This window comes from Pipistrellus hanaki (genome assembly GCF_964339955.1).
Source record: "Pipistrellus hanaki genome assembly, chromosome: 2".
NCBI lineage: Eukaryota > Metazoa > Chordata > Mammalia > Chiroptera > Vespertilionidae > Pipistrellus > Pipistrellus hanaki.
The window spans coordinates 96378043-96430753 of NC_140504.1; the positions used below are offsets into that span (position 1 = coordinate 96378043).

The 52711-nt window shown below is 39.4% G+C and overlaps 1 protein-coding gene across 1 annotated transcript; it reads right to left on the minus strand.

The window, feature by feature from the left end:
• Positions 1–27094: 27094 nt before the first annotated feature.
• CPA3 (carboxypeptidase A3) lies at positions 27095–41338 on the minus strand (the record flags this gene model as incomplete). Its single annotated transcript, XM_084870778.1, is given in 11 exon segments — positions 27095–27231; positions 27234–27235; positions 27399–27453; positions 27456–27502; positions 37113–37174; positions 37178–37213; positions 37217–37225; positions 39715–39790; positions 39869–39916; positions 39918–39962; positions 41307–41338. Coding segments are annotated over 11 exon segments (549 nt in total).
• Positions 41339–52711: the final 11373 nt, after the last annotated feature.

Here is a 52711-nt window from a genome sequence, read left to right on the forward strand (position 1 = left end):
ATAGGTTGTCAGTAATGTAAGAGGGTCTCTGCCTCTCCTCTTCCTCCTGCTCTCTACTCTTAACCCACAGAGTCTGCTCCAGAAAGGGAGCCAGGCTCTCCTTCTTTCTTCACCCAGTAGCTTTCTTATTAACTCCAAGTCCCTGAGGCAATGCTAGTCTACACTGGGGAGAAGAGAGAAGATGAGGTTTAAATTCGACATGAGGTGGGTATTTTAAAGACATTAAATGAAATTTAACTGAAAGTGGCAAGAAGTTATAGGATCTGTCTAAGAAGTCACTAGGAGGAAAAGGAGGTTTTTCAGAGCTTAGTTGAATTGTGGTGCTTGAATAAAAGTGAAGGTATCTCAATTTAAACTTGAGTGAGTTGACATTTCTCAATAAACTGGATAACTATCTCTCCACAAAGAAAGGAGCATGTCTTGGAAAACACAGTAAACTGCAGTAGTTATCTCTGGGGAAGGAGTGTTTGAGATGGGGGTTGGTGTGGGAAGAAAATGTACTTTTCACTCGGTACCTTTTTAAATTAAAAAGAAATCATGTACATATATGACTTAAAAAACTCAATTTAAAACTAAAGTTATTAGGACCGTATAATACTGACAGAGTAGAAGACTGAGTTTAAAAATAGACCTGAAAGATATGTCAATTCCATAAAGGAATTCTTACTAGTGGAAAAAGTAATTATTATAGGGTAAAGCAGGAAACTTGTAATAGAAATGTGGTGTGCTGGGTGTGAGGAGGTGAGGTGTGTTGGGTGTGAAGAGGGAACCTATTCTAAGTATTTGGAGGAAGATCTGGAGGAGATGGAGGAGGAGACACTTGGACCTGAGCTTGCATGTTAGACACCAGTGTGAACTGCAGATTCTGTTGCTTGAAGAGGGATAAAAGTAGTGACAGATGACTGCAAAGGTTTTGGCAAGGAATGGGGTTCCATTTGGTATGATGCATTTCAAGATCAAGCTTTTTTGTGTCATATAGATATGGCATGTTTTTGGCTAGTGTTGAACCCTGGGGTTTGGGATTTGCATATTTGTGGAAGGTACTAAGTCATAAGGCAATGCACAACGATTTGGCCAGTAACATTTGATATAATTCCTCACACTATGTTCAAACAGTAGAAATCACCACCAAAATAGCAGAAAAGGATTCTGCTAAAATAGAAGGATCATTTAAGTTTGTTTAACTATTCACCCATTGAATGACATCTTGACTGTTTTCAGTTTAGAACTATTACAGATAAATCTGCTATAAAGATTCATGTTCAGATTTATTTTTGATGAACATATATCTTCGTTTCTCTGAGATAAATGCTCAGGAGTACAACTGGTGAATTGCATGTTTTAGCTAGTCCAGTTTCCTTGCCTTTCCATATACTATAAGCTTTAGAATAATATTGTGTGTGCCCCGGTTGGTGTGGCTCAGTTGGATGAACATTGGCCCATATACCAAAAGGTCACTGGTTTGATTCCCCATCAGGGCACATGCCCAGGTTGTAGGCTCAATCCCCAGTAGGGAGCATGCAGGAGGCAAATGATGGATTTTTTTTCATATCAATCTCTCTCTCTCTCTCTCTGTCTCTCTTTCTCTGTCTCTCTCTCTCTCTCTGTGTGTCTCTCTCTCTTTCTCTCACTTGCCTTCTTTTTCTAAAATCAATGAAAACAGCCGAAACCGGTTTGGCTCAGTGGTAGAGCTTCGGTCTGCGGACTGAAATGTCCCAGGTTCGATTCCGGTCAGGGGCATGTACGTTGGTTGCGGCCACATCCCCGGTAGGGGATGTGCAAGAGGCAGCTGGTCGATGTTTCTCTCTCATCGACGTTTCTAGCTCTCTATCTCTCTCCCTTCCTCTCTGTAAAAAATAAATAAAATATATTTTAAAAAATAAAATAAAATCAATGAAAACATACTTTAAAAAAAATCTATGGACACCAGGGGGGTGAGGGCAGGAATGGATGGGTGGGGGGCAATGGTGGGGTAAGGACACATAGGTGATACCAATAAAGAAATAGAAGAAGAAAAGAAAAGAAAAGAAAATGCTATCTAGTTAAAAAAAAATCCATGGGATGAATATATACTATGGTTTGTTAGTCCAGTCAACTGTTGATATTTGTTTGTGATATTTCTAGGTTTTTGCTATTGTAAATAATGCTGGTGTGAACAATCTTTTACATGTATCTTGTGGCACATGTGCCAGAGTTTATTTTGATATATACCCAGGAGTGGAATTATGAGTCTACAGGCTTTATAAATCTTCAACTATAGAAGATAATGCTAAATTCTTTAACAAAGTAATTGCATTAATTTACATTTCCACTAGCAATGTATTAGATGCTATAAATATTTAATGAACTGTAGCATGAAAACTCTCTCCAGGCAGTAAGCAAGGATTATTATGGGGCTCCGCTCAAATTTCTCTCTCTCAGGCGCCACTCACTCTCTATTCTCTTCTAATGATCAATATGTAAAAGCTATTCTCCCATATAACTTGGCATTTTTTTTTAAAGTTGTTTCTGGCAGGTAAATCATTTGGTCCCTTATTCTCATCTTGTTTGAAAATAGAAGTCTTTTAAAATCAATTTAACCCCTTCTTTTTTTGTAGTAATTGCCTCTTTATTTATAAAACCATTTGTTTCTTCTTAGTAATTATCTTGCCAAAGTTTATTTACATTGTTAATTTTTCCAAATAGCATTTTTTTTGGTTTTGTTAGTCTTATCTAATTTGTCTTTGTTTTATTTTATCCTTTGTCTTGTATTTTCTTTAGTTTTACCCCATTGTTCTTTTTTTTGACATCTTAAGATTAGTCAATTAATTTTTACACTTTCATATTTTCCTAAATATTTATGTGTAAGGCTATCAATTTCCCTCAGATCACTGCTTTTGCTACATTACATACAATGTTATATATAGCTAAACAAATTTAAATACACTTTAGATATTTAAGAATTTCTATTATGACTCATTTTACCCAATAAGTTATTTTCAGGTTTTAAAAAAAAATTCAAATAAGTGGGAATTAAAAATGTATATTTGAATTAATGTCTAACTTAATTTCAAACTTCTTTTTATAAAATTGTTGAGGTTTTCTTTATGGCCAAATTTTTATAAATGTTTATAAATAATCATATATATGAGAACAATATTTTTATTATAATTGTCAGATGCATAATTTAATATATGTTTATTCAATATGTGTTTAATATATGTTGTGTCATTCAGATCTTGTATATATTTGTTGATTTTTTTTCATCTATTTGACTTCTCAATAATTGAGAGTGGTATGATGAAATCTTTCACCATGATGGTAGATATATCACTCTGCTCCTACAGTTCTCAAACATTTACTTTACATACTTCCCATCCAAGTACTAACCAGGCCCGACCCTGCTTAGCTTCTGAGATCAGACGAGATTGGGCGCGTTCAGGATGGTATGGCCGTAGATTACTTTACATACTTCAAGACATTTTTATTAGTTACTGTTTAAAATTATTTGATTTTTCTGGAGAATTGAATTAAGCACTGAATCAAATTTTCTGTCCCTAATAATACATTTTACTTTAACATTTATTTGATGTGCTATTAGTATAGCTACAACAACTTTCTTTTGCTTGTGTTTACTTCATATTTAATTGTTCTTTTACTTTTAAGTTTTTTAAAAAAAGTATTTTAGGTATATCTTTTAAAATGGCATATTTTAGACTTTATAAAATCTAAACTGTGACTCTTAATCTTTTAAAGTTTAGTTCACATTTATTTATGTTAATTATTACTATATTTGGACCAGTTTAAATATCTGAACTTATTATTATTTTTTTTTCTATTTCTTTTCACTGACTTCTTCTCCCTTCCTCCTTTAAATTAATAGCTATCTCTTTTCAAAATGCTGATCTGAGAATTGTTTGTTACTGATGCTCAATGAATCAAGAATCTCATATCAAAATGTAAATTAAAGCACTACTTCATTCAGAAAGTCCTTATGTAAAAATCATGATGACTGAACTAAGAAGCATGGTTAGTGAAGTGGTTGATATACACTCTGGTGCAAGATCCTTCTCTTGTCAAGACAGATTAGTAGTTCACAGACCAGCTTGGTGGAACTCATTTTGAGAAATATTTGTTTTTCTATGATTTTCTTAATTTTTTTTTTTTTTTTTTTTTTTTTTTTTTTTTACTGATTTCAGAGAAAAGAAGGGCGAGGAAGAGGGAGATAGAATATCAATAATGAGAGAGAATAATTGATTGTTTGCCTCCTGCACACCCCACACTGGGCTTGTGCTCTGACTGGAAATTCAACTGTGACCTCCTGACTCCATAGGTCTATGCTCAACCACTGAACTATGCCGGCTGGGCAGAGAAATAATGTTTTAGCATGTGCTCATCCAACTTTCAACATTCTTATAGTATTTAAGCTTTAAAATGGGGGTTATTATGGATACATTTTCTCTTTTACTTTGATGATAGATTTCTCACCCTCTTTTTAAGATAACAACCAAATCTTTTCTCAGTTGCAGCATCTCTTGTATTTGCTTGTTTACTTATTTAAGAACTAGAGGCCTAGTGCATGGATTCATGCACATTGAAACAAAATTAATTAGAAGGTGGCTGGCGGGGCAGGACTGGGCCAGATGGGCTAGACACATCCTGCAGCCAACCTCCTGCAGCCTCTCCCCAGCCAGCCGCACATGGGTGGTGCCAAGGCTCAAAGGGCATCTGGGGACTGAGCGGAGTCCCTCCAGCAGGTGGGATTCCTTGACCTGGCCTGTGGGGATTGGGCGAAAACTGGCAGTCTGACATCTCCTGAGGCTCCCAGAGTGTGTGTTAGAGGGCACTCTGTAAAGTTGCTGTTTCAGGGCAGCTCCTGTGTTGATCATCAACTCCCTTGTGGTCAGTGTGCATCATATATACCGGCTGGTCAGCTGGTCACTTATCCTTTTATATATATAGATATCCCAAAGAACCAAGATGGTGGCATAAGTAAACACCTGTACTTGCTGCCTCTCACAGCCACATCAAAATTACAACTAAAATACAGAAAAACCATCATTCAGAACTGCCTGAAAGCTGGCTGAATGGAAGTCCTACAACTAGAGAAGTAAAGGAAAAAGCACAGGGAGACTGATGGAGTGGCAGAGGCACAGAATGGGCTGATCTGACAATCACATGTGGCATTTCTTTTCAATTGGGAGAGATACTGCTGCAGAGATCAGGTTCTGCTAGTGAGAAACACTTACTTGAGATAGCAAATGTAAATAAATAGGATAAGGCATTATTCTCTGCAAGGCAGACTAGTGAAAGGCAAATGACAGTCACATGACAGTCCCAGGTTTACTTTGAGTTCTGGGCATTCTTTTGCAAATTACTTGCTTTGATGTTGCCTGCAGCTGAGTTCTTCAGCAGAAGTTTTCTGAGATTTCCTTAAGCCTTCTGTCATCTGAAAGCTAATGGTGGTTTCCCTAACATTTGCCCCCAAACCTCCCTATTTTGTAAGCACTTGTTATATTTTGTGAAATTTAAGATGACATTGATAGTGTAATTAAGAAAGAAAAAAATTCTACTAATTACATTTTTTAACCCTAAGATTTTATTCCATACTTTAAAAACAGTTCTACTAGATTTATGCAACAAATTTAAAAACATATGATATATCACAATCATACATATATAAAAATGCAAATATCAGAAAATAAATTTGCGGTTATTTCTAAAATAACTTCACACTCAAAATTTTGCTATTGTGAGACGTTCTTTCACTTAGAGGCCTCTGTGTGTATGCTTCCCATCATCAGGCGGCATTGGGAGCATATGTTGGATCACTTTTTTAGAGTGCTCCATCCTTACCTCCTGCCTTTTATTCCAGTCTGCTAACAACTATTCTGCCAGTTTAACTGGTGTTGTCTTGCTTTTGTGTGAACTCTAGTCTGTTCTCAGAGTTTTTAAAGGGTTTGTGGATTCAAAGTGTGAGTATTTGTAATGGTTCAGTCTGTCACCAGAAATGACCATGGGTTCTGCACTTCTCAATGAGCTAATTCTTACTGTCTAAGTACCCATTCACATTCCTGCAATAAAACCTAACTGGTAGGCTGTGTAGGGTTCTTGGATATTACTATTCTGAAGACTTTCAGCTACATTCACTGATAAATGTCCCACCCAGGGACAAAATGCTAGTGGGGAAACCGGGCCTGGGTGGGGGCAAGGCATATATGGCATTTCTGTACTTCCGCCCAATTTTGCTATGAACCTAAAATTGTCCTTTTCAAAAATTAAATAGAACAACAACACTTTTATTGGTAATTACGCATAGCTTCACAGGTTTAGTCTACTTTCATAACCTGTGTCATTATCTCCATCTCTTTAGCACCTGCAGTAGTGATAGTATCAGCCCTGGAGTTTCTTTAGCATTTTCTAGTTGATTAAACAAATACTTTTATTAGTTTCCTCAATTGAATCACATGTTGTTGGAAATTAAGTAACTTTTGTTCACAGTCAGCAAAAAGTTTCTTGAAAAATTGATACGCAGCGCCTTAAGGATGATCCTGATGCTGCATGAATTATTCACACAAGCCTCTCTTTGATCTGCTCTGATTTGTCTATTTCCCCTGCTTTTCTTTCCCTCTGCATTTGGGTTCCTCTAAAAGCAGAGCCTGAGACAAGGATGTGGGTACATATAGCATTTTAGAAAGTGATCTCTGGAAGCAAGTGACATTCTGGGATATTAACTTCACCCCTCTGGGCATTGACTGTCCCCCCACACCCAAATGTCCAGGTGTATCTGAGGAAGAAAAGCAGAGAATCTCTTATTATTTTCAGAAAAGAGAAAAAATAGTGTGAAGAAGACAGAGAGGTGGCTATTGGGAAGCATTATGCCGGTCTTGCTTTTCATTTTATTTGTTAGGCCAAATGCATAAAGTTGAAACTTAACATGAGTTCATGACATTTATTCTCTCAGTCAGTTTGCACTTCTGCCTTTTTACTAGGAGTGGGATGGATGCTTTCTGTCCCCAGTGGATCTTTTCTGCATTCTCCCATCCACTCCAAACCTCCAGCAGCACATAGTAAATTGATAATTTGACAATGTCCTGGAGATGTCAGACCCTAGTGAGTCTGGTTGACATGTGTTCACTTAGCAGAGCCTGTTCACTTCTCATCACATTTCTGCAATCTGATTCCTGGCTATGATCACCCTCCCTGAATGTTGCCACACAAGGAGGCCCCGCTAGAGTAGCCTGTGTCAGAGAGGTGTCAGGTGCTATTGGGGATTTAAAAAATCCATGCAGTTGTGGCTGAGTTCCAGGAGTATAGTTGCAGGCTCAAGAGTAGTCCTACATGAGGGATGGTCTACCAAAGTCAGCAACTCCAACTCTGGGACAGCCGAGAGAGTGGAGAATGCATGTGAACTGGAACTTTTAGGAAAGAACCAGGAGGAAGCTAGGTCTGACCAGCAAGTTGGAGTTGGAGGAGCCATATTGATAAGGGCTCCTGGGCCACTTTCTTTTTGGAGCCCAGGCCTCCCAAGCATTTTAAAATTTGTGCTGTTCACCCTCAGTGGACAAAGTATCAGCTTGTGGGTCCCGGGTTAGATTCCCATTAAGGGCACATGCCTGAGTTGTGGGCTTAATCAATTATTCTCTCTCATCATTGATGTTTCTATTTCTCCCTCTCCCTTCCTCTCTGAAATCAATAAAAAATATGTTAAAAACAAAACAAACAAAAAACACTGCCAGTTAAAAAAAATATATAAATATGCTGTTTCTCTTCAGTCACCAAATTGTCTGGTTTAAGCCACAGTGTCACCTGTGCTGAAACTTGTGGGGGAATTGCTTGTCCCTGGCCTGTTGGGTGATGCTAATCAGCTCTTGGGAGGACCTACACACAGTGGAGCTATGTTCCCTCTGTTTATCACTGGGGAATAGGCATACCCGTTTGCTTTCCGAGGGGCTACAGCAGGGGGAGGCAGGGGTTTATGGTATCTGGAAGGAGCAGTAAAGCTTCCTTTTATTTACTCACTAGAGGCCCCGTGCATTAAATTCTTGCACTCGGGGTGGGGGTCTCCTAAATATGAATTTTCCCTTATATATTCAGTTTCTTGTGAAAGCCAAGCCCTCAGGAGATGTCTGACTGACTTAGGCCCACAAAGAGCAGACATCCTAGTGCTGCTGTGGAGATGGGAGAGTTTCCCACCAGCACCACCACCGCTGTGCTCAGCAGCAGTGAGCCCGGCTTCTGGCTGAGGGGCACTCCCCCTGTGGTCAGTGAGCATCACAGTGACCGGTTGTTCCTCTGTTTGGTTGATTTGTATATTAATTAGCCTTTTATTATATAGGATTCTTTGTGAGTCTATGTTGTCTATAAACTTGCACTTGTTAGCCAGGAAACAGTTTACTTACAGCTCCAAAGACCATGAGTGATGTACCACAAGGATTTATGGCCACTATTAGATTGCATCATTCTTGGGTCTCAGACTTGTATTCAAATGCTGTCCCTCTGCTGAAAGCCATGGGTGATTCTCTTAGATTGTTTGAGACTTGGTTTCATCCTTTATATGGTGATTAATTATATCTGTCTCAAAGCATCATCGGGAGATTAAATAAAACAATAATGCAAAGAGCCTGATGTGGAGGTCCAGAAATGTCATATAGCCTAATATGTCAGCTGTGATATCTGATGTTAAAGCCTTAAAAATACAATTTAAATTTAATGAAAAAATATGATATTTATACATTATTAGAAAAAGAAACACTATGAGAAAAATCTTTAGATTGAAAATAAAAGAATTTTAAAGGTGGAAGTATAGTTTTATTTCCTAAATGCAATTGTTTCCAGTGACTATTTTATTCACTTTAGATGAAAAAAAAAAAGAAAAAAAAAAAGGTCAGATATTGAACAGATAGCCTTTGTATAAAGGCATCTAATGAAATGCAGCTAATTAAACACATAATTTGTTACAGAATATGTACCCAATGTATTTTGGCACATAAAATATTTACTCTGATAGGCTGAAGCTGTTACTCTTAACTGGGTCTGAGTTGTTATTGAAACTGAGTGTTTCTAATCTAGTAAACGATAACGACTTCATCACTTCTGACTGTGTGTCTGCTTTCAGCCCAGAATAAGATTTTATTGCCTTCCAGCTTTCCGTAAGAGTGTTTGGCGGACTATTTCTCTAAGATCCCATGTTTGGAAAAAAACAACATTAAATACTTGTTAATTTATACTTATATTCAAAACTTTAAATTCCTTCTAAACATAAGGTCTCCTAATTATGAATTTCCCCTTATATATTCAGTTTTGTGTGAAAGCCAAAAATGTGAACAACACAGAAGTATGTCAGATCAAAGTTTCTCTTCAAAATGCTTTGATGTTTTGGTCTCTGCCCTCCCCATTGCTTAGTGCATTTGTATTAGAAAAAGGTACTGTTTTGGATATGTTCTAAGTAGGTTTGTTTTGAGGGAGAAAAAAAAACCCAAATACTTGCTTTAAGTAATCATTGCTTGGGTTTATTTCAGATTTGAGTTTACTTAGTGTTTTTAAGTTTACTTCTAGAGATGCAAGTTCTACTTTAGTTCAACTTGAGTTTCCTTCATTACTAAGTCTAGTCTCTGCGTGGCTTTAGAGGCCTGGGACTTCAGATTTGTGCCCTCTTATATTAGGGGCATGAATGAGAAGCTGCTGATGCTATCTAAAGTTCAAGATTCCAATTGTTTTGGGGCTGCAGGTGTCTCAGACATGTAGCCTAGTGTCAAAGCAGAGACTGGGTTCCCTCAATCTGGGCATGCGTGGCAGAGTCAGCATTTCTCCCAGGCTCCCAAGCAATGCTGAAGTTGCTGGTCTGAGGATCACACTGACTAGAAGGAGTTCAGTACACACATTTTAAAACTTAACTGTTTGGCCAAAACCAGTTGGTCTGCGGACTGAAAGGTCCCATGCTCGATTCCAGGCAAGGGCATGTACATTGGTTGCAGGCACATCCCTGATAGGGGATGTGCTGGAGGCAGCTGGTCATGTTTCTCTCTCATCGATATTTCTAGTTCTCTATCCCCCTCTCTTTGTCTTTGTAAAAAATCAATAAAATATATAGAAACCAACCCCCCTAAAAACCCAACTTAACTGTTTGGGTTTGAATGCCTATTCTACCATTTATTAGCTCTGTGACCTTGAGTAGGTCATTTAACTGCTCTGTGCCTCCATTTGGCATTTGTCAAAATGTAAGTAAATAACATGACATTTAGTGTTAAAAGTTTATTTAAAGAATAACTGATAAAATCCATGTATTGAATGCCTAATAGCAAAGTGATAACTACTAATAAATATTAATATTTATTTTATCTGGTGAAAATAGTTTCTAGAAAATTGGGGAAGAAGAGGAGAGGAAGGAGTCCTAAGATTTATTTTTGTTTGAGTAACATTTCAGTACAACGTGATAACGAACCATCCCGGTTTCCCCAGGACTGTCTTGGTTTCAGCACTAACAATCCTATACTTTGGGAAACCCCTGGCTTTTAAGCCAACCAGAACACAAGGTTACTCTTACCTTCTCTATGGTTCCTTTTAAGTCTTCACAATAGTCTTGTGACATAAATGCCATGATCTGAAATCACAAATGGACATGGCTAGTATGCAGTGAAGCTTCTATTCAAACCTGCTTTGGACTGACTTTAAATCCTTACGTGCTCCATCCCACCTGCTGTGCATTCAAATGTTCTTGCATCCTTATTTTGGCTTTTAAATTGTATTTCAGAAGCATATTTGGTTTAGAATGAAATAAAGGAATAAAAGATCCTTCATCTCCATAGGTTACTTTAAAAATCAGTGTGATCAGTGGGTTATTAGGAATACACTTGAGATGCCAAAATCATAAGGCTGACCTGTCCAGGGTGTGAGGAAATGCATCTTCTTTTTAAGACTTGCTTTTTAATTTCTAAGACTGGCTTTTTGTAAACCAAATGAAATGAACAGTGGGTTAAAATGAGGCAGAATCCTATATAATAAAAGCCTAATATGCTAAGTGCCTGGTCATCTAGTCAGCTGTTCAACCAATCAAAGTAATATGCTAATGATATCCTAAGGCCACTCAACCGATCACTACCATGCGCACTGACCACCGGTGGGCAGACACTCTGACCTGTAGGTTAGCTTGCTGCTGGGGTCCAGCCAATAGGGACTGAGTGAGATGGCCTGGACACATCCTGGAGCCCTCTCACAGTCCTTGCCCAGCTGGCCAATCTCCTGCATCCCTCCCTGGCTCTGACTGTGCACCGGTGGGATCCCTCAGCATGGCCTGCACCTTCTCACAATATGGGACTCCTTAGGGGATGTTGGAGAGTTGGTTTCAGCCTGATTCTGCTGAGGGACCCCACTAGTGCATGAATTAGTGCACAAGGCCTATAGTGTTTAAATAATTATAAGAGAGAGTGTTAATTTGTGGAAGGGGCTAGGGAAAATATGATATTATTATACTTTTCTTCCTGACCCTTTTTTCTAGTCTTCTGTCCAAGCCACCATACACATGTTCCTTATCTTTCTTCACTTCTCTGCCTTTGTAACAAGTCAATTGGAGCAGATACAATTGGGCTTTGTCAAGTGGTAACATTGGATTGCCTGGACGTAAGCAAGTCCTCAGATTATGCCATCACCCTGTTTGAGCTTCTGTGACAGCCAAGAACCACATCAGCTGGAGTCCTCTGCTTGCTCTTCAGGAAACAAGCACTGGAACTCCAGAAATATTTCTGCAAATACTTCTCAAAATTCACTCAGTTTTACTGTTAAGGAAGCTACTGCTCATTGCCAAAGAAATTTTCATAATGGATTCCAAAACAAAGTTTCCTCAGTGGACAGAGTGGGCCTTAGTGGAGGTCACATTTTTTATGTTCTAATATGGATTTGAATATGACATTTAACATAACAACTTAAAAAATTCAATATATTGATAAATAAAAATATAAATAATAAAAATAAGTTAATGCCTATAATTTGTAGAATCAACAACAGTACAAAGCAGGGACCCTTATAATACTTACTTATTTATGTGTATTTTAAAACTGTCTTAATGTTGATTGGATTTGAAATATATGCATCTGTGTTCAAACACTTGATTTTTTTATTTACAAACATTTTTATAGATGGGTATTTTAATGAAAACATTACTATTTTATGTATTTTTTTAAATTTTATTTTATTGTTTAAAGTATTACACATAGTAGTATATGTATCTCATCCCCCGCCCCCCCAATTGACCTTGCCCCAGCCTTCCCTAACCCCTGTTGCAAGCCCTCATCTCCCCCTGCCCCAGTGTCTTGTGTTCATTGGTTGTTCTTTTTTTTTTTTCGGTTTTCCGTTTGTCTTTCTTTTTTTTTTTTTTTTTTTTTTTTTTTAAATCAATCTTTATTGTTCATATTATTACAAAGGTTCCTCATTTCTTCCCCCCTCCACCAGGTTCCCACCCCACCCTCTGCCCCCTCCCCATCCCCCATTGTCCTCATCCATAGGTGCACAGTTTATGTTCAGTCTCTTCCTCCCTCCCTCTCCCCGATAGTAAATCCCTTTTCAGATAGTAAATCTGTTACTTAGCATTTTCTCATATCAATAATACCTCCACATGCCCAATGATACTTCACACAAAAGACATTTCCAAATAGGTCAACCAGCCTCATCCAGGCCCCACCCAAGGCACTCACAGATCAACACCCCAGCGCTATACTAACTCAACACATCCAGATCTAAGCCTTCATCACTTGATTCAGCAGACCCTCAAGTTCCCGCAAAAGTTTCCAGCCATGTCTGAGAGGCAGCCGTGGGCAGGTACAGGCGAGGAGCGAGCTGTTTCGGGCCTGGCTGCTCCGGGCCTGGCCTCTGTTGCTCTGGTTCGTTCCACAACCAGCTGCTCCGGGTCTGGTCACTGCCGCTCCCGACCTAGTTGCTCTGGACTTGGCTGTTGCTGCTACAGGCCTGGCCGCACCCGACCCGGCTGCTCTGGGACCGGTTGCTCCGGTCCCGGCCGCTCCGGGCCTGGCCGCTCCCAGCCTGACAGCCGCTGCTCCGGGCCTGGCTGCTCCCAGCCTGGCAGCCATTGCTCCTGGCCTGGCCGCACCAGACCCTGCTGCTCCGGGCCTGGCCGCTCCCAGCCTGGCAGCTGCTGCTCCGGGCCTGGCCGCTCCCAGCCTGGCAGCCGCTGCTCCGGGCCTGGCCGCACCAGACCCTGCTGCTCCGGGCCTGGCCGCTCCCAGCCTGGCAGCTGCTGCTCCGGGCCTGGCCGCACCAGACCCGGCTGCTCCGGGCCTGGCCGCTCCCAGCCTGGCAGTCGCTGCTCCGGGCCTGGCCGCTCCCAGCCTGGCAGCTGCTGCTCCGGGCCTGGCCACACCAGACCCGGCTGCTCCGGGCCTGGCCGCTCCCAGCCTGGCAGCTGCTGCTCCGGGCCTGGCCGCTCCCAGCCTGGCAGTCGCTGCTCCGGGCCTGGCCGCTCCCAGCCTGGCAGCTGCTGCTCCGGGCCTGGCCGCTCCCAGCCTGGCAGCCGCTGCTCCTGGCCTGGCCGCACCAGACCCGGCTTCTCCAGGCCTGGCCGCTCCCAGCCTGGCAGCCGCTGCTCCGAGCCTGGCCGCACCAGACCCGGCTGCTCCGGGCCTGGCCGCTCCCAGCCCGGCAGCCGCTGCTCCGGGTCTGGCCGCTCCCAGCCTGGCAGCCGCTGCTCTGGGCCTGGCTGCACCAGACCCGGCTGCTCCGGGCCTGGCCGCTCCCAGCCTGGCAGCCGCTGCTCCGGGCCTGGCCGCTCCCAGCCTGGCAGCCGCTGCTCCGGGCCTGGCCGCACCAGACCCGGCTGCTCCGGGCCTGGCCGCTCCCAGCCTGGCAGCTGCTGCTCCGGGCCTGGCCGCTCCCAGCCTGGCAGTCGCTGCTCCGGGCCTGGCCGCTCCCAGCCTGGCAGCTGCTGCTCCGGGCCTGGCCGCTCCCAGCCTGGCAGCCGCTGCTCCTGGCCTGGCCGCACCAGACCCGGCTGCTCCGGGCCTGGCCGCTCCCAGCCTGGCAGCTGCTGCTCCTGGCCTGGCCGCACCAGACCCGGCTGCTCCGGGCCTGGCCGCTCCCAGCCTGGCAGCCGCTGCTCCGGGCCTGGCCGCACCAGACCCGGCTGCTCCGGGCCTGGCCGCTCCCAGCCCGGCAGCCGCTGCTCCGGGCCTGGCCGCTCCCAGCCTGGCAGCCGCTGCTCCTGGCCTGGCTGCACCAGACCCGGCTGCTCCGGGCCTGGCCGCTCCCAGCCTGGAAGCTGCTGCTCCTGGCCTGGCCGCACCAGACCCGGCTGCTCCGGGCCTGGCCGCTCCCAGCCTGGATGCTCCGTGCTTGGCTACTGCTGTTCTGGGCCTGGCTGCTCCCAACCCGGCTGCTCTGGGCCGGGCTTCTCCGGGCCCAGCCACTCCGTGTCTGGGTGTTCCTGGACTGGCCACCCTGGGCTTGGCCGCCTCTGCCTCAGGCCTGGCTGCCACTGCCCCAGGTCTGGCTGCTCCAGTGCTGGCCGTTGATGCTCTTGTTCTGGCTGCTGCTGCTCTGGGGCCTGGCCACTGCTGCTCCGGGCCCAGCTGCCACTGCCTTGTGCCTGGCCACTCTAGGCCTGGTCGCCGCTGTTCCAACATTCTGTCCCTTTTTTCTCTTTTTTTTTTCTTTTAAAAAAACAAAACAAAACGCATTTATGTTGCAATGTTGGCTGGTGCGTTGAGTTCTGACTAGTCTTTGATTTTTCAAGATCTTCTTTGTATTCTTTCTTAAGTAATTTTACTATCATTTGCTCTCACTTGATTTCTTCACATTGAGAACTTCTTTGGTTTCTTCCTCCTTGTCCTGGGAGCTCAGCAGGTTGGCCTGTGGCACCCCTTTGTTCTCCGCGGGCTCCCGCACTGCTCCAGCCTGTTGCCGGGGTCGGCGCCGCCCAGGAAGCAGCCCCCGTCATTGGCTCCGTTGCCAGCGCTCAGCAGTCGAAGGCTCAGGGGCACCCCCCCCCACTGGGGGCCCCGTCGCCCGGCTCCTTGCTGGCGCCCGGCTGGCCGGTGTCCGGCAGGGGCTCCTGCTCCTCGTGGCGTTCCTCCAGTCTGGGGCTTTCTTTCTCCCTCCCACTAGGGGAGTCCAGGATCAGAGTCAACAGACTGTCCTCTGCGCACAGTGTGCGCGACTCCGGGGGCTCGGCCTTTCGCCGCACTCCCAGGACTCCACCTCACAGCTCCGTCTCCCCCTGCCCGAGCCTGGGTCCCCAGGGACTGGCCCAGACCTGGAGTTCGGGGCGGTCTGGACTGAGGCTCAGAGCTGCCGCCGGAGGCTTTGTTTCTTCCGGCTAGGGTAATCCAGCATCAGAGTCAACATTCAGTCCTCTGCGCGCCATGTGCGCGCGACTCCAGGGGCCCCGCATTTCGCCGTCCCCTGGGATTGTCTCCCCCTGCCGGAGCCTGGGTCCCCAGGGTCTGGCACATAACTTGGGGCTCAGCGCTGCCGGTTCGGGGGTTCAGCCCAGGCTGGGGGTTCTATTTCCTTCCTGCTAGGGAACGCCAGGCAGCACCCAGCCCTCTCCTCCTCTCCGGCTGCGACCTCTCCGCGCGCGCGCGCGCGCGCGCGCGCGCGTGCGAGCGCGCAGCATGTCTCCGTACCTTAGGCTTTTTTTCAGCTCCTCTGATTTTCCTTCTGGTTTTCTCCCTCCTTCCTATTGTAGAGTTTTCAGTCAGTCGACTACCTGTAGCTCTGGGCAATGTCCACTCTACATTTTAGTTGTATTCCCTTGAAATTGTTGTGAGCTGCTGCGGCTAGGTGTATACCCGAGCAGCCATCTTGGATCCTCCTCAAGAGTCTTTTCCATTTGTCTTTCATTCAGTTGAATTGGTGCCCATTTTCCTTCCTTTAAAATCTTTCCCATTGCTTGTAAACGATCAGAAATTGTTTGCTGAGTGACGTTTAATCTATCTGCAAGTTGTTTTTGAGTTTGACAAGCATCTTCATCCTATAATGCTTGTAACTGTTGGTCTTCAAACTTTTTTGGTTTACCTGGACGTTCTTTGTCTTTCACATCGAAATCATCACTTTTAAAGCATTTAAGCCAGCGTTCACAAGTATCTTGAGATGGAGCATGTTCACCATAAGCTTCCTGAAGTATTCAGCAGCACTTTTCTGCCAGGAGCCAGCGGATCTCCTCGGGGAGGGCGGCCTGCATGGCCGGCGGAGGCTGGCGCGGGGCGCGGGGCGCGGGGCCTCATTGGTTGTTCTTATATGCATGCATACAAGTCCTTTAGTTGATCTCTTTCCCCCCTCCCCAACACTCCCCAGCCTTCACACTGTAATTTGACAGTCTGTTTGATGCTTTACTGCTTCTATATCTATCTTTTTATTCACCAGGTTATAATGTTATTTATTTTCCATAAATGAGTGAGATTATGTGGTATTTTTCATTCATTGCCTGGCTTATTTCACTTAGCTTAATGCTCTTCAGTTTCATCCATTCTGCTGCAAATGGTAAGAATTCCTTTTTTCTACAGCAGTGTAGTATTCCACTGTGTAGATGTACCATAGTTTTTTTAAAAAATATATATTCTTATTGATTTTTTTTTTATTGATTATGGTCTTACATAATTGTCCTATTCCCCCATTCCCATCCCAAACCCCTCCCTAGATATGTCCTCCCCAACTCCCATTGTCCATGGCCACTGGCTAGGCCCATATGTATAGACACAAGTCCTTTGGTTGATCTCTTCCCCTTACCCCCATCTCATAGTTTTCTAATCCACTCATCTGCTGATGGGCATTTGGGCTGTTTCCAAATCTTAGCTATGGTGAATTGTACTGCTATGAACATAGGGGTACATATAACCTTTCTGACTGGTGTTTCTATTATACCTTCTTGGGATACATTCCTAGAAGTGGAATTACTGGGCTAGACCACCAACTTATACTATGCACAAAAATAAACTCAAAATGGATGAAGAACTTAAACATAAGACAGGAAACCATAAAAATACTAGAGGAATCCACAGGAAAATCTCAGACATATGCCGAAGCAATTTCTTCACCAATACTGCTCTTAGGGTAATGGAAATTAAAGAGAAAATAAACAAATGGGACTACATCAAAATAAAAAGCTTTTGCATATCAAAAGAAACCATCAATAAAACAACAGGAAAATTTATTGTATGGGAGAACATATTTGCCAATGTTATCACTGATAAAGGTTTAATCTCCAACATTTACAGAGAACTCATACAACTTAATAAAAGAAAGACAAATGATCCAATAAAAAAAATGGGCAATGGACCTAAATAAAAACTTTTTGAAAGAAGACAGAAGGAAGGCCAAGAGGCACATGAAAACATGCTCAAAGTCACTAATTATTGGAGAGATGCAAATCAAAACAACAATGTGGTACCATCTCATACTTGTTAGAATGGCTATCATCAACAAATCAACAAATAACAAGTGCTGCCAAGGATGCGGAGAAAAAGGAACCCTTGTGCTCTGCTAGTGGGAATGCAGACTGGTGTAGCCACTGTGGAGAACAGTATGGAGTTTCCTCAAAAAACTAAAAATGGAATTTCCATTTGACCCAGTAATCCCACTTCTAGGAAAATATTTTATCTATTTTATTCTCATTTTGTCTATTTTATTCTCATTCTATAATTTTAATTAAGATAAGACCTGTGAGTAAATTACTTTTTCAAATAAACTGCAAAGATCACTAAAATTGTTGAAAAAAATTATTGAAAAGTAGAAAGGTTAACAACAAAAAAGTAGAAATATATTTTAGAATTATTTCATATAAGTGGTTCTCCAAGTGTGGTTCTTGCACCAGCAGCATCAGCATTACCTGAGTACTTGTTAAACATGAGAATATTGCAATGTATCCCAGACCTATTGGTTCAGAAACTTTGGGGGAGGGGCTCAGCAATCTGTACTTTTTTATTTTTAAAATATATTTTGTTGATTTTTTACAGAGAGGAAGGGAGAAGGATAGAGAGTTAGAAACATCAGTCATCTGCCTCCTGTACACCCCTTACTGGGGATGTGCCCACAATCAAGGTACATGCCCTTGACCGGAATCGAACCAGGGACCTTCAGTCCACAGGCTGATGCTCTATCCACTGAGCCAAATCAGTCAGGGCAGCAATCTGTATTTTAATAAACTTCTCGAGTGATTGCAATATGCATTCAAGTATGAAAATCCCTAATCTAGATCATCAAGAAGAGGGAACCTAAAATGACGACTCACACATTAGATAGCCTCTTTTTCTCTCTATCTTCTATAGAAGTAATGGCCATTGGACAATGTGGTGTAATGAAAAGAATTTGAATTTTGAAGTGTGAAGATCTACTTCAATTTGCAACTTTATATATGCAAATGACTTAAGTACTTTGTATCATGGTTTTTAATATATAAAATGTGGATTATCAATAGCCTTCCATTGTGATCAAACACAGATATGCACGTGAGGGCAATTTTTAAATTACCCAATGCTATGCAAATGCTACTTTCATATAATTATTACTGCCAGGGTGATTATAATTCTTAAAACCTTTTCTTCTCCCCCCACCCCCCACTTTGCCCCATTAAAATTTAGTTACCTCTTGTTAAGTTTTATAAAGCAAAATTTAATAAAACGGAAATTGGACAATTTAAAATAAGAAAATAAACCCGAGTTCTTGTTATTTCTTTTATATATGAAATGAAAGATACAAATTTTTTCTTTGTTTCATGAATCTACAGTGTAAAATGAGTCAATAGCACACTTCAGTGATACTGTGGCAATGATAATGCATTTGGAACATTAAGTATCAAATTTCCCTCACATATTTCAAAAACTGTTTTACATTTTTTCTAGTTTAACCTCTTGATACCAGTGAATTTAAGGCTTATAATTGAAGGATAAGTGAGCAAAAGAGCAGTTCAAGTGATAATATATCTATTTCCATTCTATTTTCTGGACAGAGACCTTTTATGCTAAGTTCATGTGAGACTAAATTTTTATGACAAAATTATAATCCTTGCATAGATGTTACTCAGGGAGGCTGAGATCTGTCTTGGTATAATGGCTTTTGTGACAATGAAATGCAAGAGTCCCAAAAGCTTTGCCCAAGAAATTTCTGACAGTAGCCTATATGCTGTGAAGATTGTCAAGATGCTATTATGACTCATTTCTACTCATTACAGAAAAATGACTTGGTATTTTAATCATGAAATACAATTTTGTTGAAAAGGACTAAGAATTATAAAGGCATAATCTTTGAACTATTGCCAAGTATTCATATTAGCTGCACTATTTAGTAAGTGCTGTTGCTTTTAATGTGGTTTTATGTAATAAAATCTTCTAATTTGGAAGGTTGCATATATTTGTTACTCCTAATTTGAGTTCCACTCATAATTTTCTGTCACTAGTTGAATGAAAAGGAGGCATCTTCTACAACCAGGGGTAATCTGAACTTCATATAATTCTCTATAAATTCTTTCTTCACTAAATGGTAGAATACTACTTATTCTATTTCAATGGTTAATTTTTTTAGTGAAAATATGTAAAGTTGCCTTAAAATATTGTAACATGTGCAGCTATGATATCAATAAAAGCTGAGGTGGCATCTCGCCCTTGTGTCACAAAATGGCCACCCCCATGTCATCACAAGTTGGCCACCACAAGATGGCTGGCAGAAGAGGGTATTTGGGGGTGAGCAGGCCAGCAGGAGAGGGAAGTTGGTGGTGATTAGGTTGGGAGGGGAGGGCAGTTGGGGGCGACCAGGCTGGCAGGGGAGGGCAGTTGGGGGTGATCTGGCCAGCACAGGAGGGCAGTTGTGAGCAATCTGGCTGGCAGGGGAGGGCAGTTGGGGGCTATGGGCCAGTAGGGGAGCAGTTAAGCATCAATCAGGCCAGCAGAGGAGTTGTTAGGGGTGATCAGGCTGTCAGGCAGAAGCAGTTAGGGGCAATCAGGCAGGCAGGCGAGCAGTTAGGAGCCAGCAATCCCGTATTGTGGGAGGGATATCTGACTGCCAATTTGGGCCCAATCCCTGCAAACATCCTCTGAGGTGTACCAGATTGGAGAGGGTGCCGGCTGGGCTGAGGGACACCTCCCATCTCCCAGTGCACAAATTTCATGTATGGGCCTCTAGTAGTATTATAAGAACCACATATCTTCTTCTCCTGTTTTATTGAGATACAATTGACATAGACATTGTATAATTTAGCAGGGGTCTTCAAACTACGGCCCGCGGGCCACATGCAGCCCCCAGGGGAGTCTGATCCTGCCCGCCAGGTTTTTTGGGCAGTGAGCGCAGCCAAGGTGTTACAGTAGGAATTAGTAGTTCATATAGTCCAGCCCTCCAGCTCTCTGAGGGACCGTGATCTGGCCCCCACTTTAAAAAGTTTGAGGACCCCTGATTTAAGGTATTTAACCTGATGATTTGGTACATGTATATGCTGTGAAATGATTATCATAAGGCTATTTAAATCTTTGATTACCTCAATAATTACATTTTCTTGTATGTGTTGAGAAGATTTAAGGTTTACTCTGAACTTTCAAATATATGTGATACCCAATGTCCATCCATTTGGAATGACCAAAGTAATTTAAACACTTTTGTGAGAACAAGTTGCTAGGGGAGAACCTCAGAACAGAGAAAATTTATATATTCTCAGTCAACTGTTGTAACTTTGTCTGGGAATTACTTGTTTATTTTTATATCTAAAGAAAACCATACATAGATGTTTATCTTAGATGAGAAACAAAGTCTTGTCAATAAGCTTGTTGCTTACTTAGCCAATGAGCACTTCCGTGGTGTATCCAATGTTTAGGATTCAGAGAAGGTACTTCTGATAAGACATTTAGTCATAATATCCATTGGATACTCAAATTTATCTATATTATTAGAAATAATCAGTAAGATCATTTCTTTTTTTTAACTTTTTATTGAATTTATTGGGGTGACATATCAAAGGCTAAGTGACCATCTGACTGTCCAACCAACTGTAGGTATGATGTGCATTGACTACCAGGGAGCAATGCTCAACACAGGAGCTGCTGAGCTGTGATGATTTGGCAGTAGTGGTTCTTGGGTGATGTACCCTGGAATCAGAGAGGAGGGAGCCTGATTCCAAGGTGTATCACCCAAGAACCGCCCTCTCACAATCTGGGACCCCTTTTAGGGGATGTCGAAGAGCCAGTTTCAGCCTTATTCCCACAGACCAAGCTGAGGCAGATGCCCTTTGAGGTGTGGCACTACCCCAGGTGCAGTGGACCTGGAAGGGACCTCTGGAGGTTGGCTCCAGGATGTATTCAGTCCCATCCCACTGGCCATCTTCTAATTAATTTCCTTTCCATGTGCATGAATCCATACACTGGGGCATAGTTGGTTAATAAAATTATATAATTTTCAGGTGCATAATTCTATAATACATCATCTGCACATTGTATTGTGTGTTCACAACCCCAAGCCAAGTCTCTTTCTATCAACATTTATTCCTCTTCCTCTCTCTTACATCCCCCGCCCTATATTTTCTTATATAATGGAGATGTGTATCTTAGCCAATAGACCATTGCCAGAAAAAAAAAATCAAAATATAAAACAATGTCTCTTGAGAGAATTTGTTAGTAAGAAAACTAGAAAAGGAATAATTTAGAAGATTTTTTGTGTAAGAGACATATTATAAGAGACAGCATAAATTGTAATTTGGGTACAAAGTGCTCTTACTGGTAAATGAAGAATGACAAGGGAAGACTCACAACACTGAGTCCTAAAACTTCCCCATAAAGTTTTAGTTTTTAATTTTAACATGGCTATTTTTCTTTGCCTATTGATTTTCACAATTTATGTGAAATCAAAAAATCAAAATATTCTAGATACCATGCAAAAGCTAATTAAGATAAGGAATGGTTTTGTTAGAATTTTTTATTTTTTCTCAAATGATTTTCCACTGATTGAGGAAATAAATGTTAAACTACATAATTACTTAATAACATAGGGCATAAACCTTTTGTGTCCTTTGTAAACTGAATAATGGATGAACACAGGATGATATTAAACAATTGGGATTATCTTCTCATCTCCTCCATCTATGCACCTAATGGAATTATGTAAATTTTAAGGTTAGAATTTATTTCAGTTCTTTCTCAGTTGAGTATGCAGGCATGAGTGAGTGAATAATTCCCGAATGACATGTTCAATGGAACAAATTTACATTTCCATGTTCTGAGCCAGTTTTGGATGCTAAATATTTAGGTATAGATATTATATTTTTATAAGGAACAATTTAATCTCAACCACAGTTTTGTCTTTTAATTTCTTACTTTTGTCATTTCTCCCCCCCGCCCCCCTTCACTTATAAAGCAACTAGAGGTCCAGTGCAGAATTCATGCATGGGTGAAGTCCAGGCAGCTGGCCTCTATGGGGCTGATAAGGGCCAGGCCAGTGGCGGGTGGAGAGGGGATACAGGAGGTTGGCCAGCTGGCCCCACCCCTGACCAGGATAGGGAGGCTGGTTGGGTGTGGGGTAGGCTGTAGGGAGAGGCCGTGGGAGGTTAGAATGTTGGGGGGTCAATCAAGGGGCTCCCGATCAGGCCAGTTTGCCACCATGTGTGCATCATAGCAACCGGTCGTTCCAGTCATTCAGTCATTCAGGTAGCTTGGCTTTTATATATATAGATATATAGATTTTGTTAGTTCATATTGGTTTCCCCCAGACAATTTTACATGGGAAACTTTTATCTACCTCATAACTATCAGAAACACTTATCACCTTCTAGATTTGATAGCACTTGTTCTTTTATGGTACCTAAAAGATTCATGAGAAGTGTCCCAGATTATTTGTTGACCTTGTTTCTCAGGATCTTATGGGTCCTCAAATTTTTTATTCTGAGTGTTCTGAAAAGCAAGTTTATAGGAAATTAAGGAATTTTTTACTTTGCTTCAAATTCTATTAGGCATCTGTGTTCTTGATTTCTGGAATGTAGACACCAATGATTTTACATGATGAAGTATTAAAGAATTAAGGTTGGGGAAAAGACATTTTGTGACACTGTTTTAAACAATAGCATTATAAGCAGTATAAATGCAATAATACTCTGATTGGCCTTTGTCAACACGACTGTCTATCTCTTTTCAACTTCTACTACATCTCCAGGCTTCCTTTCTTTTCATTATGGGGTTAGGGCTTACAGCCAACTAGACTGTCTTGGCTGTGTCTTTAACTGCAAAGAGGTTTTGGCAGGTAGCTCTCTCTTGTTATGACAGGCTAAATTAAACTGTTTTGAATTTAATGCATATTATATTGATGGGAACTAGCTGTTTAAAGCACTGAGATTCATCTCTATATGAATCCCTTTATTTCCTGCTAGTGTAACTGTAATTAGCTAGTTCTATATAATAAAAGCATAGTATGAAAATTGTCTCTTTGACCGGAGTTCTTCCAGGAGTTCAACCAGGGGGTAGGGCTGGCTGGGTGAAGGGAGGGAGGCCCTGACTGGCAGCAGGCAGCTGGGGAAAGGGAGGGAGCCTCCAGCTGGCTGCCACCAGCTGCTAGAGACCCTACCAGTGCACAATTTTCATGCACTGGGCCTCTAGTTATTAATAATAGGAAGAAAGCAAAAGACAGGGCAGACATTCATGGTCATCTAGGCAGTTTCACCAGGTATCTGCAACTTTATACTCCCCAGGGAACCACCTGTCCATTTCCTTCAGATCCCTAGGGGATGGGGTCCAACAAAGGGTAGATGGAATTCTATGCAGTAAAGTTGGGGTGAGATAGGGAAAATACTTGCCTGAAAGCCTAACCTGGGAACAAATGTATTTGGCTAAAGGGAGTGAAGCCTTTGCAAGCACTGAAATTTGGACCCCACATGCAATGGTAGAAATACAAAATAACCTAGCCAGATGCTGGACTGGACTGTACAAATATTTAGCAGAAACTCTGGGCAATGGCTTTAATCCTAGCCCTGCTGAAGACACACTGAACTTTCCCCCTGGTGGGATGGAGGGAGATGGGACCTTGGAAAGCCAGGGATTTAATTCTATGAAAATAAATATCACTCATTCTCCTCTGCAAGCCTTCAAGAATTCTTTTTCTCATGACATTGAAAGAAGCCAACTTCCATCAGCAATAAGCGGGGGTGAAGAGAACTCACCACTGATAAAACTAGGCCATTCTTTTGCTGTTGTGAATATATAATGTTTACTTGTATTTAAAACTATTCATATATAAGAAAAATACGTTTTTGAAAATTGAATATATTTTCTTATTAACAGAATGCATAAGAAACAGTACTTGATTGCTCTAGGAGCAGTATCAGTGAAGAAGTTCTTTCGGCATATGTCTGAGATTTTGCTGTCTTTATTCTTCTAGTATTTTTATAGTTTTTCATCTTATGTTTAAGTCCTGTATCCATTTTCAGTTTATTTTTGTGTATGGTGTAAGTTGATGATCTAGTTTCATTTCTTTGCATGTATCTGTCCAATTTTCCCAACAACATTTATTGAAGAGACTGTCTTGGCTTCATTGTATGTTAATGCCTCCTTTATCAAATATTAATTGAGCATAGTGGTTTGGGTAGATATCTGGATTCTCTATTCTATTCCATTAATCTATATGTCTGTTCTTGTGCCAGTAACATGCTGTTTTGAGAACAGTGGCTTTGTGATACAGCTTGAAATCTGATATTGAGATCCTTCCTACTTTATTCTTCTTTCTCAGGATTGCTGTGGCTATTTGGGGTCTATTTTTATTTGGAGAGTTCTTTCTAGGTCCAGGAAATATGCCGTTGGTATTTTAATGGGGAGTGCATTGAATCCATAGATTACTTTGGGTAGTATGGACATTTTAATGATTCTACCAATCCATGAATGTGGTTTATTCTTCCATCTGTTTACATCTTCCTCTATTTTTTTTTTTTTCAGTGTCCTGTAGTTTTTCTGAATACAGGTCTTTTACCTCCTTATTTAAGTTTATTCCTATATATCTTAATTTTTTTGGTGTGACGGTAAATGGGATTGCTTTTTTAGTTCTTTTCTGTAAGATCACTATTGGTGTATAGAAAGGCCATAGATTTCTTGGCATTAATTTTGTACCCTGCTACATTGTCAAATTCATTTATTAAGTCTATTAGTTTTTTTAATGGAGTCTTTTGGGTTTTTATGTACAATATCATGCATTTTCTACAAATAAGGGCAGCTTTACTTCTTCTTTTCTAATTTGGATGCCTTTTATTTCTTCTTATTGCCTAATTGCAATGGCTAATACTTCTAGAAGTATGTCAAACAGTAGTGGTGAGAGTGGGCATCCCTGTCTTATTCCCGTGCTTAGGGGAAATGGTTTTAGTTTTTGCCCATTGAGTATGATGTTTGCTGTGGGTTTACCATATATAGCTTTTATTTTGTTGAAGTATGATCCTTCTATTCCTACCTAGTTGAGAGTTTTTATCAAGAAAGGGTGTTGGATTTTGTTAAATGATTTTTCTGCATCAATTGATAAGACTATGTGATTTTTATCTCTTTTATGTGATATATCACATTATTGATTTGTGGATATTGTACCATCCTTTCATCTCTGGGATAAATCCTACTTGGTCATGGTGTATGATCTTTCTGATGTACTGCTGGAGCCAATTTGCTAGAATTCTGTTGAGGATTTTGGCACCTATGTTTATGAGAGATATTGGCCTGTAATTCTCTTTTATTGTGTTATCTTTATCTGGTTTTGGTATTAGGGTGATGCTGGTTTCATGGAATGAGCTTGGAAGTTTTCATTCCTCTTGAATATTTTGAAGTAGTCTGAGGAGGATAGGTTTTAGTTCTTCCTTGAATGTTTGGTAAAACTCTCCTGTGAAGCTATCTGGTCCTGGGATTTTGTTGATTTGTATTTTTTATTTCTTTTGATGACTGCTTCAATTTCTTCCATAGTTACTGGCCTATTGAGCTTTTTAGATTCTTTCCAATTGAGTTTTTGAAGGTTATATTTTTCTAGGAATATGTCCATTTCCTTCAGGTTGTCCAGTTTGTTGGAATAGAGTTGTTCATAGTATTCTTTAAAAATCCTTTGTATTTCTGTGGGGTCTGTTGTTATTTCACTAGACTTTCATTTCTGATTTTGTTTATTTGGGTCCTCTCTCTGTGCTACTTGGTGAGCCTGCTAAAGGTTCATTAATCTTGTTTATCCTTTTAAAGAACCAGCTCTTGGTTTTATTGATCTTTTGTATTGTTTCTTTGGTCTCTATGTAGTTTATCTCTGCTCTGATCTTTATTATTTCCTTCCTTCTGCTTACACTGGGCTTTTCTTGTTGCTTTTTTTCTAACTCTAACCCTAACCCTAACTCTAACCCTAACCCTAACCTTAACCTGTAGCCTATTTTACCTGTTTTTTAAAAAAAGTGTCATTTTATTTTCTCTTTATTTTACTTTGGGGTTAGTGTTCTACATTCTATTTTCATCTTCCCTTTAGCATCGTTTTACTCTACCTGAACTCTACCTTTATGCCATTACTCTCTTCCTAACTTTTTCCTTTTGGTGTCCTGTTTCTCTTACCCTTTTTCTGCTTTAGATTTTTTCCTTTTCTTTCTTTTTACCCCCTGTAAAAATTTCACTCTACTTATATATTTAATTTCCAATCTCCTGATCCAAGTCCATACACCTCTCTCTTCTCTGTCTTTACTGTCCAAAAAATTCTTTTCCTCTCTGTCCTTTTGTTGTTGTTTGCTTGAATGTTGATTATGTCAATTTTTAATGCTTTATTGTGAGATTGTTTTGCTTATTCTTTTTTATTTTTGTTTTGTTTGCTTTCTTTTTATTTGTGTTTTGCTTCTGTTTTCCCTTGCCTTGCTTGATATTAGTTGTTGTTTGTGGTTTATATTAATCTCCGGGTACTTTTTGCTGGCATTTGCTGGGATTAGTGGCTGGTCTCTTGGAGTTTTCTCCCCATATATATAGTTTGTTCCCCTTTTCTTTCTTATTCTCTTTCTTTTCTCTCTTATTATTTTTTTCCTTTTCCCAATTTCATTTGGCACTCCTCTTTTCTCTCTCTCTCTCTCTCTCTCTCTCTCTCTCTCTCTCTCTCTCTCTTTTCTTCTTCTTCTTCTTCTTTCTCTCCTATCCCATAATTTGCCTTTCTCTGGTGGTCACCTTTATTGGGGGTTATTAGTATCATGAGTACATTTTTTTTCACTGCCTTGTGTATTGTACAGTGGATTATTTTCAACAGTAGTTCTAATTTTAATATGAGAGATCATGTCAGGATGCTTATGCACTGTTTTTTTCTTTTCAGTCTAAGCAACAATCTAAAGAACAAAAGCAATTTGAAGAATTAGAATAAAACTAAGTGACAACAAATATTGAGGATTGATCTCTCTCTCTCTCTCTCTCTCTCTCTCTCTCTCTCTCTCTCTCTTTCTCTCTCTCTTTTTCATTTTGGAAGCATAGCCACTGTACTGTATCTCATCCCAGGCATTGTATTTTGCATAGCTGTGCCTGCCTGGGATATCTTGACATCAAACTGTTTATCAATCGCTTCTTGTAGATCATGAATCAAAATTGTGTTTGACAGAGGAATGATAAAATGCACATTTACTAGGGAAAGAAAAACACATTTTCTTTAATTTGCAGAAAATTTCTCTTCCCTTTTCTTTATCTTAGATCAGGTTATTCTCTTTCCATAGCCTTTAGACATGTCATGTGTCTGGCTTCAGATCTTTCCATTTATCTATAGCTGTGCTGTCCAATATAATATTCTACAGCCACACATGACTATAGAACATTTAAAATGGGCTTTCCTAAACATAGATATTGCTATACATGTGAAATAGTTCACTAATATGTTATATTCATTACATGTTGAAATACTACATGTTGAAATACTATTGTGCATATGCTAGATTAAATAAAATATGTTGTTAATATTGCTTTTTAATGTGGCTACTAGAATATTTAAAATGGTGCAGGTGCCTTGCGTTATATTGCTGTTGGTCAGTGCCATTCTATAGTCATTCACAATCTTTCTTCAAAGCACACACATTCACAACATACAACACAGACAAATGGGTATTTTTATGCACAAATCTAATGACTTTCATACATTAACTTACTTAATTTCCACATTGAGATTATTATCCTTATTTTACAGGTGAGAAAGCTGAAGCATAAAGTGTTTAAATAACTTGCCTATGGTTGCAGGGATAGAAATTGGCTAGGCTGATTTGGAGAATGTGAAAAAAGATCCAGAAAGAATCATTGGAAGATTAGTGTTGAGGACCAGAAGGTTTACATCTCTATTCTCTTATCTATTTTATCTAATCTTGACTTATATCCACTTATCACCCCATCGAATCATAAGATTTTAATGGCAACCTGAAGGTCATCCATAGTTGTAACTCCAGTTCTGGTTTTCCCCCTGAACCTACCTCTTCTAAATTCTTCCCCTACCTGTCCTATTACTTGCACATCCAACTGCCTACCTAATATTTTCACCTGGATATCCATTTATTTAGTATGGTCCAGGTACTACTTTACACACATTATTTTATTTTATGTTATTTATATCACCACTATTTTATAGATGGGGATAGTGTTGTTCAGAAAGTTTAAATACAATTTGTGTGTGGTGGAGTTGGGAATTTGAATGCCAACTTGCCTGACTTAAATGTTTATATTTCAAAAATACCACTGTTATCATATGCACAAATATATTTGTATATTTTGTCTGTTTAGGAATTTTCTATTTTTCTCTAAAGATTTGTTTTCCTACTCTTGTGTAAGCAATAAACCATGTTTAATTATAGTTTTAATGTTAAATTTTCATTTCTAATTATTTTAGTAATTTCACCTATTTTAAAAAATATATATTTTATTGATTTTTCACAGAGAGGAAGAGAGAGGAGAGGGATAGTTAGAAACATCGATGAGAGAAAAACATCGATCAGCTGCCTCCTGGACACCCCCCACTGGGGATGTGCCCGCAACCAAAGTACATGCCCTTGACCGGAATTGAATCTGGGCCCCCTCAGTCCACAGGCTGATGCTCTATCCACTGAGCCAAACCAGTTTCGGCTAATTTCACCTATTTTTAATAAATATCTTCTCAGAGTCACTTTTGAAATTATTGAAAAAAATGGGCTTTTGATTAGAATTGTATTAAATTATGAATAAGTTTGAGAAGAATCTTATCTATAATAATATAAGTATGATATGCAAATTGACCAAATGGTTGAACAACAGAACAACCATCCGGACGACCTTCCAGACTTGTTGCCAGGGCTGCAAGGGCCAAGAGGCAGCCAAGGCAACTGGGGCTGTGAGGCAACAGCCGAGGTGGCCAGGCTACGAGGTATCTGGGGCTGCAAATTCCTTGCAGGAATTTCATGCATTGGGCCTCGAGTAATTAATAATGAAGCATAATATAGTTTTTTTTTTTATTTTTTAGTGAAATTTTGTATATTTTTTGTTTATTCATATATTTTTATTAGTCTTATGAATGACTCTTTTCCTACTAAATGTAGGAACTGATTATTTATTAAAAAAAACATATTGCTTTGGTTTTATTTATCTATTAGCCACTGTATTAGTTTTTTTAAAAACTTTCCTTTTTATTTCTGATAAATTTTAGTTATTTCTTCAAGGTTTCTGTGTAGTTATTTTGCAAAAAATTATACTTTCTCCTTTATTCTAATATACAATATATTTCTTTTTCTTTTCTTGCTTTATTGCATTGGCTAAACTCTCTGAAAAGAGGTGAAAAAAGGTGTTCCATTTTTTGTTTCTGGTTTTAACAAGAAATCTGTCTTTAACTATTACGTATATATAATATTGATTGCCATTTTGAGATTAGTATGGCCGATTCTATATAGCCAAATTATTATCATCCCTTAATGTATGGTTGCAATTAAAATTCATTATTAGATTTTGTAATATACTAAATATTATGTTGCAGCCACAAGAGATTTACGACCACCTTCACAAAATGTTCATCTTATTTTAGTTGTAAAAAGCTTGTTTATCCAGGAGGAATACATTGGATATAGGAAAAATGACTTGCAGGAAGCAAGGATACCATCAGTAGGTGATAGCTGACAGCAAAGAAAGCAAAATAAAATTACATAGACAGAAGACTTAGAAAACATAGGGGTCAGATGTAAGTCCAAATTACCCAATATATTTTGGGAACTTAGCACTTGAAAATATCACTCTTGTAACACAGTATAAATATGTGTATTGATAATGATAATCTCTCAACTAAAAGTAAACTATATTTAATATCCTCAATTTTGTAGGATAGTGTGGCTTATAATGGTACTATTTCTGTGAAATGTTTAAAATAAAGGATTTTATGAAGTTGTACTTATCTGAACAATTTATTTATTTGGATTATCTCTTTTCTCATTTTATATAAAAAAGCATTACTTGCCTGGCAAGTGTTGCTCAGTGGTTGAGTGTCGACCTGTGAACCAGGAGGTCATGGTTTGATTCCTGGTCAGGGCTCATGCCTGGGTAGCAGGCTCTATCCCCAGTGTGGTGTGTGCTGGAGGCAGCCGATCAATGATTCTCTCTCATCATTGATGTTTCTATCTCTCCCTCTCTGAAATCAATAAAAATATATATTTAAAAAAAACATTAATCTGCTTCTGTTGATGAAACACATATGTATTTTTCTCCTATTAGCAATGAGTCCTACATAGGAAGATGCTGTCTATTTTTGAACATTTATCCTAGTCATTTAGCACAGTATTGTATACTCTTTCACTTCCATAAATTATATCAAGTAAGAAAGCAGAAATCTATTATGAAGAGGCTCTATGATCAGACATTCTTGTGTTCAATCCCAGTTTGGCTACTTAATACTTATTGTGATCTTGGGCAGGTTAACTATCTCTCTGATTACTTACTTTTATAATGGTACCAAACATACCAAGCAGGATTGTGATGAAGATGAAATTAAGTGAAATATGAGATGTACTTGGCATGTCATAGGCATCCAGAGAACTTCAGTATAATAGTGAAGATGAGTCACAAAACTGACAACCACTTCATAGTTTTAACATGTCTTTAAAATAGGCTTTGATGGTATGTACTTGTTTGACTCTGATTTCTTCAATTTCTCATGATAATGAACTGTGGCACTGTGGCACCCACTCTACTTTTCAGTTTCTTCATGCTGATTGAATGACTGACCTGAGTTTGGAGGAAGAACATAAATGAGATATACTCCTAATTAGAGTTTATTTAGCACATGAGTCCAAGTACTGCTCATGAACATTGATTACTACTAACAGCACTGACAAGCACATTATTATACACATTAAATGTAATTCATTGTTTGCTTGGCTTTTGACTTATGAAACTGGGATTTCTGAGAAAAATATTGTGACAATTTCTGAATCAGATGGGGCATGCTTCACTAAAACTTACACAAAGCATGAGAAGGTTAGAAATTGCATTTTGTGTGGTCACTACAGACATAATTAATTATTTTAAGCTCTAAAGAGGTCATGTGGCTTTTGTTCTACCTGAATTAATAGAAGTAGAGGGAACCAGGCCAAATAGACATTTTATGTTCCCAAATGTTTATTTGTAACATAAATCAGTATTAATTATAACAGGAAGCTCATATAAAATATTTTAGACTTACACTTATCAATTTAGCTCTTGTGATAACAGCAGCAAAATTGTGTGAGCTAAAATATGATCTTTCCACAAAGGCAGCACCATGAGGACACCAGAACAATGTCAGATTGTTGCTGTCAAGGAATAGAAATTAAGCCCAAGACTGAAAATTAAGAACTAGGGCCAGACGTTATTTTCATGAGCCCTTCCAATAACCAGCAGCCAGGCTAAGACAAATGAAACCAAATTACTTTCTCTCAAATATTATTTTAGAACTCCAATAATTGCTTAATTTGTTAAAGATATTTCTAAATGTAGGTGAAACAATAAATATCACTGAGGATTTAATGACATGAATGGCTAATGTTTATTCAGTCTTTCTTATATACCAGGCACTCTGCTCAGTATGGCATTTACACTTAATCTTTCAATCTTTACTTCAGCACTATTAACAGGGTACCATTATCACCTCCAATTTTTACAGGTTAAGTAGATTTCCAAAGTTCTCACAATTGGTAAAATATAGAAGTGGATTTGAACCTAGAGATCTGACCTCTAGTTGTGAACCATTACACAACAACACCTTCATTACAAGGAGTAAAATAAATCCCCGGAGAGTGCCATTGAACCTGCAGTTTTCTTAATCCACTGAGATTGTGCAGTTTGCCCAGTGGCCAGCTCTCCTGGAAACATCTGCCTCAATCTTAGGGAATAGAGGAGAAATTTAGAGAAGAGGCAGGATGAACCCTGTCTTGACCATGTCAAGTCACCCTCCTTCTGCTGTTGTTAGAGAGGAACAGAGAAGGAATGATGGAGAACTGTGGGCTAGTGTACAGAAGTCCTCCCTTATCCATCGGTTTGTTCTCCAAGGTTTCAGTTACCTGTGGCCAACTATGGTCCAAAAATATTAAATGGAAAATTCCAGAAATAAACAATTCATATATTTTAAATTGCACTGTTCTGAGTACCTTACTTTATCTTATTACATAGGCATGATATCATTTCACATCAGGAAGCAGGTTGAATACAGAACTTTAAGATATTGAGAGAGAGACCACATTCACATAATTCTTATTATAGAATATTGTTATAACTATTATATTTTATTATTAGTTATTGTTCATCTCTTAAGGTACTTAATTTGTAAACTAAACGTTATCATAGGTATGTATGTATAGGAAAAAACATGGTTTGTGTGTGTGTGCATGTGTGTGTGCACGTGCTCACAACTGTATAAACACATGTAAGTAGTCTTTCCTCTACTTGATTTAATAAAAGTAAAGGAATCAGGCAAAGAGAGATTTTATCATCTCAGTAAATTTTCATGAAAGCTCTATGACACACCATTTTAAAGATGAAGAAAGTGAGGTGGAGAGAAGTTAAGTAAATTGTTCATGCTAAATACCTAATGCCTGGTGTAAATGGGACTGGACCACACTCTGCTGCTTTCTACTATGACCAACATCTCATCAACATTTATAGCAGCTATCAACATAGTACTTGTTTTACTCTTGGGCAAAAAATATATAAAAATGTAAAGCAGAAGGAAAATGAATGGGAGGAGACATTAGAATAACTTATTGTATTAAAATATTAATTTTATAGGATCATGTTTATACTTGGAATATAAATTTGTGTTTGACTGAACATCTATACTGTAGAGGGCTGCCTGGGAAGGCACATGGGAAATTTTCTTTAATTATTATCAGCTGAACTCAGGATGTAGGCAGAGCCACGACTTGGGAACATGTTTCCCTAAGATGGCGGACATGTTGTCAGCTTGGCTTTCATATCAGCCCAGGTGTCGGCAGGGACAGGACTAGATATGTAAATCCAGGCATGCTAGAACCTACTTAAGAATGCAAATAAATTGGTGTTACTTCCTGGTATTGGGTGTATAAAATAAATGTGCTGGGAGGGGTCACGTTGTCATCTTCCTGTCTCTCCAACAGAAGTATGGTGGCCCACCCAGCTTCCAGCTTTAAATCTATCTCTGTGTCTTCTCTCTTTATTTCTATTATTTCCCAATCCCTGGCCGCCTCCACTTAGAACCTGTTTATTCATCTCTCTTTCCGTGTGAACGCAGGAAATGGAGATCCCTGCCATATCAGGCCCCCGCACTATACTAAAAAAAGGGTTATATGCTGATTAGACTGAGATGATCAGCCATCTCCTGGATGTCTAACTTCCTTCTGGACAGAACCATGGTTGTGGGGGCTGAGGCAGAGGCAGTTAGGGGTGACCAGGTCAGCAGGAGAGGGCACTTGGGGGCATTAGGCAGGCAGATGAGTTGTTAGGAACCAGTAGTCCTGGATTCTGAGAGGGATGTCTGACTGCTGGTTTAGGCCCGATCCTAAACCGGAAGTCAGATATCCCCCGAGAGGTCCTGTATTAGAGATGGTATGGGCTAGTCTGAGGGACACCCCTCACCTCCCGCTCCATGCAAGAATTTCACTCCCCAGGCCTCTAATTATTAGATAATTAGACATTAATGTCAAATGTTGACTGCTGTGTCAGTTTTGTATAGATCTCTTTTGCAATTCCCATACAATCTTAAGTGGATCTTAGTAAGATTTTACTTAATTGTATCATTTTATTTTTACTATTATATTAATAGTATTTTTCTGAATTATCTTATAACAGCTCTTTGTCATTTAATTTTAACTTTTTAAAGATGCATTTTAAATTTTGAAAGTATAACAGATATTCTACTTTTAATTTTTAATAAAATAAAAGATAATCCAAAATGTCTCTAAAATAAAAAATATCTAAAATATTAAAAGTATAATAAAAACACAAGGGTTTTTTTTTAAATTAATATTTTTTATTGTTTTTTTACAGAGAGGAAGAGAGAGTGATAGAAAGTTAGAAACATCGATCAGCTGCCTCTTGCACACCCCCTACTGGGGATGTGCCCGCAACCAAGGTACATGCCCTTGACCAGAATCAAACCTAGGACCTTTCAGTCCACAGGCTGATGCTCTATCCACTGAGCCAAACCCGTTTCAGCACACAAGGGTTTTTAACTGCTGAATCCAAATATGGTATCTGCCCCTTTAAGCTTAGTTGAATGAATGTACTTTCCTTTAGATATATTCCCACCAGTCTGTTCAGATTTGTTAGTATATACATTTTATTTGTTGTTGTGGTTTTTAAATTTGGCCTTTTATGATTTTGTAAAAGTGTAAATAAAAAGGGAGCAAACATGCTACTTTAAAATCAAATCTGTCTTAGTAATTTAATTTTTTGAAAATTAAAAGAAAATAATGCACAGATGCTTTTAAACTAAATAGTGGTTTATATGTTCTGTCTAATGAAGAGTGTCCAAGTAAATCATTGTGTTAAACCAGTCTCATAAAGTGGTTTTATTCAGACTGGTGCCTGGGTCTAACCAGATGTTTCTGTTCTTAGAACTTACTGACACCAAGTAACACATATAATTAATATGCAAATAAAATTATCTATATAATTGTTACTTGGACACAAGATTTTAAATAGTTCTTGTCTGCATGAATCACTTTACATATTTATATTTCTGAGCAAGGTAACTAATTATGTGGCTTTTCTACAACACTTGCTAATTTGGACTAATTTCTAGAAATCATGTCCTAATTAGATAAAACTAAATTTTATAGGCAGTTAACAGCCTGGTTCTTGATGTGGATAGCAAGGATGTATCTCGGCATAAGATAAATTAAAACACAAACTATTTATTAGGATCTGAATTTAGATAATTAGACTTCTGTTTGAAGCCAGAATTGCATCAGGCTAAAAAGCCTACAGAAGAACAAAGGAGAGAGAGAGAGCTAATGTGAGCTATTTGATAAAATGGGAAGATGTCAGCCACCTGCCCAGGTGTCTTCCACTACCCACACTCATGGCAAGCAACTAGCGTTTTGTCTACGTTACCAAAATATTAAGAAAAATACACTACTTCGTTTTTACCCTGCTGTTCAAACCAAATTATACAAAATTGGCCAGTTAAATAGTTTGGCTGGATACTTTGTAAGAATGAGCTGATCACAGGAATCTGAATCAGGTCTATATCAATGAAGCAAAGGAGTGTAGCAAAGGAGTGTAGTAACACATTTGAGAAGCCTGGCCGTGAAGTGAATCAAGAGACACAGTCATCAACAGTTACCGTATATAGGGTGGAGAGGCCGTGTCTTTTAGATGAAATTATCCAGCTGTCATCTGAATCTTAGCATAAGAAGAGACTTCATAATGCATTATTGATTCCTGATATCTTGGAGGTATACTTATAATGTGTCTATTCTAATTTAAAGGTGCAATTTGTAAAAACATAGAAAAGCACATATTGATATATTAATTAAAAATAATTAAATAAACTTTGGTATAAATTTACTTCGAATATGTTCTCCCCATTTATTAACTTTAACTATTTCACATCCCTCTGGAAACAATAGCGCAAAAAAACCCACAAAAAACAAAAACAAAAAAACACCAGAGATTAATAACAGCCTGCTACTTTTTAAGCTATCAAGCTAAGAACAAGAATGTTTTTCAACTTGTTTTACATGTCTTTTCTTAATTTCAATAGGGTTTATATTTATTGAGGATATTGTAGCAGTATCATAATGCAGCCAACTTGTCATGAGGGCAGGAAATCCTGATCTGCAATGGATGATGGGATCTTTGTTTCATCTGGAAGAGGCTTCTTGAGTAACAACACTAAGTTAGTTAGCAGAGACATGAAATGGCAGGTCCCAGAGAAAGGACTAGTGTTTAGCAGTGTTTTGAGTGGTGAGGGGAATCCAGGGCTGATAAGGACTGAGGGAGTTAAGATGTGAGCTTTTAGTACTTCAAATCACTAAATGTTTGAACGAATAAAAACACATTTTGCTTCCTATATTGTGTTGATTTGTAATATTCATCTCTGAGTACCCTTTTTTTTTTTCACTGCCCCAGGGCCCAGGCAGTGCATGGCCCATGACAGGGACCACAGTGACTCATTTTGGCATCTTTGGCCATTCAAAAATTCTCTCCTCTTAGATTTGTCTTATCTATTGCTTTGTTTTTGCTTTGCCTGAGAAATAATTTCTTTCATAAAAAATATTTATATACTATGTATTTTACATTCTCTCATCTCTGATATAAGATGAAAGCTATAATTTGGGTCTCTTTTTATGTATCAGGAGAATTCAAATACAAAAATGTGGTGCTGGCAGTTACCAGTAGCATCTGAATTCAGGGTGATTTCCTGTTGGGGTGATGAGTGTGGCTAAACCATCCATGCCTGCTCACATGCACTCTGTCCTCACTAGGGGTTGTTTTTTAGAAATGGCAGAGGTATATAATTGTCATTCTTGCAAATCAGAGCAAACATAAAATGCAAGTTGGCCAAGTTTGATTTCATCGCCTCTATAGTCAGGCCTCAATAGTCTGATTGGAAGTAACTATAAGTTTTATGTGGTAGATACAGCTTTCATTCCCCCCCCCCCAATTAAAAAATAGAACTTCCCTTTCAATTTCAAGACTCCCCAAACTTTGAATATCTAACACATTTGAATATTGAATAATAGGACTTACTCATACTGCATTTTATTTTGATCCAAGACAAACTGGATGGTCTGGGATTCCTTTTCACTAACTCAGAAATCCACCCTCATGTAATAGGTGGCATCTGGATATCAGAAGTCATGCTGTGGAGAGGAGTTCAATGTTAGTTACAATTGTTTGTTTGCTCACCCAACACATTTATTAATAAATGACTATGTGTCATACACCATGAAGGAATGTGGGTTCAATGTGACTAAGGTATGGATCCTATACTTAGTAATCTCATAAGATTTTTGCAAATATATTTAAGATATGTTGAATATTATAAAGTGGAAAAGAAACCATTTGGGCCAGTCACTCTTGCAGGACATGTTATCTATAAATGCAAAAAGAATATACAACTTTTGGTTAATTTGTTTGTTTCATTCCTCTTGAGGTTGATTTGGATTGTTTTATAATTGATTTAGCCCTAGCATCTGTCTCTAATTAGGAATATAGATTAAATATATGGTTCCCTATTCCGCTTTCCAACTCAAGCCTTAAAACCAATTGTCCCTGTAAATTCTGGAATTCTTGGAAGGTTTGTGTCCAACAGAAGGCATAATGTACAGTCTGTCATTTTTCTAGCAGTATGTCTTTGGGCAAATCACCACGACTCTTTGAGTTTCAGTATGCTTCCCTGAAAATGAGGCTAACAGGGACCCACTGGGGGACGCTGTACAGATTATGAAATGGCTATGAGGACTGGGACGTGAAGGCATTTATCAACTGTTGATTCCTCTGGCTGAGAATTTCAGAAATTTGGTGACTGGATAGATAGCATTCAGATTAAGATAACTTTGAGAAGATTCAAGTTCTTGCTGTTCTTTAAAATCATCCTCAAATACAAAATATGAGAGATGTGAAGGAACTGCCCAATTTGCACCCACCACACCAGACTTGTGGGCACATCTTAAACCTGGCTGTTTCTGAGTTGAATGCCACTGTAACTCTCAGTTAATGATTATGAGGTTACTATGAACTAACTAATATTTATTGGTTTATTTTGATTAAAAAGCTACAGATGAATTGGACATAGGAGAGAATTGGTGGTTTAAAGGTGAGTTAGGCAGGGCCATCTAACCATACAGCACTTTCTCTGTTCTAACAGGGTAATGTGGAACAGGCATTCAGGGCTAGTGAACTTTCATGAGCATTTATTAAGCACCTGGCACAGAGCTGATGTCACAATTGTGGAGGCTAACAAAGGATTTAAGATAAGCAAGAAGTTCATTGTGAGAGACATACGCATTTCCACCATGCTGAGCAATGCCAGGGAAAAGCACAGAAGCTCCTGGAGCACAGGAAGCAATGCAAGCTGGATACAAGAGTTGGTGGATTAGAAGACTTCCTGCAGGAGGCTGCCTGAGCTGGGTCTTGAAGAATAAGACTTAGCCAAGTACAGAAGGAAGCATTCCTCCTGCACAAAGGTGTGCAGGGCCAAAGTTGGTGAGTCTTTGGTGTTCATGGAGTTTTTAGAGAAAGGTGGTGGAGGAGCAGGAGACTGCAGAGGCAGGCTGTTTGGTAGATTCTGAAGGACTCTGGTGCTTACTATGGCCAGGCCCAGTACGGAGCGTTTCCCAAATATTATCATACCTAATCTTTGGTGAAGAAGGAAATTGAGATACAGAGCGGATAAGTAGCTTGCCTAAGGCCACATAGCTGGGATTGGAACCTTTGAAGACCAGGTTCTTTCCATAATTGGCTGCCTCTATGAAAAAGCTCAGTTGGAGGAATGCAATCATCAAGGTTTAGAGAGAGCAGTCAGGTTGCCATGTGAATTGGTTGTGTGTTGGGAAACGACTAAGACTGAATATTAGTTAAGGGGCTATTGAAATTGTTACAGTAAGAGGTAGAGCCAACATGAACCTGGCAGTGTCAGAGGAATGGAGAGAAAAATGTGGGTTTGAAAAACATTTGGGAATTAGAGTAGGTGAAACTTTTGATTGATTTGAAGTGGAGATAAAGTATATGGAACTAGAATAAATCCCAGATTTGGTTCTGGGTTTGTATTGGCTGTGTAATCTTGATTTTTTAATTTGCTGCCTTTGAACTTCAATTCTTTTGTTTTAAACGGGTTAGATTGTTATACAGACACAGAAAATCTGTTGGAGAATTTGAAATGATGTATTCAAGGTGGCTGACACATGTGCCTTTGTATAGGAGCAGCCGAATGGATGATAAAATGCTATTCTGTTATATTTTAAAAGACTGGTCTGACTTTAAGAGTTTCCTTTTAAACATAGGAGAGGGAAATGTCACATCTTGATTTATTACTATTATCAGTTAATAATACTGTAACAGAAATGATGCCATGGGTGAAGACTCGGGTGGGAGTGAGCACAATAGAGTGGGCAAAGCACTAGCAGGGCGGAATTTTGTCCAGAAAAAGGCTTTTTGGAGGAAAAGTGGAAGTGGTAGTCTAGGGAAAAACAAAAACAAAAACAAAACCTAGAAGTATTGTCAATTGTCTGAATTATCCAAGTAGCGCCTGCCACTTCCCCTTACCTTTGTCTTTGGACATTAAACATAAAAAAGAAGCAACTTTTAGAGAACAGAAAGAAAAGATAAACTATCTCTCTAAATGCTTTACCTTGTTGGTTTTGGCCAAGTCCTTTAGGATGTTTGCTTGTTTTTCATCCTGGGGTTTTATTCGGAATACCTTCTCCCTTCATGAAAGCAGAAGATGAAATATGTGAACTGCAAAGAACATTCCTTTTCCCACAACACAGGGTGATAAGAGTCACCTGTCAAAGCGGGCAGGAGCAATGGCCAGGGCAGTAGTGATCAAACTAAGGCAGGATGAGGTGCAGGGTTCCTCTTTGCCTGCTCCCAGGCCCTCTGCCAGTTTTATGTCTCAGCTCTTATCTGGAGGAGCAGCTGATTTCCTCTTAGGGTTCTGGTAGATGATTTCTACTTGGGGAGTGAGAGTTAGGGTGGAGACATAACAGTAAAAACCATGTGACTCATATTCCTTTTACAATAGGGAATGCACATTTTGCAGATAGAATGGGAGGCAAATTCCTTTTTTTAGCATATAACTTGCCCAAGAACACCAATCAGAAAGGATATATGCACCAATCAGAAAGGATATATGCACCCCTATGTTCATAGCAGTACAATTCACCATAGCTGAGATTTGGAAACAGCCCAAATGCCCATCAGCAGATGAGTGGATTAGAAAACTATGGTACATCTACACAATGGAATACTATGCTGTTATAAAGAAGAAGGAATTCTTACCATTTGCAGCAGCATGGATGGAACTGGAGAGCATCATGTTAAGTGAAAAAAGCCAGGCAATGAATGAAAATACCACATGACCTCACTCATTTATGGAAAATAAATAACATTATAATCTGATAAACAAAAAGATAAATACAGAAGCAATAAAGCATTGAACAGACTGTCAAATTACAGTGGGAAAGCAGGGGAGTGTTGGGGAGGGGGGGAAAGAGATCAACCAAAGGACTTGTATGTATTAAATCTTTTATTTTATTTTATTTGGGAGATGGCAACACCTCTACCCAGAATCATAGGTGAATGAGTGAAGTTATTAGAATTTCCTTTTAAAAATTACTTCTTCAGCGCCGAAACCAGTTTGGCTCAATGGATAGAGCGTCGGCTTGGGGACTGAGGGATCCCAGGTTCGATTCCGGTCAAGGGCATGTACCTTGGTTGCGGGCATATCTCCAGTAGGGGGTGTGCAAGAGGCAGCTGATCGATGACTCTCTCTCATCGATGTTTCTGACTATCTCTCTCTCTACCTCTCTGTACAAAATCAATAAAATATATTAAAAAAATAAAATAAAAATTACTTCTTCAGCCCTGGTTGGCATGGCTCAGTGGTTAGAGCATTGGCCCATGCACCAAAGAGTCTTGGGTTCAATTCTTGGTCAAGGGTACATGTACTGGGTTCCTGGTTTAATCCCAGGCCCCAGTCAGGGTACATGAGGGAGGATCCAATAGATGTATCTCTCACCTCTCTCTCTCTCTCTCTCTCTCTCTCTCTCTCTCTCTCTCTCTCTCTCTTTCGCTCTCGCTCTCGCTCTTGCTCTCACTTTCTCCCTTTTTCCCTTTCTCCCTCCCACTCTCTAAAAAATAAGTGGAAAAATATCCTCGGGTGATGACCAACAAAACAAAACAAAACAAAACAAAACAAAACAAAACAAAACAAAAAACTACCTCTTCACATTGACAAATGTATAGATGGTCATATATAAAACTTCTCAGAGTCATGGTTGCATATTATTAATATTACTAGAGACCTGGTGCATGAAATTTGTGCACAGGGTGGGGGGTGTCCCTCAGCCCAGCCTGCACCCTCTCCAATCTAGGACCCCTCCAGGGATGTTAAACGGGCAGTCGGACATCCTTTTCACAATTCAGGACTGCTGACTCCCAACTGCTCCCCTGCCTGCCTTCTTGATTGCCCCTAGCTGCTTCTGCCTGCCAGCCTGATCATCCCCTAACCACTCCCATGCCAGCCTGATTGATGTCTAACTGCTCCCCTGCCAGCCAACTTCCCTCCTCTGCCAGCCTGGCCACCCCTAGCTGCCCTTCCTTGCAGGCCTGGTCCCTCTCAACTGCCCTCCCTTGCAGGCCTGGTGCCTCCCAACTGCCCTCCCTTGCAGGCCTGGTGCCTCCCAACTGCCCTCCCTGCTGGCCATCTTGTGTTCACATGGGGGCAGGATCTTTGACCATATGGGGGCAGCCATCTTGTGTGTTGGAGTGATGGTCAATCTGCATATTACTCTTTTATTAGATAGGATTATTAGCAGCAACAGCTTCATTTCTCTCCATCTGATGTGCGATATAATGTAAGACTTTTTTTATTCCTTCAAAGGTCCCCTTGCCCCCTCTGCAGGTAAGAAGAGGAGGGCTTTACAAATGGTTTCATGTTTTTGACATTGGACAAGCTCATCAGCACTAAAACTCTCAAAGCAAATACTTGTTTCATTGTTTCTAAGAGTATTTTTGGCAGGGTACAGAGAAAAATAAAGGGCTTGGCAGATATGACCTCAGAGTAGCTCCCAAAGAGTGGCTACTTTACCTTGAGCAAGCTGCCTAGCATTCTTATCTGAAAATGAGTATGCAAATGCGACTTTTAAAAGTAGCTGTGGTTAATCTCTTACTTGGCTCCTCTCCCCCTGCAACTCCCCCACTCTCCCCTGCCTTCCCTCTGAGGTTTGACTGTCTGATTGATGCTTCTCTGTCTCTGGATCTATTTTTGTTCATCAGTTTATGTTGTTCAATATAGTCCGCAAATAAATGAGATAATGTGATATTTATCTTTCTACAACTGGCTTATTTCACTTAGCATAATGTTTTCCAGGTCCATCCATACTGTTGCAAATGGTAACAGTTTTTTCTTTTTTTAAAGCAGCATAGTATTCCATTGTATAGTAAAAATACCATAGTTTTTTTAATTCACTCATCTGCTGATGGGCACTTAGGCTGTATCTGCATAACCAATGGACACAGACATTAACTGGGTGAGGACTTTTGCTGGGGGGTGGGAGTGGCCCAGGAGGTCAATGAAGGAAAAAAGGAGACATACACACTGAGTGGCCAGATTATTATGATCTCTGAATGCATAAGCATCTGGCCACTCAGTGTCTATCCTATATAATGAAAGCTAATACACAAATTGTCTCCTCGACCAGGAGTTTGATCAGCAGACATGCTGGCCAACTGCCCATGTCCCCTCCCCCTGGCCAGGCTGGCCGGACCCCACCCATGCATGAATTCATAATAATCTGGCCACTCAGTGTATAATACTTTCAATAATAAAGAATTTAAATTAAAAAAAAAAGTGGCTGTGAGGCCTAAATGAAAGGGCATATGTAAGGAATGTGGAGGATGGTAGGTATCAAAAGACATGCCATGACCTCTTGGTAGCAATGAAATTGTCAGATTCTGTAAACAGTCTTACAACTGACCTTAGGCACTGTAGCACTGATGAGCACCAGCATGTATCACGTGCTAGACTAAAGTGCCTACTACAACCTTTTGGGGTGAAATATCTCTCTATGTTTGTTTCAATAGGGACTACTTCATTTTTATTTAATTTTTTTAATGTAGTAGCTTCACTTTTTGGAGTTTAATTTTCTATTCTAAAAGTAATAAATTCCGGCTTGGGGACTGAAGGGACCCGGGTTCAATTCTGGTCAAGGGCATGTACCTTGGTTGCGGGCATATCCCCAGTAGGGGGTGTGCAAGAGGCAGCTGATCGATGACTCTCTCATCGATGTTTCTAGCTTTCTATCTCTCTCCCTTCCTCTCTGTACAAAATCAATAAAATATATTTAAAAGTAATAAATTCCCATTGAAATAATTTAACAAATTATTAAAAAGTTGGAAGAAGAAAATAGAAATCACCATTAATTCTGACTTTTTTTGGAAGCCTTTTCTATGTGACTAGTTTTAGAACTGAGTAGAAAAGTCTTCTATGTATATATTTTAAAGTGGGAATGACACTTCTATTTTCTTTGGGGATATAAATAAATGTTTGAAGGATCCTGATATTTCTCAGGATGAGACTCTGATTATAAATAAATCTTTTACTTATTCATATCTTGCATATTGACAAATCACACGGATATGTGATACTTTTAAGACCTGCCACTTCTCCCCAATCTATTTTGCCCCTGAGGAATTGTACAATAGATGTATTTTAAGAATATACTGAAGCTTTTTCTCAGAATGGGTGAGTTCTTGGCAAGCATAGTTCAGTACAACTTTATGTTACTGCAGCAAGATTTATAAAAGGTCTTGGCAAATGTAAGGGGTAGGATAGCTGTTGGATATTATATTATTTCAGGATTGGCTACTTGGCTACATAAGACAATATGTTTCATAGGTTAAATTAATTTCTTTTTTTTTTTTCCCCCAGAATTTTTATTTATTTATTTATTTATTTATTTATTTATTTATTTATTTATTTATTTTAATATATTTTATTGATTTTTTTTGACCCCCTCCCTCCCTCCCACACATCCCCTCCCTCCCCAGAGTTTTGTGTCCATTGGTTGCACTTATATGCATGTATACAAGTCCTTCGGTTGATCTATTATCTCCCCCAGATCTTCCTCCCGTCCCCGCTGTAACTTGACAGTCTACTTGTTGATATACTGTCTCTATATCTATCTTATGGTTCATCAGTTTATAATGTTCTTTATTATCCACAAATGAGTGAGGTCATGTGGTGTTTCTCTTTCATTGATTGGCTTATTTCACTCAGCATGATGTTCTCCAATTCCATCCAGGATGCTGCAAATGATGAGAAATCCTTCTTTTTTATGGCAGCATAGTATTCCATTGTGTAGATGTACCATAGTTTTTGGATCCAATCATCTGCTGACGGACACTTAGGCTGTTTCCAAATTCTGGCTATTGTAGATTGTGCTGCTATGAACATAGGGGTGCATATATCCTTTCTGATTGGTGTTTCTAGTTTCTTGGGATATATTCCTAGAAGTGGGATTACTGGGTCAAATGGGAGTTCCATTTTCAGTTTTTTGAGGAAACCCCACACTGTTCTCCACAGTGGTTGCACCAGTCTACATTCCCACCAGCAGTGCACGAGGGTTCCTTTTTCTCCGCAACCTGGCCAACACTTGTCGTTTGTTGTTTTGTTGATGTTGGCCATTCTGACAGGTGTGAGATGGTACCGCATTGTTGTTTTGATTTGCATCTCTCGGATAATTAGTGACTTTGAGCATGTTTTCATGTGCTTTTTGGCCTTCCTTCTGTCTTCTTTTGAAAATATTCTATTTAGGTCCATTGCCCATTTTTTAATTGGATCATTCATCTTCCTTTTATTTAGTTGTATAAGCTGTTTGTAGATGTTGGAGATTAAACCTTTATCAGTGGTAACATTTGCAAATATGTTCTCCCACACAGTGGGCTTTCTTGTTGTTTTGTTGATGGTTTCTTTTGCTGTAAAAAAGCTTTTTATTTTGATGTAGTCCCATTTGTTTATTTTCTCTTTAGCTTCCATTGCACTAGGGGTAGTATCAGTGAAGAAGTTTTTTTGGCATACGTCTGAGATTTTGTTGCCTGTGGATGCTTCAAGTATTTTTATGGTTTCCCGTCTGATGTTTAAGTCCTGTATCCATTTTGAGTTTATTTTTGTGTATGGTGTAAGTTGGTGATCTAGTTTCATTCTTTTGCATGTATCTGTCCAATTTTCCCAACACCATTTATTGAAGAGACTGTCTTGACTCCATTGTATATTAGTGCCTCCTTTGTCAAATATTAATTGAGCATAGTGATTTGGGTTGATATCTGGGTTCTCGATTCGATTCCATTGATCTATATGTCTGTTTTTGTGCCAGTACCAGGCTGTTTTGAGAACAGTGGCTTTGTAATACAGTTTGAAGTCTGGTATTGAGATACCTCCTACTTTACTCTTCTTTCTCAGGATTGCTGTGGCTATTCGGGGTCTTTTATTGTTCCAAATGAACTTTTGGAGAGTTCTTTCTAGGTCAGTGAAATATGCCGTTGGTATTTTAATGGGGAGTGCATTGAACTTATAGATTGCTTTAGGAAGTATGGACATTTTGATGATGTTGATTCTACCAATCCATGAACATGGTATGTTCTTCCATCTGTTTACATCTTCCTCTATTTCTTTTTTCAGTGTCGTGTAGTTTTCCGCGTATAGGTCCTTTACTTCCTTAGTTAAGTTTATTCCTAGGTATCTTAATTTTTTTGGTGCGATGGTAAATGGAATTGCTTTTTTAGTCTCTGTTTCTGTAGTTTCACTGTTGGTGTATAGAAATGCCATAGATTTCTTGGTGTTAATTTTGTATCCTGCTACATTGCCAAATTCATTTATTAAGCCAATTAGTTTTTTAATGGAGTCTTTTGGGTTTTTTATATACAATATCATGTCGTCTGCAAATAAGGATAACTTTACTTCTTCTTTTCCAATTTGGATGCCTTTTATTTCCTCCTCTTGTCTAATTGCAATGGCTAGTACTTCCAGTACTATGTCAAAGAGGAGTGGCGATAGTGGGCATCCCTGTCTTGTTCCTGTTCTTAGAGGGAATGGTTTTAGTTTTTGCCCATTGAGTATGATGTTGGCTGTGGGTTTATCATATATAGCTTTTATTACGTTGAGGTATGATCCTTGTACTCCCACCTTGTTAAGAGTTTTTATCAGGAAAGGATGTTGGATTTTATCAAATGCTTTTTCTGCATCAATTGATATGACTATATGATTTTTATCTTTCAACTTGTTTATGTGATGTATCACGTTTATTGATTTGCGGATATTGTACCAACCTTGCATTCCTGGAATAAATCCTACTTGGTCATGGTGTATGATCTTTGTGATGCTCTGCTGGAGCCGATTTGCTAGAATTTTGTTGAGGATTTTGGCATCTATGTTCATGAGGGATATTGGCCTGTAATTCTCTTTCATTGAGTTGTCTTTATCGGGTTTTGGTATTAGGGTGATGCTGGCTTCATAGAAGGAGTTTGGAAGTGTTCCTTCCTCTTGAATTTTTTGGAATAGTCTGAGGAGGATAGGTTTTAGTTCTTCCTTGAATGTTTGGTAAAACTCTCCTGTGAAGCCATCTGGCCCTGGGCTTTTGTTTGCTGGAAGCTTTTTGATGACTGTTTCAATTTCTTCCCAAGTCACTGGTCTATTGAGATTTTTAGATTCTTCCTGATTGAGTTTTGGAAGTTTGTATTTTTCTAGGAATATGTCCATTTCCTCCAGGTTGTTCAGTTTGTTGGAATAGAGTTGTTCATAGTATTTTGTAACAATCCGTTGTATTTCGGTGGGGTCTGTTGTTATTTCACCTCTTTCATTTCTGATTTTGTTTATTTGGGTCCTCTCTCTTTGTTTCTTGGTTAGCCTGGCTAGAGGTCCATCTATCTTGTTTATTCTTTCAAAGAACCAGCTCTTGGTTTTGTTGATCTTATGTATTGTTTTTTTGGTCTCTATGTCGTTTATCTCTGCTCTGATTTTTGTTATTTCCTTCCTTCTGCTTACACTGGGTTTTTCTTGTTGCTCCTTTTCTAACTCTTTGAGTTGTAGAGTTAGATCATCTGTTACTATTTTTTCTAGTTTTTTGCAATAGGCTTGTAAGAATATGAACTTCCCTCTCAAAACTGCTTTTGCTGTGTCCCAAAGATTTTGGATTGTTGTGCTTTCATTGTCATTTGTTTCCAGGATGTTTTTAATTTCTTCCTTGATTTCTCTGGTAACCCAGTCCTTGTTTAATAGCAAGCTGTTTAGTCTCCATGTGTTTGATTTCTTTGGATTATTTTTATTGTAGTTAATTTCCAGTTTTATGCCATTATGGTCTGAGAAGATACTTGATATGATTTCTATCTTCTTGAATTTGAAGAGACTTTGCCTATGTCCCAAAATGTGGTCTATCTTTGAGAATGTCCCATGTGCACTTGAGAAGAATTTATATTCTGTGGCTTTGGGGTGGAGTGTCCTGAAGATGTCAATTAATTCCATCTGGTCTAGTGAGTCATTTAGGATTGATATTTCTTTGCTGATTTTTTGTTTAGATGATTTGTCGAAGGGTGACAGTGGGGTATTAAAATCTCCTACTATGATTGTATTGCTATTAATCTCTCCCTTAATGTCCTCCAGGAGTTTTTTAATGTATTTGGTTGCTCCTGTATTGGGTGCATATATATTTACCAGGGTTATTTCTTCTTGTTCGATTGTTCCCTTTAGTATTATGAAGTGGCCTTCATTATCTCTTGTTATGTCCTTCACTCTGAGATCTAATTTGTCAGATATAAGTATTGCTACCCCAGCTTTTTTTTCATTTCCATTTGCCTGGAAAACTTTTTTCCATCCCTTCACCCTCAGTCTGTGTGCATCTCTTTTTCTGAGGTGGGTTTCTTGTAGACAACAGATGTATGGGTCTTGTTTTCTTATCCAATCTGTTACCCTATGTCTTTTGATTGGAGCATTTAATCCATTTACATTTAAGGTTATTATTGATAGGTACTCATTTGACGCCATTTTTATTCTATACCCGTGTTCCTTCTTCACTTCTTATTTCTTTATTTTTACAGTAGACCATTTAGCATTTCTTGCATTGCTGGTTTGGTGGAGATAAATTCCTTCAGTCTTTTTTTGTCTGTGAAGCTCCTGATTTCCCCTTCAGTTTTGATTGATAGCCTTGCTGGGTACAGTATTCTTGGATTCAGACCCTTCCTTTGCATGACTTTGTATATTTCATCCCATTCCCTTCTGGCCTGATAAGTTTCTGTTGAGAAATCAGTTGCTAGTCTGATGGGGGTTCCTTTGTATGTAACTTTCTGTCTCTCTCTGGCTGCTTTTAAGATTCTTACTTTGTCGTTGTTGTTTGCCAATTTAATTATAATGTGCCTGGGAGTCTGTCTTCTGGGATTCATTTTGCTTGGGACTCTGCGGGCATCTTGGATTTGTGTGGGTTTTTTCTTTTCTATTTCAGGAAAGTTTTCTGTCATTATTTCTTGAAATACTTTTTCCATGTCTACCTCAGTTTCCTTTCCTTCTGGAACCCCTATTATTCGAATATTATTTTGTTTTGTTTTGTCCCAAAGCTCCCGTAGGCTCTCCTCCTGCTTTTTAATCTTTTTTTCTAGAAGTTGCTCTACTTGGGTATTTTTTTCCATCTTATCTTCTAGCTCACTGATGCGGTCCTCTGCTTCATCTAGTCTACTCTTGATGCTTTCTATTGAGTTCTTCATGGTAGTGATGTCACTTTTCATTTCTTCTTGGTTCTTCTTCAGTTCCTCATGGCTCTTCTTCATTTCCTCATGGTTCTTTCTCATTTCTTCTTGGCTTTTGTCAAATTTCTCTTCCATTCTTTTTAGCCATGCTATGATCATTACTCTGAATTCTTGCTCTGGCAGGCTGCTTACCTCTGGCTCGTTTACTTCCTTTTCTGGTGATGCCTGCTTTTCTTTCACGTGCAGACTATGTTTTTGTCTCCCCATGGCCTCTCTTTTCAGGATGTCTTGTTATGTGGTATTCCTTCTCCTGCGTTGATTTTGAGGTACAAAATACAACACTACCAGGTACAACACAAGAGGCACTTAACAGGAATGTATTTACAATATTAATAACCTCTAATAAAGGTGACCACTAGACAAAGGCAACTTAGGGGATAGGAGAGAAGGAATAAAGGTAAAAATAAAATAAAGAAAAATTAAAAAAAAAATTAAATTAAAATTAAAAAAAATTAAGTAAATTAAAAAAAAAAGAGGGATAAAGAGATAGAAAAAGAAGAAGAAGAAAAAAAGTAATGACAAAATGAAGTTGGAAAACAGGGAAAAAAAGAAGAGGGAGAGAGAGAGAAAGAGAGAGAAGAAGCAAACTAAAAGAGAAATGGGAAACAAACTATATATATGTGGAGAAAATTGCCATAGAAAAACCTCTGGACCCAGCCAATGCCAGTAACAATACTTGGAGATTAATACAAACTACAATATCCACTATTATTAAGTAAGGCTATGATATACAGAAGTAAAAGAAACAAACAAAAACAGAGGATTTAAAAAAAAATACAAAGCAACAATAACAATACAGGAATAAGCATAACAATTTCACTAAAAGGCATAAAAATTCACAATAATCAACCTTCGCACATACAATGCGAAAAGGATAGAGGGGAGAATGGATTTTTTTTTTTTTTTTTTTTAACTAGTTAATATAGTGCAGAGATTGGTATTTATACACTTGGATCAGGGGTTGGAACTTAGGTCTATAAGTATAGTGAGAGCTCTAGCAGGGGATATACAGAGAGAATAGAGGAAAAACTAAAGCCGGAAAGGGATAGGATAAACTGTAAACTAAAGGGTAAAGTTTAGTAAGAGAGTGATAGTGTAAAGGTTGAGTTGAGATAGGGTTGAATGATGCTATAGTAGAGATTAAAATAGAATGAAGGTTACTCCCAATGTAAAATAATGAAAAAATAAAATGGTACTAGAGAGAGAAAAAAAAGAAAAGAAAAAAAAATAAATAAAATTTTTTTTAAAAAAATTGCAAAATAGCAGTAGTAATAGTGATGATGGAGATTGAAAAATGTAGTAATTGAAAAGGTAAAATCAAGTAAGGAAAAAAGAAAAAAAATTGTTTCTTAAGTAAAAGATATGAAAAATGAAAATTAAATAAAAGATGTAAAAAATGAAAATAAAATAAAGAATAGCAAAATTAGCATAAAAATGACCAGTAGTAGTCCCTTACTTCCTCAGTTAATGTATTTGGCACTTCTGATTCTCGGACCAGACAGTCTTGCAGTTCCCAGCTTTCCACTGCCCCTCAGTTTTGTAAGATAATCCTTAATTTTTAGTAGACTATATCTTAGTTATTTGTGTCCATTTATTTTTGATTAATTAAAAGACAAAAAAAAGAAAGAAAAAAAAAAAGAGAAAAAAAAAAAAAGGCAGTTTGTAATTCAGCTCTTAGGTGTCAGTGTTTCCGGTTTGACCTCCCAGTCTTTTTGGTTGCTCTGGCCTTCTTTCTCTATGGCTCTAGCTGGCAGGGTGCCAGCTGGCTCCCAGGGAGGCACTCTCTCCCTGCAAATTCCCCGGATATGCCCAACTAGGCTGTCCTTCCCTAGTATTCTGAAGCTAGGGGGTGAAGGGGATCAGGCATCGAGGTGTCCAGATGTTCCGCCCTTGGCGGGACAGCCGCGATTCTTAACACTCTGTCCCGTGTCCCCTGGCTTTTTTTTTAAAATAAAAAAAAAATTCCCGCTTCTGGGGAAGCTTATGCCAAACCCAGCACTAGATGTCGCTGCAGCCTTCTTAGGGCTCAGCTTTGCGGGCGCTCCATGGAGGCGGGGCCGGAACTCCCCGGCTACTGTGGCTGCTGGCGCCGCGGGACCGCGATCTCTCAGGCTTTCCCCGCAAACTCTGACCTTTCCGTGGGTGACCGAAGAACTCCTTTGAATCCACGCGCCAGCGCCAACTCGGGCGTCTCAGCTACTGGATGGACCTCTCCGCTGTGGGCTTTCCCGGCCTCAGAGAAGCCACTCCTTTCTCACAGCGCCGCTGCCTCTGCCGCCGCGGCCGCCGCTGTGGCAGTGTTGGCCACCGGCAGGAAATCCTGTCCAGTGGATCGCTGCCTAGCTTCCTTGAAACCTCTGCTGCCCCTCAGCTGCCAATCAACCCTCCCTGAGCGACTCAGATGTTACTTTTATCCGTTCTGGGACCAGAGTCAGAACAAGTCCGACTGTTCAGTCGCCATCTTCAAGCTCCGCCTAAATTAATTTCTTTGAAAAGAGATGTAAAATTGAATGCTTCACATAGCAATAATTTTCCATCTTTCTGGATCTTTATACTCCTAGGATTTTTCAGTAGTATATGTCTAACCACGGTTTTAAAACCACATTCTTTTTTTAAACTATGCTTTTCTGCATATTTTAGAAAGATAATTTAGCTAATTACATCTGTTTTTAAATTACCATCAGTATTGTTTACTAATTTATAGGAATTTCTTTTTTTGTGCTTAAGGATGTCTTTCTTCTTTAATCTTTATCAGAGACATGTTTTATTATTATTATTATTATTATTATTAAATTGACTAGAGGCCTGGTGCATGAAATTTGTGCACAGGAGGCGGCGGGGTGGGGAGGAAGGAGAAGAGTCCCTCAGCCCCGCCTGCACCCTCTCTCAATATCCGGAATCCCTCTGGCAATCCAGGACCACTCGCTCCTAACTGCTGTCTTGCCTGCCTGCCTTATTGCCCCTGACTACTCTACTTCCTGCCGGATTGCCCCTAACTGCTCACCTGCCTGCCTGATCGCCCCTAACCACCTCTCTATTGGCCCCACCTCTGTGGCTTTGTCCAGAATGACATCCAAAAGGTCATTTGGCTGTCCAGTCTAATTAGCATATTAAACTTTTATTATTATGAATTCTTAGAGAGAGAAGAAGGGAGAGAAAGAGAGAGAGAAACATCAATGTGAGGGAAACATTGATTAGTTGCCTCCTGTATGCTCCTTGACCTGTGACCGAAACCTGCAACCTTTCAGTGCATGGGACAACATTCCAAACAACTGAACCACCTAGGGAAAGGAATTTTATTATTATTATTATTATTATTCTTTTTAATCTTCTTCTTCTTTAAAAAAAAAAAAACCAACAACTGTGTTTTTGTTGATTTCAGAGCAGAAGGGAGAGGGAGAGATAGAAAATCAATGATGAGAGAGAATCATTGATTGGCTGCCTCCTGCATGTCCCCTACTGGGGATCGAGCCCACAGCCTGGTCTTATGCCCTGACTGGAATCTAAGCATGATCGCCAGGTTCATAGACTGATGTTCAAACAGAGGCATGATGGTTGGGATCTTTTTATCTTCTTATTTAAATAATTTATTACTAAATTATTTTGATGAATGCTTGAGAAATTGCAGCAACTTCACTGCTACCATCTAGTGGACAATGAATGCAATTAATCTGTCTTCGTCTTGACAACTAACAACTGTTGTGACTTCAAAAGATGCTTTTTGGTTTTGTTTTCTGTCATATACTATAGTTTTTTTTAAATTAATTTTTATATTGAGGAAACACTGGTTAATAACATTATATAAGTTTCAGTTGTACAACATTGTCACTATC